The 60,948-nt window shown below is 42.5% G+C and overlaps 1 protein-coding gene across 2 annotated transcripts; it reads left to right on the forward strand.

The window, feature by feature from the left end:
* Window positions 1-11,141: 11,141 nt before the first annotated feature.
* Window positions 11,142-56,711, forward strand: NT5E (5'-nucleotidase ecto). 2 transcript variants are annotated; one of them, XM_055257632.2, is made up of 9 exons: window positions 11,143-11,925; window positions 28,622-28,844; window positions 32,785-32,973; window positions 46,779-46,976; window positions 47,984-48,138; window positions 50,128-50,233; window positions 51,137-51,286; window positions 52,609-52,809; window positions 54,448-56,711. In XM_055257632.2, the coding sequence occupies exons 1-9, from the start codon at window positions 11,587-11,589 to the stop codon at window positions 54,609-54,611; spliced, it is 1,725 nt and encodes a 574-aa protein (XP_055113607.1). In that variant the 5' UTR covers window positions 11,143-11,586; the 3' UTR covers window positions 54,612-56,711. The 2 variants fall into 2 exon arrangements, with proteins under 2 accessions (XP_055113617.1, XP_055113607.1); XM_055257642.2 differs by lacking the exon at window positions 51,137-51,286 and having other exon boundaries at window positions 11,142-11,925.
* The last annotated feature ends 4,237 nt before the right edge of the window (window positions 56,712-60,948 follow it).

Here is a 60,948-nt window from a genome sequence, read left to right on the forward strand (position 1 = left end):
ATGAAATTCAAATTTGTATTCTTTAGCTTGTTCATATGATGGACTACATTAATTGATTTTTGAATAAATGTTGAACCAGACTTGAAATACCTGTGCTAAATCTCACTTAGTCATACAGTATGATTCTTTTTACACATTTACTTAATTTGCTAATATTTTATTGATCCTTTTATCTAATCAATGCCAGAGGATACAGTTTATATCAGAAAGGAAATGATTATAAATCCATGGTTCAATTTTAATGTCATCTAGACAGAACTTTTGATAGACTTCTGAAGTTTTCTGGGTATTTTATAGATTTCTCTTTTCTAGGAAATAAACATTATCAAAACCTCTCAGCAAGCTGGAAATAGAAGAGAACTTCCTTAATTTGGCAAAGGTGTTATAGGACCACTACATTCGACTGCTTATTGCACAGTGACAGACCAATATACCAAAATAGCAGGAGTTGCAGCAGAGAGTTTAATTATCATAAAACAGCCAAATAAGGAGACAGGAGGAAACATCAAATCCACATCTCCAGAAGATTGGGAGATGGGACTTTTAAGGGACCTGGACAGGTGACAGGCTAAAATGTAGTGATTGCTAATTGGTCAAGAAGTGAGAGGTGAAGTCATAGGGCAGGTAGATTAAGAGACTACATTCCTGTCCTGAGTCAGTTACACTCTGGGTCTTCAGACCAGCTGGCATCAGCCATTCTGCTGGAATTCAGGATCTCAAAAAACACCTTAAGCAATTATTGAGTTAAAATGTCCAGTATCGGCCAAGCATGGTGGCTCAGGCCTGTAATCCCAACACTTTGGGAAGCCAAGGCAGGCAGATCACCTAAGGTCAGGAGTTCGAGACCAGCCTGGCTGACATGGTGAAACTCTGTCTCTACTAAAAATACAAAAAGTAGCCAGGCGTGGTGGCACACACATGTAATCCCAGCTACTTGGAAGGCTGAGGCAGGAGAATTGCTTGAACTAGGGAGGCAGAGATTGCAGTGAGCAGAGATTGCACCACTGCACTCCAGCCTGGGTGACAGAGTGAGACTCCATCTCAAAAAAAAAAAAAAAAAAATTCCAGTTCCAGAGATTCTATCTATAGGAACATCGTGGGAGCAGGTGGTCTACATGACTCTCAAGTTAGTTAGCAGCTGCAGCGAAGTGGATCAAATTGTGCCAGTGCACCATGGTCAATACCTAACTATAAGTCTGCCTAAAGCCTGGCTTCACTGGCTCACAGTCCTGCAGGCTATACAGGAAGCATGACATCAGCATCTGCTTAGCTTCTGGTGAGGCCTCAAGGAGTTTTTACTCAAGCCAGAAGGCAAAGTGGGAACTGACGCATCACATGGTGAGATCAGCAGCAGGTTAGGATTCCATACACTTTTAAACAACCAAATCCATGTGAACTCATAGAGTGAAAATGCACTCATTATCGCAAGGACAGTACCAAGCCATTTATGAGGGATCTGCCCCCATGAGCCAATCACATCCCACCAGGCCTCACCTCCAACAACATTGGGGATTACATTTCAACATGAGATTTGTAAGGAACACATACCCAAACCATGTTAATGTGAAAATAGTGAATGGTTTTCACCTAAGTTTGAGAATAACATAAATATATCTATTATTATAATTTCTTTTTTATCTTTTTTTGAGACAGAGTCTCGCTCTGTCACCCAGGCTGGAGTGCAATGGCGCAATCTTGACTCACTGCAACCTCCACCTCCCAGGTTCAAGTGATTATCCTGCCTCAGCCTCCTAAGTAGCTGGGAATACAGGGGCACGCCACCACTCCTGACCTTGTGATCTATCCGCCTCGGCCTCCCAAAGTGCTGGAATTACAGGCATGAGCCACTGCACCCAGCCCTATCTTTTTTTTTTTTTTTTTTTTGAGATGGAGTTTCATTCTTGTTGCCCAGGCTGGAGTGCAATGGTGCAGTCTCAGCTCACTGCAACCTCCGCCTCCCAGGTTCAAGCGATTCTCCTGCTTCAGCCTCCCAAGTAGCTGGGATTACAGGTGCCCGCCACCACACCCAGCTAATTTTTTTGTATTTTTAGTAGAGACAGAGTTTCACCACGTTGGCCAGGCTGGTCTAGAACTCCTGACCTCAGATGATCTGCCTACTTCAGCCTCCCAAAGTGCTGGGATTACAGGCGTAAGCCATTGCACCCAGCCCTATTATAATTTCTAGCCAACACTGTATTGGAGATCTTCTGTTGATGAAATATTTGCATATCCCAGGTCACCAAGACACTAAACTAAAAAGCACTAAACATTGAAATAAAATATTGGTTAAATATGTTGAAAATACTGACCTAGCCAAAGATGTAGTCATTGATATTTGGATAAAAATTTGACTACAACTGAAATTTAACTAAAAAATTGTGATATTCTTTGAAAGAAATCTGCCTGTCTTGGCCTTGTAAAGTGAGGTGTCGAAACTTCAATTCCATTCACAACAATATAGTTTGTGACTTGGGATTGTCAGCATTTGTGGCCATCCAAAAAAAAAAAAGATCAAAATTCATCAGATAGCCAACATGACACATATTGCTTTGTCAAAGACCACCTTATAGTTTAATTCTCTTATTTAAGCTAAGCAACTACTGTTTTCATAATAATGTCTTTCAAAAATAAAATTTTGCTTACTTAGGCAAAATTTTAAATGTTTTTGTTTTTTTAACTTACTAATAAAGAATGTATATATTACTATAACACAAATTTTAAAAATATTTTGATAACTTTATTTCACTATACCTAGCTTTCCTTGTAATTCAACTTATTTCATTTTATGCATTTAAGAATATTATTCTAAAAAGGCCCCATAGGCTTCACTGGATTGTAAAAAGAGCCATTGCACAGAAAACCTAAGTACCTCTGAGCTCAAAAGGATGAGTTATTGTAGAAAACAGTACGGCCTGGCCACTCACAGTTTTTCTGAAAAGGAAGTTGGAATAGCAGTGAATCTTTGAAAGTGACAGCAATGTGCCCTTCAAGTGTTGGAATTATCATGAGCAATCTCATGAGATTGCTTACAATCTGAGTTTCTCATCATAGCAACTGGAAGACCGCTTGCTTCTTGTTTTATAACAGATGACTTCATCATCTTATTAGCAGTGATTTAGGTCGGGAAGCTGCCTACATTCTTGTTTGTGACCCTGATGGGAGGTAACCTCAAATATCAAATTAGTCATTTATCGAAGGATCCTGGTTCCCGTTAGTGGAAAATAATATTACTATAGTAGTAAGCATTAAGGTGTGTCATGGGGTCACATTGCTCTTGAGCTATTTCTTTCTTTTTTTTTTATCTTTTTGAGATGGAGTCTCACTCTGTTGCCCAGGTTGGTGTGCAGTGGCACGATCTCAGCTCACTGCAACCTCTGCCTCCGGGGTTCAACCAACACCCTTACCTCAGCCTCCCAAACAGCTGGGATTACAGGCGCCCAGCACCATCCCCTGCTAGTTTTTGTATTTTTACTAGAGATGGGGTTTCACCATATTGGTCAGGCTGGTCTCAAACTCCTGACCTTAGGTGATCCACCCGCCTCAGCCTCTCAAAGTGCTGCGATTACAGGCGTAAGCCACCGTGCCCAGCCACTGTTGGGCTATTTCAATGGAAGAGCTAAACCGTTTTTCTTATAAAGGAAGTAGTTTATATTGATATTTACAATCTAGTTGGAGCAGGTCCATGCTCCTACTAAAATTCTTAACTTCCTTTGAACTGGGTATCTTTTACTAATCCTCTTCCTGAAGAAAATAATACAGTTGTTTATGCTTTTCCCATAATTTAAGTTAAAAATAATACAATATCCATGGAAATATCAATTCTTAACATAGTTGAAAACTTTTCCTTTAATTCCTCTTGGTTTTAGAAGGTAGCTAATTCGGTGGGATCTAACAGAGTGATGTAATTTAATCCTTTGGACTCAGGATCCAGCAATATGGAACTACACAACAGAGTAGCAGAAGGGGATTGGAAAGCAATAATGATATTTTAAAAGTCGTCTACCCAGGGACAGAGAGGATCTGCCCCAGGAAACTCACAGGTCCTCCTGCCTATGGAAAAGAAGCATCCCACATGGAGGAGAGAGACTCTGACTCCATGTTGCTTCTGGGAAGCTGGTGGGAGGGAGGAAGTCCACTGCGTGAAGGGACCAATGTCTAATGGGGAAGGGGAGAAAGATCCTGCTTGTACTTCTGCTGTGAGCAGCTGACTAGTAGATTGTGACAGAGAAGCCGCACATTGAACCTCTGTTGTCCCAGAGTGCTGGAGAAAGAGGCATGTCTGAGCTTAGATGTCAGAGTCAGCGACTGTGCAAGAGGCCAGTTTCCTCATTCCCTGTGCATCCTACGTGCAGCCTCTGAAAACATACATTCTGTGCCCTGGATTGACTCAAATCTAAACCACTCTATTATTTGTGGCTTATGAAAGAGGCCAATATACATTGATGGTCCTCCTATGGCCACAGAGAGACCACGGCAAAGTTGCAAGAAAGGATTCTGAGCTTTTGTAGCCTTCTCAGAAGTCCCCAGACCAAGAACTACTCCTTGGGCGTAACAGGTGGCAGACAGCAGGAGGTAAACCTTTTGAGTGGACAGACAGCCTTTATGTGAAACACAGTAACAAATATAAAAAGAAAAAAAATTCTGTCCACTTGTGGAACTTTGAGCAATTAATTTAACATGTTGAAGCTCCATTTTATTACCCATAAAAGGAGAATGATATTGCAGCATTATCACAATAGTCAAGCTTTGGAATCCACCTAACTGTCCATCAGTGGATGAATGGATAAAGAAAAAATGCGGAGTAGAATGGTGGTTACCAGGGGCTGCCTGAAGGGTTACTGGAGAGGCTGGTCAAAGGATATAAAATTTCAGCTAGATAGGAAGAATAGATTCAAGAGATCTACTGTATAATTTGGTGGCTATAGTTAATAACAATGTATTGTATACTTGAAAATCACTATGTGAGTAGATTTTAAGAGTTCTCACCACAGAAAAAGTAGGGGTGGGGAGCAGATAATATTATTTACCCTTCATGCTTTTGTGAAGACTTAACAATGTAACCTAAGTATTGGAATTCAATTGTGCTGAAAACCTGCCTGCCACTTACTTGGACATGAATGATCTTAAGCAAATTATTCAGCCAGGTTAAATATCACATTAGGTTTTCTTACCAATAAGATGAAATATTAATAGTAGTTTAACAGTATAATCCAAATGTGCCAGGATGCCTATGACAAGGTCCCTCTGTTTTCTTTTGTTTTTTTTGTGACGGAGTTTTGCTCTTGTTGCCCAGGCTGGAGTGCAATGGCGCAATCTCGGCTCACTGCAACCTCTGCCTCCAAGGGTTCAAGAGATTCTCCTGCCTCAGCCTATCGAGCAGCTAGGACTCCAAGCGCTCACCACTACACCCGGCTAATTTTGTGTATTTTTAGTATACATGGGGTTTTACCATACTGGCCAGGCTGGTTTCAAACTCCTGACTTCAGGTCATCCACCCACCTCGGCCTCCCAAAGTGCTGAGATTATAGGTGTAAGCCACTGTGCTTGGCCGGTCCCTGTTTTCACCCTGCATTCATCTAAAAGCAGGTCTCAGATTTTTAATTCAGCCCACCTAAATAACTCTATCTCAGCAAATTTAAAGAAAAATTGATATTTTATTAAAGACTTTGTGATAAGATATAAAATAGGTTCTCATCACAAAAGAAACTTAAACATACATAGCTCCAGCGGTGTGCTGGTAAATGTTCAACAACTGACTCTTAAAGAAAACTGCATGCATTTATATACACACATATTTATTATAAATTTTTCTGATATAAAAGATTGTTACACACAATTTACTATTTATAAATTTTACTATTAGTTCCTACAGACTGCCTTCATTGATTTTTGCAGAACTTTTGTAATCCATAGCCAACCTATGGTTCTGACTGAACTGTGATTTGACAAAAGGAGTTATATACCCATTTATTTTCTAATAAATCAATAATATATTGTTATTGCATCTAATATGTAATCTATTATTAAAGTATTTGTCACCCTATTATATAATGAGTGTAGTATAGGCTATACTCATTAAATTAAAACCTAGTTTTAGCACTAGATACGTTGTTTATCAATGATGTGAGTGAGATTTTTCCTGAGTCAGATAATAATTTTCTAATATGTACTGAAAGAACATTTTCTCAATTTGAGGGGCTATTCCCAATGTAATGGATATTAGCAGCACGCACTTTTAAGTTTATTCTGCATTATTTTGACATTTTCTTCATTACTTTCTTAAGTCTAATCAACTGATGAAATGATAAATAAAGCCCTGATCTGTATGTAAATTTTTGCCTGTATATTTTTCTTTCCTCATGGACTTGGGAAATTTTCTATGATCCTGATGGCTTTGCAGCAACTTAGTATATGCACCCCCACCTTGTGTGCAGCATTATCAGCTCCAGGACAGCCGAAATCCTTCTTGGTTCTTTCATACTATCACCCACTGTGTCTAAAGTAGATTTTAGGTTAGTGTTACTTGAATTGCAAGTACTACTACCACCGAAGCAGCAACTCTGTTTCCATCGCTTGGAGAGAAGACCAAAAACACACATTAAACACCTGGAGAAAAAAAGTAAAACCACATTAAAGTGAGATTGTGGGAACTGACCAGAAATTTAGAAAACAGAAAAACTCACTGCTGTCTGAAGGAGTCAAAGGAATTTCCATGAAATTAAAGGAACAAGAAATTAAAGGAACCCTGGGCCTTGGCCTGAGGACAGACTGGAAATGGTGGTTTGGAGAGAAGAAATGAGGACAAACGGAATGTGTGAGGAACAGTGGAAGGTAAAGTTGGCTGGATAAAATGAGACTTCGAAATGCCAGTTTGTGAAGCTTGAACTTGGTGCAATAAACAATCAAAGGCCATTTTAGATCTATATGAAAACAAATGGCATGGAAATGGTATTGAAGCAGAAATCTGGTAGCATCCCCAGGAAAGGAATTTCAGAAACTACTGCAGTGGCTTACATTTAAAAGACAAGAAACAACAAATGATCAGTTCCCCAGTGATCAGTGATAGGTCATGTTGATACCATGTACCCACAGATACCAGGCAATGAGAAAGGCACATACTCTCTGTAGCATTCTTCCTAAACATCCACAGCTTCAGTCCAATCACGAGAAAACATCAGACAAACCCAAACTGAGGGATAGTATACAGAAACCAGTACTGTTCAAAAGTGTCAAGGTTTTTGGAGACAACTGACTGAGAAACTGTCACAGATTAGAGGAGGCTAAGAACACATGAAAACTAACTGCAATATGGTATCCTGGATTGGATCCTGGAATAGAAAAAGTACATTAGTGGAACAGTTGGTGAAATTAAAATAAAATCAGTAATACAGTTAATAGTTTTGTATAACTTTTTTTTAATTTATTTTTTATTATTATTATACTTTAAGTTTTAGGGTACATGTGCACAATGTGCAGGTTTGTTACATATGTATCCATGTGCCATGTTGGTGTGCTGTACCCATTAACTCATCATTTAGCATTAGGTATATCTCCTAATGCTGTCCCCCCCCCCACCCTCACCCCACAAGAGTCCCTGGAGTGTGATGTTCCCCTTCCTGTGTCCACGTGTTTTCATTGTTCAATTCCCACCTATGAGTGAGAACATGCGGTGTTTGGTTTTTAGTCCTTGCGATAGTTTACCGAGAATGATGGTTTCCAGTTTCATCCATGTCCCTACAAAGGACATGAACTCATCATTTTTTATGGCTGCATAGTATTCCATGGTGTATATGTGCCACATTTTCTTAATCCAGTCTACTGTTGTTGGACATTTGGGTTGGTTCCAAGTCTTTGCTATTGTGAATAGTGCCGCAAAAAACATACGTGTGCATGTGTCTTTATAGCAGCATGATTTATAGTCCTTTGGGTATATACCCAGTAATGGGATGGCTGGGTCAAATGGTATTTCTAGTTCTAGATCCCTGAGAAATCGCCACACTGACTTCCACAATGGTTGAACTAGTTTACAGTCCCACCAACAGTGTAAAAGTGTTCCTATTTCTCCCAAGAAACCAGGAAAAAGTTGAATCTCTGAATAGATCAATAACAGGCTCTGAAATTGTGGCAATAATCAATAGCTTACCAATCAAAAAGAGCCCAGGACCTGATGGATTCACAGCCGAATTCTATCAGAGGTATAAGGAGGAACTGGTACCATTCCTTCTGAAACTATTCCAATCAATAGAAAAAGAGGGAATCCTCCCTAACACATTTTATGAGGCCAGCATCATCCTGATACCAAAGCCTGGCAGAGACACAACCAAAAAAGCGAATTTCAGACCAATATCCTCGATGAACATTGATGCAAAAATCCTCAATAAAATACTGGCAAACCGAATCCAGCAGCACATCAAAAAGCTTATCCACCATGATCAAGTGAGCTTCATCCCTGGGATGCAAGGCTGGTTCAACATATGCAAATCAATAAATGTAATCCAGCATATAAACAGAACCAAAGACAAAAACCACATGATTATCTCAATAGATGCAGAAAAGGCCTTTGACAAAATTCAACAATGCTTCATGCTAAAAACTCTCAATAAATTAGGTATTGATGGGACGTCTCTCAAAATAATAAGAGCTATCTATGACAAACTCACAGCCAATATCATACTGAATGGGCAAAAACTGGAAGCATTTCCTTTGAAATCTGGCACAAGACAGGGATGCCCTCTCTCACCACTCCTATTCAACATAGTGTTGGAAGTTCTGTTCTGGCCAGGGCAATCAGGCAGGAGAAGGAAATAAAGGGTATTCAATTAGGAAAAGAGGAAGTCAAACTGTCCCTGTTTGAAGATCACATGATTGTATATATAGAAAACCCCATTGTCTCAGCCCAAAATGTCCTCAAGCTGATAAGCAACTTCAGCAAAGTCTCAGGATACAAAATCAATGTGCAAAAATCACAAGCATTCTTGTACACCAATAACAGACAAACAGAGAGCCAAATCATGAGTGAACTCCCATTCACAATTGCTGCAAAGAATAAAATACCTAGGAATCCAACTTACAAGGGACATGAAGGACCTCTTCAAGGAGAACTACAAACCACTGCTCAATGAAATAAAAGAGGATACAAACAAATGGAAGAACATTCCATGCTCATGGGTTGGAAGGATCAATATCGTGAAAATGGCCATACTGCCCAAGGTAATTTATAGATTCAATGCCATCCCCATCAAGCTACCAATGACTTTCTTCACAGAATTGGAAAAAACTACTTTAAAGTTTATATGGAACCAAAAAAGAGCCCGCATCGCCAAGTCAATCCTAAGCCAAAAGAACAAAGCTGAAGGCATCACGCTACCTGACTTCAAACTGTACTACAAGGCTACAGTAACCAAAACAGCATGGTACTGATACCAAAACAGAGACGTAGATCAATGCAACAGAACAGAGCCCTCAGAACTAATGCCACATATCTACAACTATCTGATCTTTGACAAACCTGACAAAAACAAGAAATGGGGAAAGGATTCCCTATTTAATAAATGGTGCTGGGAAAACCGGCTAGCCATATGTAGAAAGCTGAAACTGGATCCCTTCCTTACACCTTATATAAAAATTAATTCAAGATGGATTAAAGATTTACATGTTAGACCTAAAACCATAAAAACCCTAGAAGAAAACCTAGCCAATACAATTGAGGACATAGGCATGGGCAAGGACTTCATGTCTAAAACATCAAAAGCAATGGCAACAGAAGTCAAAATTGACAAATGGGATCTAATTAAACTAAAGAGCTTCTGCACAGCAAAAGAAACTACCATCAGAGTGAACAGGCAACCTACAAAATGGGAGAAAATTTTCGCAACCTACTCATCTGACAAAGGGCTAATATCCAGAATCTACAATGAACTCAAACAAATTTACAAGAAAAACACAAACAACGCCATCAAAAAGTGGGCGAAGGACATGAACAGACACTTCTCAAAAGAAGACATTTATGCAGCCAAAAAACACACGAAAAAATGCTCATTATCACTGGCCATCAGAGACATGCAAATCAAAACCACAATGAGATACCATCTTACACCAGTTAGAATGGCAATCATTAAAAAGTCAGGAAACAACAGGTGCTGGAGAGGATGTATCACTGTTAAGTTTTTAGTTTCATTGGTTATATAAGCTGTTAACATAGGGCAATATGGGTGATGGGTATGTGGGAACTCCCTTTATTACCTTTGCAATTTTCTGTAAGTCTAAAATCATTTTTTAAGTTAAAACAGTAAAACTACCAGTTCTTTTACCTGCTTCTAGCAGGTGCTCAAAGAGGGACAGAGCAAAACCTTGCAAAGCATGACATTAGAGGGTGTCCCAGAAGCAAGGGTCTTCTGTGGCCCCAGGCACTGCTGCTCCCAAACTGCATGGACTTTCTTGGCAAATGATTTACAATCTCCGAACCTCAGGCCAATGTCTTAAAAACGGGGACAGAACGTCTTTTCAACAAATGGTACTAAGAAAACTGGATATCCACATGCAAAAGAATAAATTTGGACTCATACCATATATGAAAATTAACTCAAAATGGATTAAAGGTCTAAGAGTTTAACTTATAAAACTCTTAGGAGAAAACATAGAGGAAAATCTTCCTAACATTGTATTTGGCTATGACTTCACTATGACACCGAAAGCACACGCGACAAAATAAAAATAAAATAAGACCAGAAAAGCAAAGAAGGGCAGCATCCCTTCCCGTCCTGATAGCTGTCAGATTTTACCCCAAACGTGTTTTTGCTCCCAGAAGCTGTCCACGCGTCGCCACTGTTTTATCACTAAGGTTTTAATTGTGAATAAACGAGGAACTGGATTCGAATGATTTCTTAGTTTCTGAGATTTTTTTGTCTAAGCATCGTACACTTCGTGCGTTCTCAACCCAATAGAAAGCGTCACATCTTAGTGAGCTTCGGCTCTGCACAGCCCGAAACTGCAAGGAACTCTTCTGCCCGGCCTCTCTTTCCTCCTCCTCTCTGCCCCTCAGCTCGCTCATCTTTCTTCCCGCCCCCTCTCTTTTCTCTCTTTGGTTATTTGCAGTGATGAGCTAGCGCAACCACAAACCCAACACAAACCATACATTCCTCTTGTAGAAAAACCCATGCCTCGAATGAGGCGAGACTCAGCGAGGACCCATGCGTGGGGCGGACCCCTCCAATTCCTTCCTCGCGCCCCCGAACGAGCAGGGCACCAGCAGCCGAACTGCCTGCGCCCAGGCTCCCTGGTCCGGCCGGGATGCGGCCGGTACCCGCTTCCCGCCGGGAACAACCTCTCCACTCTTCCTGCAGGGAGCTGGTGCCAGCCGACAGCCGCGCCAGGGCCGCTCCGGGTGCCAGGGTCGGATCGGGTGACGTCGCGAACTTGCGCCTGGCCGCCAAGCCGGCCTCCGGGCTGAAGAAGGACACGCCCCGGCATTGACCCGGGCCCCGCCCCTCCAGCCAGGGCACCGAGCCCCGGCCCTAGCTGCTCGCCCCTACTCGCCGGCACTCGCCCGGCTCGCCCGCTTTCGCACCCAGTTCACGCGCCACAGCTATGTGTCCCCGAGCCGCGCGGGCGCCCGCGACGCTACTCCTCGCCCTGGGCGCGGTGCTGTGGCCTGCGGCCGGCGCCTGGGAGCTCACAATTCTGCACACCAACGACGTGCACAGCCGGCTGGAGCAGACCAGCGAGGACTCCAGCAAGTGCGTCAACGCCAGCCGCTGCATGGGTGGCGTGGCTCGGCTCTTCACCAAGGTGCAGCAGATCCGCCGCGCCGAGCCCAACGTGCTGCTGCTGGACGCCGGCGACCAGTACCAGGGCACTATCTGGTTCACCGTGTACAAGGGCGCCGAGGTGGCGCACTTCATGAACGCCCTGCGCTACGATGCCATGGTAAGACCCGAGCCCACGCCCGGGGTGATAGTCCCGGACTGAGAGAGGAGCCGGGCTGGAGAAGCAGCGGATGGCAGAGTGTGGCAAGCCTAAGACCAGGGCGTGGAGAGATGTGGGGATAAAGTGAGACTCCGGCCAGTGTGCCAGCTGGATGCATAGAAGTCCGTTGGACAATTCGTCTTAAACGGACGTTATTGCGCCCCCACTATGAGATGGGAGTATTTAGAGGAGCAGGACCCAGTCCTGCCTGCGAGGGGCTTCAGGTGGGGTGCGTAGAAGCACTGACAGTTATCCAGCGCTAGGGACTGAATCAGATCCCTCACGCAGCTCTCATTTTACTGCTAGATCTTTCAAAGAATGCTTTATCTCAATCTAGATCTTTCGAGAAATGCTTTATCTCAATCTTCTTGAAAGGGAAACAGCGTCAAAGACGCTGAATAAATTAACAGGCACCATCCCCCCCAAAAAGGGAAACGTGATAACTATGGACACCAGATCCCTTTGACCCCGGAGCTTGAGCGTAATTAAGCTCACAGCTTTGGGGTAGATTCTCTGTTAAATTACCTTCTATGTGACCTTGAGCAAGTTATTTACTCTTTCTTGCCTCAGTTCTATCCTCTATAAAAATAAGGATCATAATTGTACATAGTGCACGTAGTGTGGTCTCTATATTATTACCAGACACATAGTGTGGTGTCTATAAATGTTATTACCAGACACTATAATATAGGGTTAAGAAAAGGAAAGAAAGAAGGAAAGAAAAAAAGAAAAAGAAAGAAAGAAGAAAGAAAGAAAGAAAGAAAGAAGAAAGAAACTTCAGAGAGAGCCAAAATGTGGAAACACTTGGGTTTCAAAGTATTTCAATAAAGGATGTTTGGCAGCAGAGATTTAGGAAGAGTCCAACTTAAGAGATAATGGGCTCTTAAAACATGTGCGAAAGTTTAGTTCAAAGTCCCAAATGTTCTGTTAAAGGTAATTCCTTTTCTATTGCACTAAATTCTAGAAAGGGAGCAGAGGTGGTTGCATAGTAATAAATAAGTACAACCAAGATGTATATATGGTGGTTAAAAAAAAAAAATCAAACCACCACCCAAATTTAACCCTGTGTAAAAGCCTTGAGTAAAGGGATTCAGCAAGACTGTGGAGAAACTTGGGAGAAGAAAACTTAAGAGCTTTGGAAGAGGAAGAACAGAGAAATCTCCAGAGAAAGGTCCAGAGAAATCTGTGAAGTCCCCAAGTGTGGAAGGGAAAGGGAAGTGTGATCAGGCTGGGATACAGAAGGCTAATGGTACACTTTATATGAGAAGAGCTTAGAAGTCAGGAGAGCACAATGCTGAGGGGTTTGTTTGGTTTTATTTTCCCCTCTGGAAACTTGGAGAAAGGAGGACAGGAAAAGATGATAAGCGGGCACCATTGTTTGGTTTTAAAGGTCCCTCCCCCACCCCCACAACAAGAAAGCTCATTTTAATGAGATGAGAGAAGGAGAGAAAGCTCCCTCCCTTCTGATGCTTTTGAGCTTATCAGGGACACTCAGCAGCAGAAATTCCAGCTGATCCTTCAGCCTTCAGAGTTCATGAGGTGGGGCTCACACACATCTGGATTTGAAGAAGACTCGTGGGTTTCAAGAACTCTGTGGTCTCTTAAGCATTGGTATTCCACAGCTACACTTCCCTGACACTTTGCACTCAGTAATGACAAAATAAATATTTGTAGAATTGAGTTGTTCCTATCCTGTGTCTCCACTTCCTCCTAGAAGGGTAGAATAAACTTACATGTGTTTGTTTTATTTTGCATATAAACCACGACTTTGTAAACTTTACTTTTTGTGACACTGTTTTCTCCACAATTGTGTGAACCCTTTTTAGTGGAAAAATAAGAATGAAGAATTCCTGGTTTTCCCTAATAATATTTCCCTCTTGTAAGTCTAGTTGAGCTCCTGGTGTTAATCATGGTATCAAATGTTTATGACAGGATATCTAGGTGAGGCCTGAGTAAACTGCTGTAAGTTACAGCCTATCCCTTCTGTGTTTGTTCAGAATCCTTTTTGTTGGATGAAATTACTTTCTTTCAAATTTTGCTCAAGAAAATTGAATTGGGTTCTGAGGAAAAGTAGGCTACTTACATAATGTTGGCAGGGGGTAAAGATTGGGAGCAGATCAAATGGCAAGGTTAGATGGCTGTGTCCTCAGGACTTACTCTGTGCAGCTTGGGAGTTTGTCAAACATTATTTGACCTGCATAAAATCCCAGTTCTGTAGTGCTAAAGCATGTGCTAAAGCTCTGCTGTACTCCTGTATTGCAAAGATGTTTCATTGTCAATTGTTTATATTATACTAACCCTCAGAGAATTTATTGCTGTTGTGGTATAAATGTTCCTCCACCATAACCACTCACCACATATTGATTCCTAGGACAGTGGGGATCCAAATCAGGGTGGAAAACGGTTGTGGAGGGGCATCTCCAGTTTCCTTGAGACTGGACCTAGTTGAAAGGAGCCACATAAAAGGACTGAAGCATATGGAGGACAAAGAGGAATTTCCTAGAATCCAGCTAAAACACAGGAGTCCCCTCGAGCAGGAACTTCCAAGGAGGTGCACACTTTCTAGACCTACTGGAGTAATCCTGATTGCTGTAGAGGACCCAGGGCAATCCTGGAGACCCCCTGGACCCACTACTAGGCAGAAAACTGGGAAGAGGATGGCAAAACTCACCAGTGAGTGTAGCTGTCTCAGTGGAAGGACTGTTGTCCCCTGAGGCATGAGGAAGATAGCGTGGAAGCACAGACAGTATGCCCTTGGCCTGGTTACTTTCTCTGAGCTTCATGTTCCTTAGCTGTAAAATAGGAGTGATAACCCCCATCTTGCAGAGGTTTTGTGAGGAATACATGAGATAACCCCTGCTGGTGCTCACTGAAAGTTAGTTTCCTGTGCCCTGGGTGGGGAGGAGGGGAATTGTGAGGAAGGGAAGGTTTGGGTTGTTCATCAGATTATCTGATTCTTACAGCCTGGTACAGTCTACCACCTGCCTTCCCTCTACCATCTTACCTAAGTACCATTGCCTAAACTATTTTTGTTATAGTTACTCATTGAGCAGACTTATGAAATCTCCCCACAGCACAAAACTGAAGGTATCCACCTCCAGAGGTGAGATTCTCACCATCAAGACAGGCTGTGGGGAAGGTAGCTTTGAGCAGGTCTCTAGGGTCCCCTAGAAGCGTGCCTTTTCTCCGCTTGGCTGCTGCTTCTGAGGCCCTGGCTGCTGAGCCCACTTCCTGCCCATAAGACGGCAGCCTTAGCCCTAGCCAATTGCTCCTAAATGGGGGAGGCAGCAGCCAGGGTGGGAACCATGGCGCCTGCCTTTAACTCATCCAGGGGACAGGTCAGTCAGATAGAATGGTCCTTTGTTCGCCACCCTCCACCTCCCACATAGAAAACATTCTAATGTGTCCATCAATGGACCGCATATAGTTTTGTTTCTACATGCACTTTCAAAACCTTGATGTGCTTATATTTTATAATTGCATACCTAGTCCTGTTATTTAGCCCTTTCTGTTTCTTACTTTTGTCCTGAACTTGTTTTTATGATTTGTCCATGTTGCCCTAGATGCGCTTATACCTATACATCACTGTGAATTGTGCTCTGTGTATTTTATCCATCTCCACTTATTTTACCCATCTGCTCCCTGGCTGATGGGTTTGGAGATGGCATCTAACACCCTGCCTCCACAAATAATGCTGCTCCAGATATCTTCCTGGATGGTCTCACCAGAGGATTTCTACCCAGGAGCAGAATTGCTGGCCACAGGGCATACTTTGAGTACTACAAGATTGGTTTCCTCAATGACTGACACCCTCCATCCTCTTCCACCTACTCCCATCCCCAAACAGGACGTGTAAATTTCTACATTTTACCTATATGTCATGGCAGTATCCAGCTTTATTGTAGGTGTAAAATACACATTGCTGCTTTATCATGTATTTTTCTAATAACTAGTGAGTTTGGACATTTTTTGATATGTTTGTTAACTTTTTAAGTTTCCTCTTCCCTAATTGCTTATTCATATTCTTTGGTATTTTTTAAATTGGGTTAGCTTTATATTTTTTGACTTTCAGGAGTTATAGGTTTTGATCTGTGATCAATTTCAGACATTGCAAATATATTATGATGATATTAGGTCTATTAATTTTGTCCATGGTATCTTTCATTGAACAGAAATTCTTCATTTGTTGTAATTGAATTAATCTTTTTTTCCTTGTGGCTTGTGCTTTTGAAAGTTTGCCTAATAGTTTGCTAATTTAAAGCTTATCACCTTTAACACTCCTCAGTGGAAATTCAGAGATCACTACAGTTCTCTCTGCCTTTTAAGAGATAAATCTACCATCTGTGGCTATGCAATTCACTTCTCAGCATCACCAGTTCCTCATCTATAACATAGACATTTGAACCAGCTTACCTCTGAGGTCCCATACATATCTGGACAACTGGAGCCCTACAGTGAAATGTTTTGATTCAGTGAAGGGACAGGAGGATGGGGCAAAGGTGTAGAGGCAGGAATCTACACAATGGACCAGGTTGGACCAGAGTGAGGTGGCAGGAATCATGGCAGAAGAGGTTGTGTAAACTCTAAAGGCCACCTAAGAAGTTTGAGCTATGTGGCCATGGGCAGCCACGTGGTTTCTGCGTAGAAGACCACTGTGGTATAATAAAAAATAAATATTTGGTCCTTGTCCACAGTACCTGTCACAGAGTTCCTAAAACCCTAGAAATTTCCTAAGTAATAGAAATGTCCTTTGTGATTCATAATAAACCCCATGATAATACCTGGGTTTATGCTCCTGCAGACTTAGGGTGAGGTCCCTAGATAGCTTCAAGATAGAGCCAGTCACCAGCAAGTCCAAGAGATTAGGGGATCAAAGAGTTGGAACTTTCAGTACCACCCACCAAAGTCCAGGAAAGGAGGGTGGGACTGGAGATTCAGCTCTACAAAAACTCTTGAAAAAGATGTGAGGAGCTTTTTAGTTGCTGAGCATTTGGAGGTTCCTGGAGGGTGCACACCCAGGTAGGGCATGAAAGCTCCGCATTGCCCCCATACCTTGGCCTATCCATTCTTCACTTGTCTGTTCATCTATATCCTTTGTAATAGCCTTTATAGTAAACTAATGAGTGAGTTCTGTAAGCTGTCCTAGCAAGTTAATTGAAGCCAAGGAGGAAGTAATGGAAACCCCCGATTTATAGCTATTCAGCCAGAAGCACAACCTCAGGCTTGTGATCAGCCTGAAGTCAGAGCAGTATTGTAGGATTGAGCCCTTAACCGATGGGATCTGACAGTGTCTTGAGATAGTATCAGAATTGAATTCAATTATAGGACACTCAGTTTGTGTTTTCTGGAGAATTGCTTGGTGTCTGGGGGAAATCCCACACACATCTGGTCACAGAAGTGTTCTGTGTTAAGTGTGACAGTAGAGAGAAAAAGCAGTTTGTGTGTGTGTGTGTGTGTGTGTGCTTTTGTACGTTTATGAGATGATCTATGGCTGGGGACCCTTAGATAGCTTCGGGAAGGGGGCTAGTCGCCAGAAAGACTAATTTATAACTAGAGGGTTAGAACTTTCAGCCCTACCTCCCCCACTTATAGAGAGGGGAGATGGGCTACAGATTGAGTTCGGTCTCCAAAAGCCAATGAATTAATCAATCATGCCTTCATGATAAACCTTCATGAAGACCCCTAAACAACCAGATTCAGAGAGCTTCCAAGTTGGTGAACATATTGAGATGCTGGGAAGGTGGTGTACATAGAGTGGGCATGGAAGCTCTGCCCATCTGCTCCCATGCCTTGCCCTGTGCATCTCTTCACTTGCTTGTTCCCTAGTCGTATGCTTTATAATAAGCCAGTAATGGTGAGTAAAGTGCTTTCCAAGTTCTGTGAATCATTCTAGCCAATTATCAATCCTAAGGATAGGGTCATGGGAACCTCCAATTTATAACTAGTTGGTTGGGAATACAGGTGGCCCAGGACTCTCTCTCTCTTCAGACTGGTGTCTAAAGTGGGGGCAGTCTTGTGCATTTGAGCCTTCTCACTTGTGGGATCTGATGCTAAGTCCAGGTAGAGAATGTCAGAATTCATTTGAATTGTTGGACACCAAGTTGGTGTCCACACAGAATTGGGGAATTGGTTGATGTGAGAAAAAACCCTTCCAGCTACATAGGGAAATCACGGTTTTGGAAGATGAGCAGAAAAGGGTGGGAGGCAGAAGACAGAGAGAAGAGGGTGAGGAAAGAGGCCAGGCAGCAGTCCAAGTGTGAGATGATAATGCCTGAACTCTGATAATTGAGAAGACCAAATCCATGGGAACCAGTTGCAAAAGGCATTCTGTCTGGTAGGTATAGGGCTAAGGGAGTAAACGTGGGGGTGAGACTGGGATCAAGTCCCCTTCCTACCACTTAGAATCTATGGACTGGGAGCAGGTTATTTAATCTCATGAAACCTCCATTTCCACATGTGTGAGGTATGTGATTGTTGTCTCCACCCCTAGGGTGCTGTGGGGTTTAGAAGAGATAGTAGTACACATAATGTGCTTAGCACAGGGCCAGCCCACAGTACGTGCTGGCTGTACTCACCTTCTCTTGGCAGGGGTGGCTCAGGAGAGGGTGTAATCAAAAGATGATTACGAGGGTTCAAGCACCAGGCAATGGTAGAGTTAGCAGGTTTTAATGCTTCTACACAGGGGCTGTATTGTTCTACTTCAGCTTACCGCTGACAGCTGAGGCCTGCTACCTCAAGCCCTGAAATGCAATCTGAAGACTTTTCCTGGACTTACTGGGCACCATTGGACTGTACAGGGCTGTGGCAGACAGGAGCAGTGGAAAGAGATTTGGATGGGACGTCAGAACACCCAGATTTTACTTCTTGGCTCTTCCACTTATTAGCTCTGTGAGTTTGGCAGTGGTTTCCTTATCTATAAAATGGAGGAATTGGAGAGGGTGGTCTATCGCATGTTACTTCTCAGCACCTCAGCTCCTCCCCACCCCTCTCTCTTGCTTCTAATCTGCCTACATCACTTGGTTTGTCTCTGGACAAGTCTAAGTTTGCATGACAACTCTCTAATTTCTCCTTCAAAGTTTATTTATTTTTTTGGCAGCTATTTCCTTGTGGAAAGATAGCATAGGTCTTTCAGGTGCTTCCATTTGGCCACTGTTTGCAGGTGAAGAGGTTTCCAGGATGCTCGCGGGATGTTACTATGGTAGCAACAGAAATGATGGCCTGGGGAATGGGAGGAGTATGAGCCCAGTTTTGAGCCTGAGTCTTTGGGGCTCATTTATTCATTCAATCTGCAAATCTTCATTCAGCATTACCACATGCCAGGCTCTCTGCTAAGTGCTGAGGATAGCGATCAGGACCTGCTAGGGTGAAAATTACTCTTCAGAAGATAGCAGAGTGGATAACAGCCATTCGAGTTCCTCTTAACCACACAGAGGGGCTGGGTAAGATCTATAAAGGAGAGAGGTTAAACAGCAAAGCAAAAGTGACTGAAATTCTAATACCTGTGCATGGGGATTCTTGAGCTAAAGATCTGGTCTGTAGAAGAAGACACATCAGACCCTCATATTTAGCATCTATGCCCAAATCAGCAGTAAGCATGTTTCTTCTCCCCTAAAAACTTGTGGAGAGATAGCGTAGGTCTTTCAGGTGCTTCCATTTGGCCTAAGAAGAGAGACAAGTGCTTACAAGGACTCTTATGCTAAAGGAAACTGTCAGAATTACTTTATCTTCAATCATGAAGCCTTTCTTGGGGAAAGAAAAATTAGCAATACTAGTTTGGGAAGCTTGAAAGAGAGATCCTGTTTGCAATGACACTTTTAAAAAGGCAACAACCACCAAAAAAGTAATTATTCCTAAAGCTCAGGTGTCAGAAGTTGTGAATGTCTAGGGGGTTATGGATCCCTAACCTCAGAGACAGGAACAGCACCACTCCCATCCTGGGGCTGTGGCCTCAGGCCTCTGCTTCCTCTTTTCCAGTCTAAATTCCAGAGCAGAGAGGTACTGGATGACCAGCTTCAGGCAGGGGAGAGAGGAAGCAAAGGTAGTTTCTCAGCTCATCTTGTCCTTGTACTATTAATAGCATTTGTTGTTTTCTTAACTGAAAATTGGAGAGAACCAAACAAATCAACATCATATTGGCAGCTTTCTGCACATCACTCACAAATACATCTGAATGCTCTGTACTCTCCAGTGTTTATTTTCCTCAGCCACATAACTGGAATTTGAATATTCTTTTGACACTTCTTTTCCCTCACTTGAATAATTAGTTCTATATATAATCCAAATATTAGCTGGAGCCCTCTAGCCCCTCAGAGATATAATTGAACCTTCCTGAACCTCAATTAGTTGGGCAGTTAATTCTGAATGTTGATGTGCCTATTTTGCATGTATGGAGAGTTTGCACATACCCCCTCCCCATACAAGTAGAATGCTGTCTATTTGGTACTTGCTCATTCATGCATTCTTTCAACAACCAAACCCAGGTGCAGCTGGGTTGAGTCCCAGGGTGTTTCCTGCCATTCAGTGGGATGCCACATTCACCTGCTGTGGCCAACATTCCCTGGCCCAGGACTGCAGGGATGGAAGCCAACTCAACATCAGAAGTGGGCAACAATGCCAGAAACCTATCAACCAAAACAAATGTAATTTGTAATCCTCCCTGGATGATGTTGAGTGATTGGCAACGGAGCCCCGTCGTATAATAAATCAGGCTGTCTCTCTTTAAAAAAGAGAGAGAGAGAGAGTCTCCCAATGTTGCCTAAGCTGGTCTCAAACTCCTGGGCTCAAGCAATCATCCCTTCTTGCCTCCCAAAATGCTGGGATTACAGGCATGAGCCACCATGCCCAGCCTAGGCTGTCTCTTTAGCTCTTCAATTATAGGGCTTCCTGCAACCTCAGCCCTTAACGAATGAGCTAGTGTGTAAGTGACTCGCTAAATAAATGTGCTGCAAACCTCTGACAAATGTCTTTTTGACATTATTAGAACTTATTTATGTGGATTAGAAAAATTCTTTTCTTCCGTATCATGCATCCTACACTGCTTTTAAAGAAACTCTGCTTTCCTTTGTTTTACCATCTAACATTTCTTTGTTTCCCTTCTGACATGTTTCAGCCTCTTGTCATCACTCGGAACATTTTTACTGCCTCATCCCTCTAGTTTCCATTCCCTAGCCTAGCCCAGCCCAGTATTTTTGACACCAAAATACCTGGAATTTTGCCTGATGTTTAAAGCCAAAACCAAATGAAAATGTGAAGAACCAAAGGAGATTTTATTCTTCTGTGACTCAAAATCCTGTTGTTATTGTTAAATGAACCCTGTGGGATACAGTCTGGTATTTTTAACACCTTCTGGGGGTATTTGTCAATATTTACATTTGATGTGGATAGCTTATAAAAGTCCAGTGGCTTTGGGTAAACCCTGTTCACTAAGAATAAGACCCAGAAGGTCATATGAATCAACGATCGAAGAATGAAGATATTCTGAATCCAAGTTTCTGAATCCAAGTTTCTTGTTTTGATTATTAAAAATATCTTGCAATTAGTTAGGCATGACAGAAAGCTTGTGTATAAAGTTTGGCTTGTAATTCACATGAATTCTCTACACAGGCCAAAAACTACCTTCCCTTTGGGAATATACGATGACCTTATTTGGAAATTACTTCAGGTAATTATGAAGTAATAATATCTCTATTCATATACTAAAAAGAATTCAAAATAACATTCAATTATCATCTCTTGGAAACTAAATTAAACGGGTACTCACCCAAGTTGAAATGCAAACAAATGCATGATATCATTATGTGACCCTCCCCTAGCCCTTACCCTGTGCATGGCAGATACTAAGAAAAACTTGTCCCTAAGAAGAGAGAAGTCAATTGATTTAGTCAGCCTTTCCCACTGTGTTTGGACTGAGCCTCAGAATCCTCCTTATCCCCATACTGCATGGAGTTACTGTCAATCAACTAGAGATGGCACTCAAGATAAAATTATTTTCCATCCTGTACTAATATAATAATAAGCATGGAATCTATTTATTGGTTTTTTCACAACAGTAAAATATATCTTTAGCAAGTAACAAATGGTAGAGGTAATACTTTTAAATAAAGAGGGAAGAATCCTTCTGACTTTTCTCTTTATCACATTTTACCCACACGCAATGTGGATGGAATCTGCAACTGAATTTAGCAGTCACACTGAAACTCTGCTGCGTAACCACACTGTCCTGAGGCCATGTGCCAACTTCTATGTTTTTTTCCCAAAGCTCTTCCAAGGAAGAGCTGCCACTTCTCCATTTTCTCTTTTCACCTGTAAATGAATGCTCCCGTTGGTATTGAGTAAATGGGTGAATGAAAGAAATCATGAGAACACTCCTGGGGTGAGAGCAAGAGGAATGAAAACACGTGGTGTGAGAGCAGGTCAGAGATGGTGACTAACACAGGAACCAGGATGGAGGCCTCAGACTTGACCCTGGCCTGCAGGACGTTGGTCTGCATTGTCTGCAGGAGGAGACACAGAGGTCAGTGGACATCCAGCCATCTTCCATGAAGGCCTCTTACTATTCTGGAACATTTTATTTTTATAGAGAAATCTCCCATTTCCTGATCTCCCCAGTTAGAATTGATTGATCAAAGCAGTCCCTCTCCCTGTTATTAAATAATTAAATAATATGCATTAATTGATCCCTATAACCATTTAAAATGTATCTAACACAGGAGAAATATTTGGTAAATATTTAATGAATGAATGAACAAATAAATAATTGGGGGGAGGCGGAAAGAGACAGAGTTAAATCCTGAGGCTGGAGTTTTTGGTCCTTCAGCCCCTTGTCCAGTTGCCCCTGGCAGCCCCATCCATGTGACCTTGAATTCTGTACAAGTCTCATCATTTTCTATGTGTGTTGTAATGGAAAAAAAGTTTACAAAACACAGTCTTTCTGGCCTGGGGTACCAAAATAGTAAAGACTTCTGTTTTGAAAGCCTCTGACAAATGAACACAACAGCCACAGTGATAACTTTAGCAGGAAATTGAGCCACAAAAAGCAAGCAAGCCACAAAGCCCTGAAGGCTGGAAAAGCCTCACAGGCCAAGAGGCAGTTAGGTTGCACCTGAGACAGAGGCTGCTTTCTTAACTGGGAAATGAGTGTCTCCAGATATATAAAGCTGTGAGATCACTGTGACGCAGCTCTGACGAGACCCTGGTACAGCATCATTGGTTAGTTTGCCTCAACCTGCAGCAGAATTTTTATTCCAAGAGCTAACAGTTAGGCTTTTTCCAAAGGTTGAGATGACACCCCAACTCCCACCCCCATTTCGGTCCTGCCTAGCTTGAAACCAGGCAAAATGAGTTAAGACACTGAGAGATGGCAGGGGACAGGTGGGGTAGAGGCCTAGCACCCCTCTCTCTTCTGTTTCAAGAGTCACTTTGTGGAGTTGTCTAGAGAGATTGGGGGTAACTGCTCCTTCTGCCCCCAATCTCCCCTTAGCTCCCCACTCCTCCCTATCCTGCCAGGCCAACCAGCAGAGAAGGGCGCTTAGCTCCAGTGACGCTGTGAGCGAGACACTTGTGAGGATGCATATGGTTCCTGTTGGAAATGCACGGAGGAGCAGTGAAACACCAGAAGCCCCATCCTCTACCCTGCCCGTGCCCTCGTGCCCAGCCAGCTGAATATTCCTGTGGCTTCTACTCCTGCACTGTCCCCTCAGTGTCACCTCCCAACCACATTCCCACTGCCCCACTTGCCGTGTCATCTCTCCCCTGCGGGAGAGGTGTCTTCTTGCCAGTCTCTTCACCACCAGGCTCATGCAGCTCCCATCCATTCACTGCAGGCTGCCAGACTGAGCTTTCCAAGCACCCCCAGACTGCCTCCAGCCCTACTTTCTCTTCAAGGCTTCCCACTTCCCTCAAAATGAAAGCCCTGATTCCTTGGACACAATGCAGACCCTCCCTGATCTCCCAGCGATGCTCTTAGCAGCATCATTTTTTTTTTCTGCCAGATTTTCAGATGCCCTCAGTTCCAGGAGCACCAAATCACCCGGATGCCATGAGCTGCTTATGACACAGTTCAAGGTGTGACATCTTTGAGGTCTCTCCATAACACCTCTACTGCAGACGTCTGTCTCTGGTGTATCAGCTGTACCTTGCACACATGTCTCCAACCATCTGTCCACTGTGGCACTGTGGCTGTCTGTTCACACATCAGATTGACCCTATGTTCTCTGTGACACCAGGTGAGCTCTGGCACCAGTGCCCAGCAGATGATTACTGAATGATTAATAAAACTACTCACTCATCCTGCTTCTTTTAAATGGGCTCCATTTTGGTATGATTTGGTGTGTGAACCATTAAAACTTTTCAGAAGTCAGGATTTGAAACAAACTTGGTAAAAAGTAGTTAAGCAATGTCTTCGTTGTAAAGTGAGAAAACAAGTTGCTTGGAAACAGGTGAAAAGCTTAGCCAACAGCTTCACAATTCACAGCCTGGCACTCCAGTAGCCCTCTCTGGACAATTGCCCAGGTTTTCTTGTTTTCATTTCTGTGTTTTAATTTACGAGTTACCTTTATATTTCTACTAATACCTTACTGGCACTTGTTTGTGAATGAAACAATTTCTTGAGAGTTTGTTAATTGTTCTGTGTGAGTGTGGAAAGTTTCTTTCATATAAGGTCATCAATTCTTTTTTTAAAAATAGTGTTTTAGGCTTTCTCCTACATAAAGAAAGTGGTGGGGGTGAGGAGCTGGGGGTGGGCCAGATGCTCACATTATATTTCTATGATTTTGCTGTTGGAGATACTGAAGATCATTTTGCTGGGCTTTGCTCTCTTAAATTACAGAAAAGTGCATTTGGTGAAGTTTAGTGTTTTTAGTAAACATATACAAATGTCATAGGGCTAGAATTAGTGAAGGAATAGGGTTCGTGAATGAATGAGCTCAATCTTAGTAATGAAATGTTTGGAAAGCAACAGAACAAGAGAGAAAGAGCATCAGAACATGATTTAGGTACCCCATACATTTATACAAATAAAAAAAGATATGATTTAGGGTCATGGAAATCACATACCTAAACTGATGGTTAAACAATAAGTGGCAAGTAACAGTTTAGCTACAAAAAATGTACAGGAACACATAAGGAAAGTTACATGGGAACGTTCAGAGAGGACCAAAAAAGGTGGAATAAGATTATCTGCTCTGTTACGATCCCCTGTATTTCACTGCTCTATGTTCTTCTCTTGGGCGTCTTTTCCTGAGATGTTTTCATGTTATTAATCAAAAATAACAGAAATGAATAAACTAGATCAATGTATTTACAAGATTTTTTGAGTGCCTGAAGTATGCCTCGGTGTGGTGGGAACTTGATGTACTGAGGTGAGTAGCATGATCCTGAAGAGCTTAGGAATCACTGAGTTCTCGTAAGTGCAATAGAAGAAAAACTGGTAGAAGGAAGTCCGATGAAAATACAAGTTTCTAAAGAAAATAAGTATTTACAAAGGAATTTGTCTGCACTAATTTCTGTGGAAAAGTTAGCTATGTATAGAAGAAAGAAACTTGTTAGTAATTCTTTCATTCATTCATTTATTCATTCAACAGTGAATCCCTGCCGTGGTAGTACTAACTACTTGCACTGTGGTAGTGCAAGGGATACATTTGCTGTGCAAGTAGTTAGGAATTTTTTTTTTTTTTTTTTTTTTTTTTTTTTTTTTTTTTTTTAGTGCTTTGTGTGGGCTAGGCTTTATGCAAACGTACAGCCAAACACAGAGGTTAAGAACTTTGGAATCAAACCGAAGTGGTTCTAGTCCCAGCTCCCACTTACAAATTGTGTGATCTTCAACAATTTGTTTAACTTCTCTAGATCTCAGATTTTCTCATCAGTAAAATGAGCGCCGTAAGAGTACCACTCTCACAGCATGAGATCAGATTTTCTGTACTCTATACAAACTCACTTTCCATGACGCTGGCATGTGGCAAGTGCCGACTCAATGCTGACTCGTTTCCTTAACTGCTTTTATTTTATTCGTTCACTGCCCTTCCAGAGGAAACTGCGGTTCTGAGATGTGCCCTGGGTCACTGCTGAGGAGCGGGAGGAGCCTGGGAGGGAGCTACCCCTGCCTTGTTTCGTCACACTTTATGTGGTGGGTGTCAGGAATGAGGCTGGAGGGGAAGGCAAAACCAGATCCCTAAGAGCCCCATGGACCCTGCTTAGGGTGTTTACTTCTATCATAAAGGCTGTGCCTCTGTAGAGACCTAAGGTGGAGAGTGCCAAGGTCAGGTTTGCATTTGAGAAAAATTTTTCTGGCAGCAATATAAAGAATGGTTTAGCGAAAGAAACGAGAATAGCTGGAAACCGAGTTAGGAGGCTGTGGTAGACCAGGAGCACACTAAGGCAGCAACAATAGGTGGATGGAAACTGGAGCATTTAAGGGAGAGGGATGCCAGAGGAAGTGATGGTGAGGGAGAGGGGAGAGGGCGGGACTCCAACGCACCAGGGTTTCTGGCTTTATTGACTGGCATCTTGGGCCAAGACTGTGAGTCACAGGGAAGGGGCTTTGAGCCTGGTAAGCTTGGGGCACTTTTGAGACATTGGGAGGAAATGACACATGGCAGTTGACATACAGATCTAGACGTCAGGAGAAAAGTCAGGGCTGGAGATTTTCAGTTTACAGTTGAAGGTATGAGTAGGAATGAGATCATTTACTCAGTCCATCCCACCACATTGAGCACCATGAATCAGGGGCTCCTCTCCCCATGGGGCAAGAGAGTTGAAAAGACAGTCAAAGTCACTACTTTCAGGAGGAATAGGCTCAAGTTAGGATGGGGAGGTGAAGAAGGCATCAAACAAATCAATGAAAACTATAACTTCAGTTATTGCCAAGTGCTAGGAATATAATGTTGCTGTTAAACTGCAAGGTGGCTAACAAGTTGGATAGTCTTTCTTGAAGAACTGTAGAAACATTCATTAAAAACAAAATAAGTTTATAGTTAAGCAAGAAAGTTATTGTACTATAACAAGGGAGACTTATTTCACCATAGGAAAAAAAATGATAACATTCTAAGAATAGAAGGAAAAAATAACAATTACCCAAGCCTGCAAGAACCTGTAAGACCAGATCAGCTTTTAAGAGGAAAGTTAATTAGATAACAGGAAGAGGTAAAAATGAGTAGATCATGAGAGATGGGGGAAAAGGCAAATTTAGAAATTCTGAATTTAATAGGGGAGACAAATATGTAGGAATGTAAACATATTGTGCTGCTTTCTATGCATAAACACATTCACATGAGGATGTATACACAACCCTTGGAGGCACAGGTACTCAGTGAATGCCTGCGTGCCAAGGAGGGGGACAGCACTGAGCAGGAGAGGTGGCAGGGCCTGGTGGCCCAGGAGCACTTATATAGTCAGGAGACTGATATAAAAGAAAGACCCTGCTAACATGCCATTACAGAGTGTGGAATGAGCAAGGAAGGAAGAGGGTGAGGCTGTAAGAGAGTGCACAGGGCCCTCATTTAAATGGACGGGTCACCAGCCAGGACTTCATGCGTGTTCCTAGATGACCCGCAAAGTGAAAGGAAACTGGATGTGGTATTTAGAAAGTCTGAGATTTGCTGGTTTAAGTACTAAGTTAGCAAACCAGCCTTGGCAGCCAGAGCAGGTAGGTAGGGGGCCAGAGGAGATGGGTGTATCCAGGAGGCCAATGGAGGAAGGAGAGGAAGGTTTTCTGGGAAGCCAGCTGACATGTCATGCTTTGTCAGTGGGGCCTCTGCATGGATTCCCCCCACTCCCCCCCAACCCCCAACGCACTACGGGGAGCTGCACAATGACAGACAATGGGTAGTTTTGTACCCAGCAGCCACTCCTCAACCAGTGAGGAATGGGAGAGAGATAAGAAGGTGGGAAACAAGGATTGCTTGTCACCATCCCTGCTCCCCCTGAAGCCCTGAGCTGGGAGCAGGTTCAGAACCTGCTGAAGGTCACGTAATCATTTCACCATGGAGTTCTTCCCCAGATGTGAAACTGCTGGGACTGGAGCAAAGGGTGCCCAGAGCTGACTGGAGAAGGAAGCCAGAGCCACACTGGAACACCTGGAGACGCTAGCTCCTGCCCGCTATTGAGGATCTTCATCTTCCCAGAAGAATTAGAGGACCACAGGAGTGCTTGGGAAGAAGCAATTGTGGGAACCTAGGTGAATGATGACCGAGGAGATGAAATGAGGAAGGAGGTCTTTGGTCTCTGCCAACCATACATTTCAGGTTGCCTTTTGCTAAAGTCCTGCTGATGTTAATCATTCTCTCCAGCAGATCGTGGCTTGAATCATGGGGTCTGAAATGTGGGTTTATGAGAGAAAAACAACAGGGAAAAATTGGGCAGAGGCTGGTAAATGTGAACATTCGAACCTGCCCCCAATCTGAGATGGTGGGACAGTGGACCCTGGCCAGCTCTCCAGGTATTGTGTATGCACATTGGCAAACCACCTTTATTAGGTGGTGTGACACCTGGGTAGCAATTCTTAACCAATATGATGATCTGAATGTTCCTGGGCCTGACCCAGGTGAGGAGGACACAAAATCATGGAATATATCTCATAGAGCTTAGTCAGTTTTGGGAAATACTGGACTAATGTTATGTTTTTAAAGTATGTAATTCTTTTTTTCTTTTCTGTTTTATCTAGGCACTGGGAAATCATGAATTTGATAATGGTGTAGAAGGACTAATCGAGCCACTCCTCAAAGAGGCCAAATTTCCAATTCTGAGTGCAAACATTAAAGCAAAGGGGCCACTAGCCTCTCAAATATCAGGACTTTATTTGCCATACAAAGTTCTTCCTGTTGGTGATGAAGTTGTGGGAATTGTTGGATACACTTCCAAAGAAACCCCTTTTCTCTCAAATCCAGGTATTTTCTACTTTTATAGCACTCAATGCTTGAAAATAGATGCCCTAAATCACAGCTTGGCATTATATTTATGGCCTGTAGATAAAAGTAGGAACAACTGGGTAAATAGTGCACTAGAATAACACTGATAAAAGCAATCTGGTAAATTCGATGCTGTTGTTCCAAGATACTTCTTAAAGAGATGTCCTCCTCTGCTCAGTGAACTTCTTTATTGACAAAAACAGTATCTTTGTCTAATTCAGTGCTTTCAAAATGGGAAGAGGAGACAATTTATAGCCAGTGCTAAACAGTATAGATTCATTTACTAGAGAATGAGAGCCTCAAAACTCACTGCCCTTCTCCTGTGGAGCCATGAGCAAAGAGCCAGGGTTTTACCTCAATTTACCTTATCGCTCCTTTTCTAGGATGATTCTTAGATGTCCAGCTAACTCACCTTTCTCGCTTTTCATTATTCATCTTGTTTTAATGACATTCTTGTATCTGACTTTCTGGGAAATATATATAGTGGTCTTATGATATATATGGACATATATAAGTGTATGTATATACATTTATAGACATATATACACATATGTACATATAATATATATAATCTTAAGACATACACATACATAATTGACACATACACATACATACATATAAGACACACACACATATATAATCTTAAGATCCTTCAAGAAACTATTTTGAGGCACTTTATAAGAACACTTTTTGAAATACTTTGGCAATGAGAACAAAAATGACATTTTCTTTAAATTATCCAAATTAAATGTGTTTCCATATTTGAAGAAAAAAAGGGAAACTAGTAGCTAGGGTTATCTAGAAACATGAGTTTTCATTAAGAACTAACTGATAAAGGACATATAACTGACAATTCAAAAATATATATTTATTGTTGTTGTTGTTATAAAATAAATAAGTCCAGGCCATTGGAAACAACAACAGAAAAGTCAGCTGTGTTTGCTGAGAGCAGCGAGCGGGTCCTGCAGCTGGCATAGAGGCAGAGATGGAGGCAGGGTGGAGCGGCTGGGGCTGGAGTGGTCAGTGAGAAGAGTGAGAGGACTTGCTAAAGAACCCCCCAACCCCACCCTGGCGTCAGGTTTACTTGCTGAAGAACCTCCTTGGTCCCCTTGAGAGCTGTGTAAAACATCCCTGGGGCACAGGACATTCCAGAAGTGAGGTCAGAGTCACATGCTAGGATGCAGGCTCCATGGGGGCAGCAACCTCTGCTGTCTCGCTATTGCCCAATGGACTGTGCACAGTGCCTGGCATATGATAAGTCCTCAGGAAGCATTGCTGGGATGAATACATGAGAGCAGGAAGGTATAGGGGCCACAGTCACAGAACAGCAAATAGTTCCATTTCCTGGAGCATGGGTTCTGACTAGGAAAAGCTAGAAAGTTGGGTCAGGGCTAGATTGTAGGGCTAGATTTGGAGGAAAGCATTGTCTCTTCTTTAAAAGGCACCCATAAGGAGGTAGGAGGTGCAGGTCTTGGTGGAAAGGCACAGCAGCTCCAGAAATCAAACTGCCCCAGCTGGGACTCTGAACAGCCCTTTACCAGGCTGTAACAGAGAGGGGATCCAAAGTGACATTGCTGTTTCCAGCAGCTGCTGGAAGAGAGGGCTGCATTTTGCAGGGCCCAATGTGGGGGGAAAGGGATGGGGTGGAATAGAATGTTTCCAGGAGCACTGCTTCTTCCAAGACTACAGGCCCAGCAGCCTGGTGTGGGTTCTTCCTACAGTTCTTTGACCCTAATCAAGCCCAGTTCTCCCAGTCCTAGTGGCCTGGGCACCCACAGGGGTATAACTTGTATTTCTAGCACATTTAATCTAATTTATTTTAGCTAGATCATGAAATACCTGTAATACAACTCTCCTCATGACATCTTGAAATATAACCCGTGCTTTGTATATATGGGATGCCTGGTCCTGTGAGGTTCTGATATAATAGAGGAATACATTCCTTTGTCCTCCGAGGCATTTCTCTGATTTTTTTTTCCTTCTTGGCAGCCATACTTTAAGCAAAAGATGGTAGCATACTCTCGACATTCAGTCATTCTCCTGGGTACCTGTCTGTGTGCCAGGCACTGTTTTAGGCACCAGGGATACTGACCAAAAAAAAAAAAAAGTTGCCCACTGGAGCTTACATATTCAGTGGGGGAATCAATAAATGAGTAAATGGTTTGTTGGGTCAGAAGGTGGTAAGGCCGTGGAGAAGAATTAAGCAGGAGGGGAATGGCAAGTGCAGCATGGGGGAAGTTGCACCTTGTTGTTTCAAAGAGATGCTCAAGGAAAGGCTCACATAGAAGGCAACATAGCACTGAGGGTCAACGGGGAGCCCTGGGCTTCTTGGGGCAACCAACAGGAATCAGATTGTCCTTGATGTTCTCATGATAGACAACGGTGGCAAAACTACAACTCTTGATTTTTCAACATTGCCTATGAGTTACTGACAACCTTACCAGTCCAACACATCTGTGAGCTGCTAATTATTAGGTTGTCATTCTGGGGCGTCCCTGGCTGTGATGTCCGCCATGAATTATCTTCCATGATAATTTGCACTTGTGGAGTTGGCTAATGTTAAGGATTCAGGAGTTCCCCTGCTGAAGCACACAGACATTCCTAAACATCACAGTGGAACAAGGGATGCATTTCTAATAAGTCTTGTTACTCTTTGGATTAGTACTTTTCAAACTGGAGTTTGCAGACTCCTGCATTTTGAAAGCTTTTAATGAGATGTCATTCTCCCACTTTCCTCCCCTTGTTTAGTGTTAGTTCTTAGAAATCAGCATAAGAGAGTCTGGATCTACTGGAGGACTCCCTAGTCACAGAGTACCAGACATGACTTCAGGGCAGCATGTCTGTATTTGCAGTCATCTTCATGCCAGTGATAGCCATAAAACCTCAAAGCTTGCTCAAGTGTGGCTACAGAGCCAGTTGGAAGAACCAGTTGCCTTGCCTCACACAGAGAACCTGGGTTGCACAATGAGAGCCATGCTTGACTATTGATAACAAAAGGCTATCGTTTGTTACCACTATGTGCAGTAATAAGCACCCAGAGAAGAACGTACACAATCCCAGTGCCAGCAACATTTAGATGAGGCCCCCATGATTAACACAGCGATCAGTAATGCTCTAATGCTGGCATTATTTATTTATTTATATATTTTTTGAGGCAGATTCTCGCTCTTGTTGCCCAGGCTGGAGTGCAGTGGTATGGTCTCGGTTCATTGCAGCCTCCATCTGGCAGGTTCAAGACATTCTCTTGCCTCAGCCTCTCAAGCACCTGGCATGTGCCTCCACGCCTGACTAATTTTTGTATTTTTAGTAGAGACAGGGTTTCGCCATTTTGCCTGGGCTGGTCTCAAACTCCTGGCATCAAGGGATATGCCTGCTGCAGCCTCCCAAAGTACTGAGATTACAAGCGTGAGCCACTGTGCCTGGCCTGCTGGCGTTAAAGAGAACAAGACAAAGTTATCAACTGCCGTGTTAAAATAGGCATTCAAGGAATACTTCCTGACAGTTTTAAGTTTGAACACTGATTATCCCAAGTTTCCAACCAACATCTTGGAGTTGCTAATACTGTTTTGTATATCATGCTTACGTGCTCAGGCATTTTCTGCATTGGTATTGTAGAAGTTGAGATGTACAAATATATAAAACAATATCTGAAGCCTCCTCATAGTTTGCAACCGAGTTCAAGCAAAACAATATCCACAACCTTAAACTAATACAACATAAAGTGAATGTAACGAGGATATTGCTTTGAATTTTTATTTACTTCTTAGGGGTTTTGTATTTAATGAATAAGTATGTTTTGGTTGTACTGACTCTTGAGCTTTAGTAACTTAAGGTGTTTAACCTCTGCATGTTAATATGTATAATAAGTAATATAATAAAAATTGTTATGAATATCCATTTTATTTATTTTGTTCCTTAGGGACAAATTTAGTGTTTGAAGATGAAATCACTGCATTACAACCTGAAGTAGACAAGTTAAAAACTCTAAATGTGAACAAAATTATTGCACTGGGACATTCGGGTTTTGAAATGGATAAACTCATCGCTCAGAAAGTGAGGGGTGTGGACGTCGTGGTGGGAGGACACTCCAACACATTTCTTTACACAGGTAATTGTTTCAAAAGGATTGCACAGGCAAGGATGTCCAGATAAGTACTTTGTCTCTTTTGCCTTTGTAACTTATCATTCTTTTTACTATTTAATATGTAATGTATATTATATGATTTATAATATATTATATATGTAATATACATTAAATGGGAACATGTGTAAATCTTACAAACATTACTAAGAATTTATTGGTTTCATGATAAGTCAATTCCATATATTTATGTATGTGATAAATATATGACATAAAATATGTATAAAACATATATATACCATACATATGTAAAACAAAAAGACTATTGAGCCCCAACCAAGTCATTTATGATAGATTCTTATCAAAAAGCACCATGTCATATAAAAACTTTAAGCATAAACAAAATAATGTAAATAAGGGCCTTTATAACTCAAGGTGGATTTGATTTGTAGGTTGCACAGGTAGCAGAAGCTGGAACTCTGAGTGTGAGTCCTAACTCTGCTGCAGACTAGGAATATAAGTATCCTGGAAGCCACATGACCCTGGGTCCTCAGGAGAGCATGCACTCTTCCTACCCACTACCTGACTACCCCCACCACTCTCTTTTTTTCTCTCTCAGATTGGTGTTAAGTAGTTTTCATTAGAATAACTCTTTTATGATTTTTCCACTTTAAACCTATAATGTCCCAAAACTTTTGAATCTGGTTCCACCTTTCCCACTTTCCCCACCTTGCACTGCATAGATCTTTGAAGTATGCCCAAGGAAAGGAAGAAGAGACTGGTAAACAGTTCTTCTGTCTATCAGCATTCGCAAGGAAGGTTTTAGCGTGGGAACAGCCCTCCCCTTGAAGAGGCTCCTGCTTCTACCATCCTTATGTGGACTGTCAAAGACCATGCTATTTTGATAAAAGCAAAACTCAAAATACCCCAAACAGTAAGAAGGAAATACCCAAAAACATTAAAAGGGATTATCACTAAGAAAATAATTTTTATTTTCTTTCTAGTACTTTGGAGTATTTTCGAATAATGAATGCATGTTACTTTTGCAATCGGAAAGCAAGATATAAATTAGAAAAAGGAAAGAAACACAATATTGGGTCAAAAGTCCCCATTCCTAATTCACTTGAATGACTTTGAGCAGGTCACTTAGCATCTCTGAATCTGCTAGCTTAGCTTCAAAATAGGGGATGATCATACTCAAAGTTCCACGTTACTGTGAAAATTATATGAGATGTACAAATATGTGAGAGCAGTTTATAAGCTATAAATAGCTATATTCTGGTATGCAGTGTCATAGAGGTTGCCTGCTTATAAAAATACGTCAGTCAAAATCATAACTCACAAACTAAAGTTGGCCTTCACTTAAGAAAATACCAGTATGAATGTGTGCTAATTAAATTCCTTCACAAATATTTTACTTCTTGGTAAACACAGGCTAAGGAATAATTTCAAACCGAGTTAAACTGAGAGGTTGTGAAATCAATTTATGGGTTATGGCCAGTAGTAGGGCTTTTTTTTTTTTTTGACAGATAAGACTAAAATAGATTAGGCACTTATGTTACTCTTAAGAATGATAAATATTGTTCCATGGGAAAAGATGTATATAAGATGTCGAGAACAGCCCCAGGCACATAGCAGACAATCCATAAATGTGATGAGGATGACAACTAGCACTGGACATTATTAGCATGGATAACTTGCAATCAAACAGCTTCAACAACTCCATGAGGGTTAAATGAACTAAGAGAGCCAAGTCTAGGAAATAACTGGATCAGGTCATTGGGAAGCACTGGGTAGGGGTGAAGACTCAGTGAAGTCCTTCTGACTCTACCACTATTGGTGGGGTCCTTTCAATGCCTGATTACCCTCATCTGTGGAATGAAGGTGGTAACAAGAGTACCTATTGCAAAGGGTCACTGTGACTTAATATGTGTAATGAATGTATGGGTAAATGGCCTTAGCACAGGGCCTAGTATGTTAGCTGTTCTTATTTTAGTTATGTGCTGGCTCACTGGATAAGACCTGTGAAAACCCAAACCTTAGCTTTTCTCTGAGGCAGTGTCAGCACTCTTGGACACACAGTGGGAGCTAGATATGTCTCCTCCCCCTTCTTCCTTTAGAATAATGGTTTCAAAATGTTTAAACTGTGACCCGTAGTAAGAACATTTTAGACAGGGAGCCAAAACACACAAACATATATGTGTGTGTGCATTCACATACAAACGCGCAAAAGCACACACACATACAAGTGAAAGAAAACTTTCACAAAGCACATGGAATGCACCCCGACTTTTCTATTTTACTGTTTTATTCATTTAATGCCAGTTACCACTCGTTAAATTGATTTTCTTGTACTATAGCTAATCCATGTTTCTAAAAACTCAGCTTTAAATGGGACATGACCAAAATAATGCATGAACACTCAAAGGAGTTTCATCCCTTCATTCAGATGTGAACATTCCTGTGTTCCCCTTGACTTTTCTTTACACCATCTTAATCAATGCTGTCTTACAGCAACAATTAGTCATTCATAGCCTGTGGTGTGTGTCCATCAATGAGTGTGCCCTGATAGACCTGAAAAGATTGGGAGACCATGCCCAGCTTCCCATTATTTCTGTAGCCTGTCCTTTGTTCCCATAACAGTACAGTCATGCCTTAGTATCTGTGGGGGATTGGTTCTAGGACTCCCCGTGGATACCAAAATCCATGGCTGCTCAAGTCCCTTATATAAATGGTGTAGCATTTGCATATGACCTGTGCACATCCTCGCATATACTTTAAGTCATCTCTAGATTACTTATAATACTTGATACAATGTAAATGATATGTAAATAGTTGTTATACTGTATTGTTTAGGGAGCAAAGACAAGAAAAAATATCTTTATATGTTCAGTACAGATAAAACCATCCTTTTTTAGAAAATATTTTTTGTTCATGGTTGGCTGAATCTAACAATGCAAAACCCACAGATAGAGATAGCCAACTGTATGAGCCTTTGCTAAGTAGATAAATTTAGTTAAAGATGAAGGACTGGATGAAAGAAAGATTTGAGGATAAAAAATTAGAGTTTGCTTATCTGTAAATCTTGAAGTAAATAATTACAGTCTCTGAGAAAACTGAGATAACTAAGACTCAGTCATTTCATGATTGCTTCACGTTTCATGATTGCTTACCAAGATTAAACTTGTTCTGATGAAAATCTTCACTTTTCATACTCACTGTTTTGATGAGCGAACTTAACAATTAAAGGTGTCTGGGCACAGCAGCTCACGCCTATAATCCCAGAATTTTGGGAGGCTGAGGCAGAAGAATTGCTTGAGCCCAGGAGTTCGAGACCAGCCTGGGCAAGATAGGGAGATCCCATATCTACAAAAAAATTTTTAAAAATTAGCCAAGTATAGGGGCATATGCCTGTAGTCCCACCTACTCAGGAGGCTGAGGTGGGAGAATTGCTTGAATCGGGGAGGTTGAGGATGCAATGAGTTATGATCGCTCCACTGAACTGCAGTCTGAGTGACAGAGTGAAACCCTGTCTCAACAACAGCAACAACAACAAAACCATTGAAGGTAATTCCAGGACACAATAGGGATGAGGCATATTTGCCTGTTTAAATAAACTTTCCTGGCTTTAAGAAAACAACTCTGCTGAATAATTTTATGGAGTTAGAATGACATTAAAATAATGAATCTGATAAATATGATTAGTTAATAAAAATACAGTTAAAATAATACATCCCTTGGAATTTTAAATCTTACTGAGAACCATTTCTGCACACACAGTATCCAATATACAAACACACATGGAAGAAAACCTTTCCAAAGCTCATGGGTTGCACCCTCATATTTTCTGTTCTGTTATTTGATTTTTTAAATGCTGGTTACCACCCATTACATTAATTTTATTGTATTGTAGCTTGCTCATATTTTTTTAAAACTCAGCTTCAAATAAGGCATGACTAAAACAGTGCATGAATGGATCCCTTCCAAATGTTGGAAGTTATTCCAGTTCCTTTCCTTTCCAAGTACCGTGCATATGCAGCTAACCCTAGCATTGGCTGACCAGTCTAACATCAGAGTGAAGAGAAGGGAACTTCCCTCTACGAGGCTTACGAAATGATAAAGTTACAAAGATAAGAGCTAAAATGCAAATGCTTTCTCTAAAGAAATTAAATCCTAGAGTCACGAACTGGTCCATGTTGCTTCCTTTAGAGAAAAAAGTAGTAAAATGAGCGCAGTTTGAAACCTGCAGCAGGTACACCAGGGGACTCTATTCTCTGTGCTGTCCTTGAAGGGACTCCAAAGATGCTGTTTCTCTGTTTGCCTCCCAATATTTTAACTGAGTTTTGGATTCCGCAAATCAATCTGGCTAGCTGTGGCCTTGGGTGAATATAAGCACCAGTTTCTATAGCCACAAGTTAAAGGGATTCGAATTGTTAATTCTGTTATCCCTCCCATTCTAACATCCTGTTATCTAGAAAGTCATCCATACACAGAGCCTGAAAGCTTACTTTTCAGGATTTGGGGAAATAAAAAAAAAATTTGGTAGAATACCTCATACTTTCGTTAGGCTACTGATATGAACTTAATTATTCCTCTAACTCCTTTGAGGCTCAGACCATCTGTCCCCCATCTTATCATTCTCATCTAATCACCTCCAAGCAATGTTCCACGTCACTGAGAATTTAGCACCCAATTTCCTGTCTTCTTCTCCACTCCAGCTCCTGCCTTCACCTGGCAGAGTGTCCATGTGGGTAGTTGATCTAATACCCAAAGTTCAGAGTCCCTTGATCTCCTCAGCCCAGTGACTGACACCTCCACTCCATTTGAGCAACTTCACTTCTGGGGCCACAGGCTGAGGCTTGATTATCTCCAGAATTTCTCCATGTCCATAACTGAAATGGGATAGTTCCCTTGACCCCTTCGTGAGACTCATGAAGGGGTTGTCTTGTTTACTCATCCTGCAGCTCTCAACTCCTCACGGGAGGGAGAGCACATAGGTGAGTAGGTTCAGAGGGTGGCACAAGTGCTTCTGGGTGCTGGAAGGAGTAGAACTCTGTGCGGCCCCGTGGCAGCATCTAGGTGAGTATCTGTGACCCCTGGAGCCCCAGAGGGCATGTGTTACAGTGTGCTCTTTTAGCTTTGCTCTCTGTGGACAGCTTAAGTGTTTAACAGCTCAATGTGACAGCCCTCTGTATCCTGAACTCTTGTTCAGCATCCAGGAAGAATCAGCTTGCACGAACAAATTGAAGATGGTGAATGTGGAGAATTTTATTGCTGATGAAAATGGCTCCCAGTGGGACGGGGAGCTGGAAAGGAGAGGGAGTGGGAAGATGTCTCCCCCTGGAGTTAGGCCATCCCTGGCTGAACTCTTCTCCGAGGTCCTACCGTCAAGCCATCCCTCTGAAGTCAAGCTGCTTTTCACCAGTGTCAAACTTCTTCTCTTCTCTCCTTCTCTGCCATTCCACTGCCAGTGGATCCTGGGGGTTTTATGGGGACAGGATGGGGAGCAGGGCGGGCCAGGGTGATTTTGGAAAAGGCAACATTCAGGCAGCAAAACGGGGATATAAAGTTCTCACTTTGGGCCATGGGTCCAGGCTTGAGGGTGGAGCCATTGCCAGGGACCCCACTCTTTTCTACCTAGTATTTCCCTGCCTCCACTCTCCAACTCTCTTATCACAGGCCTCCTATCCATAAATCTTTCTCACTCCCTTATTTTTTTAGAGCTCACCTTCAGCCTTATGAAACCTCAAGTCTTTTGAATTCCTCTTTCCCTCCCAGTCCAGCAGGCTTCACTTCTCTCCTTGCTAGCCTGGAAGTGTCCGTTACACCCTTGACTGTGTCGAGGCTGACACATGGAAGGCAGGTGTCCAGTATTGTTAAATGAATGTTAACAAGTGCCACTTCTTTAAAAAGTAAGATTTCTTTATTTGATTGATCAGTTTTTTTTAATTATCTAATTTCCATTGCTTCTGGATTTAGGCACACATATTGAATATAAAATTCAAAACTTTTCATGTATCTAAAGAAATAATTTTAATGACCACAGAATTTTGCTCTTAAAACAAATGGAGCTTGCAATGTAATTATAACTAAAACAGACTACAAGCACCTGCTGCGTTTTCTTCATGCTGCCATCAGGCTGGTGCATAGTCTGATGGGATGGCTGCATCCCTGCTGTAATAAGAATAAGTAAAGAGGGTGGGAGACTGTTGTTGGTGTTTACAATCATTATTCATCTCTCCATTAATTTTCATCCTTGCAGTTGAGATAATCTTGCCTTTTAGAACAAGAAAACAATCTTATTACTTACAACATTCACAAGACAGGGAAACACGCCTCAACAAAGAACCACTTCCTTTGGGCATTTGATAAGAACTGCTGACATCTGTGTTTATTAAGTGATGTGGGAGAATTAACCAAGGGGCAGAGGTGTGGGTGGTAGCTTCAAAGATAATTTCCTCACTGAGTGTGGTTGGGCATGTTGGCAATCCCAGTGTTTGCAATTCCAGTGCTTTGGGAGGCTGAGGCAGGAGCATCACTTGAGCCCAGGAGTTTGAGGCTGCAGTGAGCTATGATTACGTCACTGCACTCCAGCCTGTGTGACAGAGAGACCTTGTCTCAAAAAAAAAAAAAAAAAAAAAGGACTTTGCTTTCCTGGTCTTTTTGAATGTGGTAAGCACAAGGACTTATTTGTACTGGTGGTCACCCACTTGGGTCCTTTCAGTAAACTTCTGGCCATGGCCCAGCCTGAGCACCTGCTTCCTTTATAGAGCAAAGCCAGAGCCTTCTGGTTTGTAATTTTTGCAGCCACATAACACTGATCCATTTTAGCTGTCTCATGAAACTGCTTTCCAGGATGAAGTGAGACTATCCAAAACCAAAATCTAAAAAGAATGACTACAGAACAAATGGCAGTCCAAGGTCATTTGGCAGGGTTGAATTATAAGGAAAGGTGATGGCCAGCTACTGTGAAGTCTTAAGCCCACTCATAGATACGAATCTCTTACCAGGACTGAAGTTTGTGTTTCCTTAACTTTTCTGCTTGATGGTCTTCTGCAAAGGATCTCATTTCTCCAGCTTTCACTGAGAAGTGGCATGGGGTTTTGGAAAGTGCTTTAAACTTGAAGAACTGGTTTCCTCTCAGGCTTAGCCACCACTAGCTGTCTGACTTTGGACAAGCTACTCAACCACTCTGAGCATCAGCTTTCTTTTTTTAAAATGGTGACAGTGAGAGGGCTACCTTAGAGAGTTGTGGAGATTAAGTGAGATAATATATGAACAGAACATATAAATATGTCTATATTAGACATATTTGATCTGTTAAATATATATATTGTATATATATATATATAGAGAGAGAGAATATTAGAGAACTGACATATTTATCTTAGCCCTACTATGTTCTAGGGCCCAGTTCTGCTCATGTATTATCTCTCTATATATATATAGTATTGAGAGAGAGAAAGAGAGAGAGAGAGCTAGAGAAATAGAAACCAGTAGGATATATCCTATCTGAAGAACTCTAATACAGGTATTTCACTGAACAAAATGGTTTCTCCTTAAAATGTATTCCAACACCAATTTCCCCTCCTTGCTTCTCATACATATTAATTCACAGAAATTATATTGGTCATAAGGCGGTAGGACTATGAATAATTTTTTTCTTCTGCATTTGCCAAATATTCTGTAATGCTAGTTTTATTTTTATAACAAATTTTTAAAGTCCCTCTAAACCCTATAAAATTAACCACTAATTCTAAACTTGAACTGTAATACATATTTTTGTTAAACAAAAAAAATAAGATATCCTAAATTTGAGAATCTAAGCTACATTCACAAAACGACTAAATGTATCTTCTTACTTTTAAACGATAAGAAACCAGGAATGCAGTGGTTTAACCCAAGCAGCCTAGGTATTCTTCACTCATTTCTCTTGTCCTCAGTATATGTTTCCCCCAGGCCAAGAAACATTTATGGCTAGGAATTCATGACTGCTCATCTGTAAGACACTCTCCAAGTACTCTGTCATGATTTGGAACCAGAGCTTTGGCCGTCCATTCCAGATGACCTCCAGGTTCTAAGCTTTATCTGAAGTACTCCACACTGCATTGCGCACCAGCATGATGGGAAGGAATGACTCAAGGGAACTGGTCATTCAGACCACTCACCAACTACACACAGCCTTTCACACAGCAGTAGACGACCATTGTAGGAAGACCTCTGGCCAAATGCGTATATATAAGGAGTATATCAATGTATGGTCACAGTTACCTCCTTTTTAATCTCAAGAAATAAAGTCGTTACTTCTGAAAAGAACACCAGTAATGGAACTACACAGGCATGCCAAGATGAAAATTAATCTCTCTCTCTCTCCACCCCGTTCTTTTGGCCACTGCATTTTAATAGGCCATAGGGATAGAACCAGAAGGTAGCTGTGTTTTGATGATTTTTGTTTTCTTATTTTTAAACATTGCTGTATAGAAGCCTGTTCTATAATGTAAGAAGTGAATAGGAATCCTAATATTTGGAATGATGCTGAGCCATGGAGATGGCCAGATTCCATGTGAAGAGAAGAGGCTGGCAGAAAGCTAAGTATTTGCTCGCTTTCCCTACTCTGTATTCATGGAGCAGCCATTCCAAAAGGTGATGCACCAGACCATGGGCCTGGTCCTGCTAGGCGGTGGAGATCCAAAACTGGGCACTCACTGGAGCTCTGTGAAGATCTGTTGAATGAGTGACTAAATGTGTGGTGAACTGTTCCCTACCTACAGGGTGCCCTGCTTTGCCCAGCCTGTCAGGCTTGGGTACAAGCAGATAACCTGGATTGCATTTCATGAGGGCTTTGTGCCCACTCTGGATACTACCAGAAGATGCATAATCTCTTTTAGACTTCCTGGGTCATCACTGAAAGGCCAGAGGCAAGAATTTGAGCAGTAAATTGAAGCATGTGCAGAGTGACATAGTCTGGGCATAGATAACAGTATCTGACCCCTCAAATTCCCTAAAGTTGACATGACAGCTTGTGCATTATGGTTTGGTACAGATGACTGAAGAGACAGTGGTTGCTCCTCTGGTTGCTGGACACCTCTTGAATGGGCTGTGATGACCGGAGAGCGTGCTCTGTCCTGGTCACCTGAAGATGCTCCTAGACTAGCAGAAGCAGAGACAGCAGCCAGGCCTGACTGGACAGCTGGAGGGACTGGGTGCAGGGGACTTCTAGGCCAGAAGTTTCTGTGCTGTGCTCTGAGGGGCTCTGGTGGCAGGAACCTAGTCCTGGGTTCCAGCTCTACCGGTGTACAGCTTGAGGAACTCAGCTTTCCTGCTTTATTGGCTTGCCTTGCCACAAAGGATTTCTTGTGTGTTAAAGATACTAATAGCTTAAAAAAAATTATTGATTTAAACCACTAATCAAATCTTTGGTTTTACAAATTTAGAAAATAAAATTAGGCCCCAGGGACTAAATGTCTCTCCCATGGTCCAGAAACCAGACTGAAACTGAGCTAGTAGCAAAACCCATTCTTCTGTATCCCAGCTCCCAGTTCAGGTTCCTCTTCACTAGCTCCCACCCAGCTGCATAGTTGAGGACATTGAATTGAGGGGACCTGGGGTAGAGGGCTGGCACTCAGGCATCGCTGGCTTCTACAAGATTCCACCACAGGGAAAGCATCATAATCATGTATGATCCATAGAAAGGTGTTTGCTAAACTCCTTAAGTTGTCATTCAACAAACATTTATCTAGCACCTACCACATGCTAGGCAAATCCTACAGACACAGCTGCCCCTGCCCTCATGGAACTAAATGTCTTGAAAGAGATACTGGCCCTGATCGGATTTTTTAAAAATATATAATTATGCAAATAAATCATATTATATATAATTACAAAGCATGGTATGAAAGGAAAACTACAAGATGCTGTGAGAGCGTATAAAAGGAGGACTTGGCCAAGTCTAGAGGATCATCAGTGAGCGTTTCCCTGATGGACTAACATTAGGGCGAAGATCAGAAAGATGTCCAGGAGTTACCATGGTCAATAATCACTGTTAATCTTTATTAAGCATTTCCCTTGAGTCGAGTCAGGCTTCACTTGCTGCATTAACTTCTTTAATCCCCACAATAACTCTGTAAGGTAGGTGATTTTACTTTTTTTCCACTTTACAGATGAATAAAGAAGTAAAAAGATGTAACTAATTCACATATAGCCCTCTGGCTTCAGAAGCACTTTACTCCATAAGGTTCCTGGGCACGTGCGTGTGGTCTAGGAATGAGAAGATGCTAAGAATGCTGAAGGGCAGACTGAATGTTCCAGATGAAGCTGGCATGATAAGAAAGGGCCACATCATGTAGGTCTTATAGGTTAGGATATTCATGTTAAAACTGTTAATGTTTTTGAAATATCTAAAAACAGGAAGTGCATGATCATATTTATGTTTTAGAAAGATCACTCAGGCTGCTGTGTGGAGACTGGAATAGAAAGAAGCATAGAAGAGACCTACAGAGACTAGGAAGCTGTCACAGTAACCTAGGCACAAGACAGTAGTGGTCAAGACTAGCTTGCTTGAGGAAGTGTAGAGAAGTAGACAGATAAAAGGAGCATCCAGGGAGTGTGCACTTCTAAGTAATTTAAAAGAAAGAGTCAAGTTCCTTAGAAGCAATCATTTGAAATAACCTAATTACCAATCCTTTTTATCCAGTCCTCTTATGTGGTCCCAATTCAGGAATTCTTAAACCAGTTCTTGTGTTAAAATCATAGCATGGACTGCCTTACAACATTTTATACTTCAGTCCATTGAAAACCACATCAGGCCAGGTGGGTGGCTCATGCCTATAAACCCGGCACTTTTGGAGGCCAAGGTGAGAGGACTGCTTGAGCCCAGGAACTGGAGACCACTGAACTCTAGCCTGGGCAACAGAATGAGGCCCTGTTGAAAGAAAGAAAGAAAAAAGAGGAAGGAAGGAGGGAAAAAAGGAAAAGAGGGAGGGAGGGAAGGTGGAAGAAAGAAAAAAATAGAGAGAGAAAGAGAAAGAAAAGGCTGCTCCCTGGCACTTCTGTCTATTACCATGTGACACGAGAAGGGCAATTGTCCAGACCCACACTTAGGTTCACCGCATTCCTTGGCTCCCAGGACATAGTCCTTTGAAGTTCCTTCAAGCACCCACTCCATGCTGGGAAATGCAAACTTTATAAACTCCAGATGTCAGTCCACAACTCCACAGCCCCGTTGGGTTTGGTTCCTGAATGAATTCTCGGCTAGATGACTGGAATAGAGTTCTGGTGAACATCTTCTTTCCTGCCAAGATGACAAGTCAGGTTTCTAAAGACAGATGTGTAGCTCTTTGTGGAAAAAATATTCTGGGCACGAACATCTTCAGCTGAACAGCATGGAATGGTGGGAAAATGTGAAGCCCTGGACTGGTTTCTGTGTCAGTGGTTTCCTGGGACTGCCGAGTTGAAGGGGAGCAGAAAGGGCTCATCTGTGGAGGAGGCAGAGATTAGCCAAACTAGACCAGCTATCGCCCCCGCTGCATGGTTAGCATCTTCCTTATTGTTCCTGATTAAGCCCATTTAATATGCCAACGACAAGAGGATCATGGAGGTATTTCCAAATGAATGAATGTTTTCTGGAGCTGAGATTGCTGGCTCCTATTTGCATAGTGCATGCTGAGGCATCTGACCGGATTACTGGATTCCTAACTTTTACGTTCTTTTTAAGCTCAGATATTTCTACGGAAGGCAGAAAGATAAAGGCCAAAAAAAGATCAGGCTTGCCTAGCTCTTCGGTTTCCAGGAAACTGACAGACTCCTGATATCTGCAACTAGTGCTTTCTCTCCCTGGGAGGGGCGTTCTCCGCCACCTTGTGGACATTTGGGGAATTGCACCGCCCAAGCATCTGTAATCAGAGGAACTGACAGAGGCTGCCATAACCACCTGGTCCCCTGAAGTAAAAACCAGGCACCAGGCTTGCCCGGAGGAGGACCAGCACATAGCAGAATGAGGCTGAGTAGGATGTTAACCTTCCATGCTGGTCTTCCATTCATCACGTCGTCTGCCACTGTCACAGACAACACCTGCATCCACTACAGATGGAGATGGAACAAAGGCTTTCTCTGGATCTCAAGTTGGGTGCTTCTGTAAAAGTAAAGTTCCAAGACCTTTTTCTTTTTTTTCCCCAACGAGAGCAGGAAAATTGGACATTAATATTGGCAACAACTATTTCCTGCTTGTGAAGCGTCGGTATTTGCAGTGCTTCTGCCTTGTGGTTATTGAGCTGAAAGGGGGGCTGCTCTTGGCATAGGAGCATGGCAGGATTGGGTTCTTCATAACACGTTACCCAGCTTGTCTTATGTGAAAAGAGAAGCCCAGAAAGAGCTTGGGACACAAACATGCAAATCCTGGGTTTGCATTTGATTTGTTAAGTGGCCTTTCACAACCAGCTTGCAGACTTTAGGAAAAAAAAATACACGGTAGGCTTGTGGGTAGTGGAGAAAACATAAGCTCCAGTACCTCACAGCCTGGGTTTTCAGTCTGCCTCCTCCCAACCCTCATCACATACCAGATGTGTCACCGTGGGTACTCTGTCTATGACAATCAATTTTCTTGTCCGCAGAGTACAGATAATAGAGGACCTGCCCCATGGGAAGCTTGGAGGACTAAATGAGATTAAGCCCAGGGCCTGGCTCATGGCTGATTCTCGTAACAGGTCCATGTGTGTAACCAACATGTGCTGAAGTTCTCTGGACCCTCTGTAAATATTTAATAGGAACGACTAGCCATGGGTATGATGAGGGAGATGATAGAAACAGTAATGGGGTCAAATGAATCTGTCCCATAGTCTCTAATTTGAAACAGCTGAACTGTGCCATTGTCTCCTTGGAGGTAAGATATAAGCCACAGAGTGCCTGAAGCAGGTCCACAGTTAAGGAACTTAAATGTGCTAAGTGATTAAAGGCTAGGGTGCCTGCTCCCTGTATGGCGACAGTCTCCACCCTCCTGCATACTCTCCGCTACTCCAGGCATTGGTGGGCCTCCTAGCCTCTGGGTGATGAGCAGCTCCCACACCTCCCCTTTGAGACAGAGGCCTGCAGAACCTGACCAGTGTGAGGGCTGGCTGGGGTCAGGAGTGTGCATGCTTGTTGGCCCTCAGGGTGAATGTGGCTCTTCTAAAAGACACCTGAAGGGATGCAAAATTTAGCAGCAAACCCCAAGAACAGCTCTTTGTCATCTCTGCATCTTCTACTAAAGATTTTAAGCTCTGAAGTACATGTCTGGAGTTTCTAGAGATTGCTATTCCCTTATAAGGGAAAAAATACACTCTTATTGTATATTTATTAAGCACCTACAATGTGCCAGGCACCCAGCTAGGGAGTTTATATATTTAATCCTCTCAACTGCCCTGTAAAATAGGGATTGTTTAAAATGGATTTCATTTAAAATGGATTTCACCCACTTTATAGGCAAGGAAACTGAACTACAGTATGGTAAAGTGGCTTGGCTAATCCACCTGGCTAGTAAGAATGGAGCCACAGTGGGCCTGGAGGATACTCTTCGCAGCGTTCCATCTTTGTGTGCCCCACAGCACAAGCACAATGCCCGGGTCTTAGGAAGAGCTTGGTAAATGACTGCTGAGTTGAGAATGGTAGGATTCATGTGCCAAAAGGGCATTCGGAAATGGGCAAATGCCCAGAGAGGGCTCTGAAAGACTAACTATGTAGAGCAACAGATGGCAAATCATCAATTTAGAACTCTGTCATCCAGCCAGTGGCCTGCTGGCCTACAGCCAGCCATGTATGTACAAGGGCTGACTTGATCAGCTGTGGCTCTTTTATTTCAGGCAATCCACCTTCCAAAGAGGTGCCTGCTGGGAAGTACCCATTCATAGTCACTTCTGATGATGGGCGGAAGGTTCCTGTAGTCCAGGCCTATGCTTTTGGCAAATACTTAGGCTATCTGAAGATCGAGTTTGATGAAAGAGGAAACGTCATCTCTTCCCATGGAAATCCCATTCTTCTAAACAGCAGCATTCCTGAAGGTAAGTGAAGTTCAGGGGAATGTTCCACCAATCTAAAATTTAGATGGCTGGATATTTTCCTCCTTCCCATTTTTTTCCTTTAATGTTTCAGGAAAAGACTATAATACTGTTGAAGAATTTAGCTTCTTCCTTGAGTTTGCCCTCTTCATGGATAGATTTAAAACACACCCAAATGCCAAAAGCCCCACTTGCTTCTTCAAGTCTTCTCAGCATCGGATTCCATACATCACTGCTTCCTCTGCCTTTTAAAATCTTGATCCTGACATGCAAAAGCCACTCTCAGCTTGTGTTTACAGGAGAGATAACTGAACTAAAGGGGTTCAAATTGGGCAGAGCAGGGCTCAAGTCCTGGCCCCCCAACTAGAGGCAGTGTGCCTTGGGCAAGTTGCCCAATCTCATGAGCCTCAGTTTCTTTATCAAATGAGGGAGTACCTTATTTTTATGTCTGAGTCTCAGAGTAAAAATACATTTTTATATCATTGATTTTCATATGTATACAGAACACAATCCTGTGCTTGTCTCTCACCTTCCCTTTTCTGTTGACTATGATCACGTCAGGAAGGTGAGGTGCACAGCACCCAGGACAGCCTGTAGTCACAACACAGGCCTCTCAGTAGCCAGATGGGTAAGGGGCCCAGGACCACGCTGACAGCAATAGCCCAGCTGCACCTCAGCAGGCCTTTTATAACTGCCCCTGGGCCTTTCAGAGCTCCTACCGCCACCACTAATGCTGTCCCAGGTGGGCCAATGGGTAGCTCATACAGATGTGATGAGTTGGTAGATGTTCATAATATTCTTAAATTAAGATGCATTCCAGGTCTTATTACCAGGAAACAAAATAGAAGTTCCTAAGGAAATTTCATGGTCAAAACCAAAATGCACACAAATATGGTAAAGAAATATGTTCTCACAGCAAGTAAGATAGATGATGTTTCATTCCTTTTCCAGAATTTAGCCCAGTGTGAGATTTGCTTTAATTGTAGGCTAACTTCTTTTCTTTCTTTTAGATCCAAGCATAAAAGCAGACATTAACAAATGGAGGATAAAACTGGATAATTATTCTACCCAGGAACTGGGGAAAACAATTGTCTATCTGGATGGCTCCTCTCAATCGTGCCGCTTTAGAGAATGTAACATGGGCAATCTGATTTGTGATGCAATGGTAAGTCATCAGCAGGAGTGGATATATGCTAGGGAGGAAGGAAATTAAGAGGGAAGAGTAAGGAAGGATGTGAGAAGGGATAGACTGATAGCTACAGAATGAGGGATTTCAAAACATTTTTAGCCAGGGTGGTGGCATGTCCCTATAGTCCCAGCTACTTGGGAGGCTTAGGTGGGAGGATGGCTTGAGCCCAGGAGGCTGCAGTGAGCTATAATTGCACCATTGCACTCCAGCCTGGGCAACAGAGCGAGACTCTAAAATTAAATAAATATGAAAAATAAATAAAACACTAGTGCCTAAACAAAAGCCTGATGTAGCTTCATACTCAGAACCTTCTTAAGGTGCTGGAAGGAGATCAGGTAACCACCAACATATTGCTTTACAAGAACTAAAACCTTTATTTTAAAGTGTTCTTAGATGTCTGAATTTTGGATGTTGCTTTCCTTTTGTAAGATGATGCAAATGCACAAACTCTGCTACCCTGGAGATATCAACATAATAGATAAAAGCATATCTGCTTGGATCCAACTTGGCCAGACTGTTTTTCCCTCATCTGTTCACTGGACTCCACAGAACCTTGGCCTTGTGTGACAGGAACCTCTTTCACAGGCACAGAAAGACAACACACAGTTTTAATGGTAATAACAAGTCCTATGGCTGAGGAAGATCAGCTATGAAGAACAAGACCATCTACTTGTCTCCAGGCAGAATGGCCATGGTAGCTCTCTGGGGGCCTTACTGAGCCAAGGTCTCCTGTGTCGGACTACCACTTCCATGGGCTCACAGCCTGCACCCAGGGAAGTCATTTCTGTCAGTGCTTGGCATGCATTGCCCAGTGCCCAGGATACAACTGCACTCAATAAATGTTTGCCATGTTAAATGACAACAATCATGCTCATGCCAAGACCAGACTCATGGTGTCTCCTCGGCATCATGCGGTCAGTGCCAGAGAAGTAGTTAAGGAGAAGCTGGTATATAAATGTTAAGAGAAGTCTGGAGGGAAACAACCCAGGCTCTTGACAGTGTTACCCACTCTGTTAAAGCGGCTAGAACAAAGGAGAGCTTTTGCTTTTTATTTTATTTATTTATTTATTTTTTGAGACGGAGTCTTGCTCTGTCGTCCATGCTGTAATGCAGTGCCATGATCTCAGCTCACTGCAAACTCCGTCCCTCGGGTTCAAGCGATTCTCCTGCTTCAGCCTCCCAAGTAGCTGGGATTAGAGGTGTCCACTACCATGCCCAGCTAATTTTTGTATTTTTAGTAGAGACGGGGTTTCACCATGTTGGCTAGGCTGGTCTCAAACTCCTGACCTTAGGTGATCCACCTGCCACAGCCTCCCAAAATGCTGGGATTTACAGGTGTGAGCCACCATGCCTGGCTTTTTGTTTTTTTTTTTTTTTTTTGCTTTTTTTCTCCTAAATGAGAATATATTCATTTTATTTCATATAACTAAACATATATTTTGTAAAATAAAATGGATGTGATTCTCCCCAGTTTCAAAAGGCGGTCTCTGTCTTTCCAAAACTGCCAACTTGGGAATCAGCTGGAGACACAGACATGGAGGCCAGGTTCTCTTTGGCATGAGGTCTGGTGTTGAGCAGGCTCTAGGGCCAAGCCCTCAGAATCAGGAAGAGGGCATAGCTTGCCCTGGAGAAGCCTGTGCAGGAGTGGCTCTGCAGGACACCTTGCATGGGAGGCCCAGTCCTGACACCAGGGCTACAACCGAGAGACCATTTTACTAAGGCCACCTGGCCTGACAGTATGGGATTTTTAGGAGGGGGAACTAAGAGTTTGACATGGACTGGTAACAGTATATTTTTACTTCTGGGAGCATAAAATTAGTTCTAATTATAGTTGAGAGATCCCTGGGAACACAGCAGCAGGTGAAAAGTACCTTTATTTCCTCACTAGAGCTAACCAGATTCCTGAAGCTGATCCTAAGGAAGAAGAACCAGAGTAACTAGTGTAAATCTGTGCTACTGTTGCAGATTAACAACAACCTCAGACATGCGGATGAAATGTTCTGGAACCATGTATCTATGTGCATTTTAAATGGAGGTGGTATCCGGTCGCCCATTGATGAGCGCAACAATGGTATGCTCCCAGGCCCAGCTCCTCAGTGTGTCATGTTCTCTCTCTGATCTCCTTTTCTGCTGTGGTTCTTGCCCTGAACACACCCACGTGCAGCCTCAGTTCATCTCTGCTGCCAGCCATGTACCAGAATGTCAGTCCTTTAACTTAGGGTTAGCCATTATTAAGGTCTAAAATCTAGCCCGAAGGACACACACAAGCTTGTGTGTTCTTATATGTATTCACACACAGAAGCTGCAGGTAAGGTTAGTGGAACTCAAACTTGGTCTGAATTTCTGACTTACAAAGCTATACTAGTTGTTTCTGATTTATGCAAAATAACAACAGTCGCCACCTTGGCATCTGAAAAAGAGACAAAATCACCAATCTTCTGTCCTGCAAAAGACATACCACTGGATTAAAATGTTACCTTAGTATATTTACAGATATCCAAGATTATATCATATGGCAAAACAAATCAACTACACAAATACTCAAGACACTCTTGTAGCCCTCCCTGATTTACTGTGAAAACCAATCAGTATCAGTATAAGGCCCCAAACGCATCCCATTGTCAGACAACAGGGACAGGTTGCAGGGACACATTGTCTGGAGGAACGGAACAATGCAAAACAAACTACTGGAGATCCAGCCCCAAGCTAGCAGATCTAAGATTGAGCATGGTGAACTGAGGCACAGCCATTTGTGAGCTCCCGCCATCTTGCCCAGTGATGGAGTGCAGGGCCAGAGGCCTCCTAAACTCATTCCCTCCCTCAGTGTCAGGAACCACTTAGACATAGCTGATGATGCTCTATAAGCCTCCCCATGTCCCCCTCATTTCTTCCCCCAGCACTGAGGGAAACTGGTCATGGTGTAAGCATTTTCTCAAGTTATTTTCCTTCTTGCCTCATCTGTGACCACCCTCAGGCACAATTACCTGGGAGAACCTGGCTGCTGTATTGCCCTTTGGAGGCACATTTGACCTGGTCCAGTTAAAAGGTTCCACCCTGAAGAAGGCCTTTGAGCACAGCGTGCACCGCTATGGCCAGTCCACTGGAGAGTTCCTGCAGGTGGGCGGTAAGTCACCCATCCTGTAGGGCTGGCCCATCTAAAGTGATGTGGCATTTCCTGCTGGTTGGCTCAGCTTCCCCTTCACCAAAATTCTTGTGGTCAAGTTGGTTTGGATTTTTCCCCACCCAACACCAATACCTTATCCTTTAATGGCTGTGGACTCTCAGAGCCACTGAGATTAGGTTGGGGTCAAAGCCCCAAAGCCCTGGCAATAAGCAGTATCTGCCAAGTCTGATTTGGACATCAGGTGGGCCCTCTAAGCAGGTCAGCTGCTTTGAGGTCTAGTTTCTAATAAAATCTTAGTTATTTAAGCATTCAATATATATATGTTTTAAATCCTCTCCTCTGTTCTACTCATCATTGCCCGGAACCATGCCAAGATTTACAGGAATGCTGTTCAATCTGTATTAACCAGGATGATTCCTGGAAGGAACAGCCTACTGCACAGACACACCTGATTCTAGACACACCTGGTTCTAATCCCATGTGACCTGGGGCAAGTTCTCAACCCCTCTGGGCACAGGGAGAAAACCTTTCCTGTTTATCTCATGGGCTGCAGTGAAAGTTGAACGGAAATAAATGCTTCCTAAATTGCCAAGGGCTTCTGAAACACTTTTGTTAATAATTCCACAGTCCAGTGAATTAATCCTTTAAAAGCAATCTTATTTTACCTGGAAACCATAATCTGGCCTCATTTTTTTAACCTTAGGTTGTGGTCCCGCTTGATTGATAGAATTGCTTTGCTGAGTTCTCCTCTGCAGAACACATTGCTGTTGAGATTGAAGGGCTACAGAAGGCAGTGGGGCCCTATCCTACTGCCTATGGGGCAACCCAAACATCCTCCATTTTCCCAGAAGGGAGTTGAGGGAAAAGCAGTTTTTTGATGCTCTAGCAAAGTACTGCATAGCTCTATGCCTTGTGAAAGTCACCCAATCCCAAATGACCACCATTTAATGGTCTTCAAAATTGTAAAATGCTCTGTGCCTCTGATCTGTTTCTCACTTTCTAAGGCCATTGAATCAATTTAGTAAGCCAATTCAGCATTTTAAGGGAAAAACAGAAAAAGATGTGGTTTCTCCATGTAGAGTCACCCTTTGCCCATTCTGGTCCAGAGCTGGTTTTCCTTCCAGTGGTTCTCGTACGTCCTGGAAGGACTCAAGAATAAAGGGTGGCTGCAATGTCACAATTCTCTTGATAAAATTTCACTCAGGTTTAAACCAAAGGAAAAACCACAACCCCATGCCCCAATTCTAGAGTTTGGCCAAAATTCCTTAGGAAACAGAAATCTCCCTTTGGATCTGGTGAAAACAGACTCATTTCTTTTCTAGGAATCCATGTGGTATATGATCTTTCCCGAAAACCTGGAGACAGAGTAGTCAAATTAGATGTTCTTTGCACCAAGTGTCGCGTGCCCAGTTATGACCCTCTCAAAATGGACGAGGTATATAAGGTGATCCTCCCAAACTTCCTGGCCAATGGTGGAGATGGGTTCCAGATGATAAAAGATGAATTATTAAGACATGACTCTGGTAAGCATGACTGTCTCTTCCTTTCTCTAAAGAACAACAAAATTGGGCCAAGAAAGGGAGCTTCTAGTGGTGCCAGGAGGGCAAAGTGACTCCCTGTATTGCTGACTGCCCTCCTGCTTTGCTTGTTGGAAAGCAGCAGCACAGCACAGCAGAGGATTATGTACCCTGTCACTCCCCGAGCACACACATGCCTTCATCCAACCCCAGAGAGAAAACATTTGTAAATCAAAAATGTTTTAAAATCCTTTTAACTACATCTAAGCAGCTATTTAAATTGTGAATTGTAAATGAGTTTTGCATTTACAGAAAAATCACACCTCTGGAATTTTAGGATATGGAAAACCATCACATTAAATCATTTAAATTTTCTTTCTTGAAGAAGCTTTCTGTGTGAATCAGTCAGGTAGAAGTGGAAAGGGTAAGCACTGCCCTTTCAGTACAGTGGGTTGGTGGTACAAACCATAGGAATAACCATACTTGATGTCAGTTGGTATTTCTGGCAGCATTGAGGGACATTATATGCCAGCCTCACTTTTAGAAATTCTGTTGAGAGTCACATTATGTGCATACAGACCACTGACATAGAACACACTTCCCCTTCCTCTTCCTAGGGCAGAGACCAGCATGCTTGCAAGACACAAAGCAGCTTCTTGGCATCTCTGGGAAGTTCCACCAGGATCTTCCTCAGTCTTATCATGCTGGACCTGTCATTTTAGCTACTTATTCCAAGGAGGGTGGAGGGCAGGACCAGACCAGAGGAGGCAGCCCTTCCTGGGAGGAAAGGTGCTGGCTTCTTCTGTCCCTTCCGTGACAGAAGATGGAAGGGCAGGCATAAAAGCCCCATGAGACAAAGAGGCTGATGGCCATCAGCTGTCCACCACTCAAGCCTAGACTGAAGGATTTTAGAGAGAGGAGCTCATGCAGAAGGCTAAGGAAGCCCTGGACCTAAGGGTTCTCAACACTGGTTATACATTAGAATCACTTCAGGAGCATTTTAAACTAAATACCAATGGCTCAGCCACAGCTCTTAAGAGATTCTAAGTTAACTGGATTGGGGCTAAACTCTTTTTCTGTGATTCTAGTGTACACCCAGAGGTGAAAACCACTGAAGAGAGAAGGGTTCTTAAGTACTGGAGTGATATTTTTAAAATAAAATCCTGTTAGGTTCCCACGGGTTTGTTGTAGCTATAGGCAATTAGCATTTATCCTCTCCTCTCTTTGGTAAAGGAAATCCCCCTAAGTCCCATCATCAATTATATGAAAATAATTATAGGGCAGGCAAGCAAAAGGAAGCCAGTTTTATCTCTCAACTAATTGCTCTTGACCCAGTTCCCTAATGCCCTTGTTCTGGAGTGGTTCAAAGGCTATGATGTCAATGACCTCTTTCTAGAGTCATCTCAGAGCTGAGGCAACTCTACTTCCCCCAATTACCCAATATTGAACAACAGACACATTTTACATCTGGAGCATGAAAAAGCAATCAAATTCTTTGTACTTATGATCACTAGCATTCTTGTCTTCTGTGACGCTTTACCCCTGCTTATGAAATAGCTTCCCTTTTATAATTACAAAGGACTACCTTACTGTTGATTGATAATTACCTTTTCTGTAGTTAAAAGAATGTATATGTTTTTCTAGGTGACCAAGATATCAACGTGGTTTCTACATATATCTCAAAAATGAAAGTAATTTATCCAGCAGTTGAAGGTCGGATCAAGTTTTCCACAGGAAGTCACTGCCATGGAAGCTTTTCTTTAATATTTCTTTCATTTTGGGCAGTGATCTTTGTTTTATACCAATAGTCAAAAATTCTCCTTGCCTTTAATGTGTGAAACTGCATTTTTTCAAGTGAGATTCAAATCTGCCTTTTAGGACCTGGCTTTGTGACAGCAAAAACCATCTTTACAGGCTCCTAGAATCTGAAGGTTAGAGCATTATAAAATGAAGAGACTGACATGATTACTCAGGGTCAGCAAGCTAGTGAGTTAGAAAAAAATTAACATAGGGCCCTATAAGGAGAAAGCCAACTATAGTTTACGTGTCCAAATTTTAATAAAATTTTACTAACAATTTTAAACCATATTTTTCTTCTTCATATCCATTTCTAATCCATCAAACAGCTTATGTTTACATAAAATTTTATCATTCACAAGGAAGTTTTAAGCACATTGTCTCATTTGATATCCACAACTTACTTTTGGTAGGAAAGAGAGATGTTTTTCCCACCTGTCAGATGAAAAAAAACTGAAGCTCAGAAAGGGTTAACTTGACCATACAGCTAACGCTGACAGATCCAAGACCTAGACCTAGGTCTTCTGAACTCAAGTCCAGCATTCTCAACTATATCAAGTTACTGTTCAGAATGATATTTAATATTTCCTCTCTTCATAATTATCAATAGCCCCAAGCTCATGGATGACAAATCTCTGCTTTATTTCTTGTCTCTATTTTTTCACTTTATAGCTCCTGTTATAATAGCAAGTTTAATGGTATAAACACAGGATACCATCCTCTCTTGCAATACCCATGTGCCTTTGATGAGTCAGGTAGCAAGCTGTAGTAGATAATGAGAAAGGCCAGAGGCTGCAAAAGACAGTCAAAGGACAGGAGAGAAAGGAAAGGGAAGAACAGGACACCAGGACTATTTTATACTATAGAAAAGCAAGAGCTAAAGAGCATTTACACATGTTAAACAGACATTTGTTAAGCATAGTGCCCAACACATGGCATTAGCTGTTATTTTATGAGATTTCATCAGCTCTTCCTCTGTCCTCTTTCTTCTCCTAATATGAAGGTATCATGAGAAGAGAACCTTCTAAGATAAGCTGTAATTCTAAACCTGCACTTTTCCCTCTCCAGCAAGATGCCAGCACTGCATTCATTCTACTCATACCACACATCTAGTTATGGAACGTCCAGAGTTCTTGAAGAAAATAAATGACTTTAGGAAGAGGTATTCATTTTTTAAGTTGCTCTGCCTCCAAATCTGAACAGTCACCGTAAATCATTCTTTTTTTTTTTTTTTTTTTTTTTTTTGAGACAGAGTCTCGCTCTGTTGCCCAGGCTGGAGTGCAGTGGCGCGATCTCGGCTCACTGCAAGCTCCGCCTCCCGGGTTCACGCCATTCTCCTGCCTCAGCCTCCCGAGTAGCTGGGACTACAGGTGCCCGCCAACACACCCGGCTAATTTTTTGTATTTTTAGTAGAGACGGGTTTTCACCGTGTTAGCCAGGATGGTCTCGATCTCCTGACCTCGTGATCCGCCCGCCTCAGCCTCCCAAAGTGCTGGGATTACAGGCTTGAGCCACCGTGCCCGGCCTGTAAATCATTCTTAAGTCCAGATATGAGAACTTCTGCTGGAAAGTGGGACCCTCTGAGTGGGTGGTCAGAAAATACCCATGCTGATGAAATGACTTAGGCCCAAAGAACAAATACTTAAGGTGGGAGTGGAACCATATGAGCCTGCTCAGCTCTGCGTAAGTAATTCAAGAAACGGGAGGCTTCACCTTAAAAATAGTGTGCAAATGGCAGCTAGAGGTTTTGATAGGAAGTATGTTTGTTTCTTAGTGTTTACAAATATTAAGTACTCTTGATACAAAATATACTTTTAAACTTCATAACCTTTTTATAAAAGTTGTTGCAGCAAAATAATAGCCTCAGTTCTATGCATATATGGATTAGCTATAAAAAATGTCAATAAGATTGTACAAGGAAAATTAGAGAAAGGTACATTTAGGGTTTATTTTTTACACTTGGCCAGTAAAATAGGGTAAATCTTATTAGAATCTTTTAAAGAACTTTTTTTAAGTTTCCTAAACGTGTGTGTGTATTGTGCAGTGGTGTAAGAAATGACTTTGAACCACTTTGCAATTGTAGATTCCCAACAATAAAATTGAAGATAAGCTCTTTGGTCTTTGATAGTTATTTCTTCTCTCACTCAAACACCTGCAACTAAAGACAGTATGACTGAAGGAAAACTCTGACAGATTTTCACTGGTATCATTTCTCTTGATCATAAGCCACTTACCATCTGATGATACTCCATCCCCCCTCACACCCTAAAATAAGAAGAAAAATGCATCCAATTTTTAAGTAGGAGAGAAAAGTGAGTGGTATTTTAAGAAAGACTATGAAATTTGGTGGCTTTGATATACAGAATCTGCTATAAAAATGGTTTTGAGGCCAGTACTGATTCCTACAAATAAAAACTTCCAAGTTAATGTTGAGGATTTTAATTTACCTGTACTGGCTGTGTGCCTAAGATCTTCCTCAAGTATACTAATAACACAATGAGTTGGTTTTGTTATACCTCCATCAGTCAGACATGTTAAAACCATGTTAGCTGTCTTTGTTTGGGCTATTAGTCCATTCTCATGCTGCTAATAAGGACATACCCGAGACTGGGTAATTTATAAAGAAAAAGAGGCTTAATGAACTTACAGTTCCACATGGCTGGGGAGGCCTCACAATCATGGCAGAAAGCGGAGAAGGAGCAAAGGCACATCTTACATGGAGGCAGGCAACAGAGTGTGTGAAGGGTAACTGCCCTTTATGAAACCATCTCATGAGACGTATTCACTATCATGAGAACAGCATGGGGAAGACCTGCCCCCATGATTCAATTACCTCACACCAGGTCCCTCCCATGACACATGAGGATTATGGGAGCTACAATTCAAGATGAGATTTGGGTGGGAACACAGCCAAACCATATCATTCTGCCCCGGCCCCTCCCACATATCATGTCCTCACATTTCAAAACCAACCATGCCTTCCCAACAGTACCCCAAAGCCTTAACTCATTCCAGCATTAACTCAAAAGCCCACATTCCAAAGTCTCATCTGAGACAAGGCAAATCCCTTCCACCTATGAGCCTGTAAAATCAAAAGCAAGCTAGTTACTTCCTAGATACAACTAGAGTACAGCCATTGGGTAAATACAGCCATTCCAAATGGGAGAAATTGGCCAAAACAAAGGGGCTACAGGCCCCATGCAAGTCCAAAATCCAGCAGGGCAGTCAAATCTTAAAGCTACAAAATGACCTTCTTTGACTCCACATCTCACATCCAAGTCATGCTGATGCAGGAGGTGGGTTCCCACGGTCTTGAGCAGCTACGTCCCTGTGGCTTTTCAGGGTATAGCTGCCCCCACCCCGCCCCCGGCCTCCTGGTTGCTTTCATGAGCTGGCATTGACTGCCTGTGGCTTTTCCAGGCACATGGTACAAGCTGTTGGTGAATCTACCATTCTCACAGCCCCCTTCTCACAGCTCTTCTAATGGCTCCATTAGGCAGTGCCCCAGTGGGCCCTCTTCTCACAGCTCCATTAGGCAGCGCCCCAGTGGGAACTCTGTGTGTGGTGTCCAACCCCACATTTCCATTCAGCACTGCCCTAGCAGAGGCTCTCCATGAGGGCCCTGCCACCATGGTAAACTTCTGCCTAGACATCCAGGCATTTCCATACATCCTCTGAAATCCAGAAGGAGGTTCCCAAATCTCGATTCTTGATTTCTGTTCACCTGCAGGCTCAACACCACATGGAAGCTGCCAAGGCTTGGGGTTTGCACCCTCTGAATGCATGGCCCGAGCTGTATCTTGGCCCCCTTTAGCCACGGTTGGAGCTAAAGCAGCTGGGATGCAGGGCACCAAGTCCCTAGGCTGGACACAGCAGGAGGTGCCTGGACCTGGCCCAGGGAGCTATTTTTCCCTTCTAGGCCTCTGGGCCTGTGATGGGAGGGGCCGCCATGAAGGTCTCTGACACGCCCTGGAGACATTTTCCCCATTGTCTTGATGATCAGCATTTGGCAACTCCTTACCTATGCGCATTTCGGCAGCAGGCCTGAATTTCTCCCCCCCGAAAAATGGGTTTTTCTTTTCTATTGCATCGTCAGGCTACAAATCTTCCAATTTTTTTTTTTTTTTGTATATGTGCTGCTGAAGTGAGCACAAATCTTCCAAACTTTTATGTTCTGCTTCTTCTTGAATGCTTTACCATCTAGAAGTTTCTTTTGCCAGATAACCTAAATCATCTCTCTCAAGTCCAAAGTTCCACAGATCTTTAGGGCAGGGGAAAAATGCCACCAGTCTCTTTGCTAAAGCATAGCTAGAATCACCTTTGCTCCAGTTCCCAGTAAGTTCCTCATCTCCATCTGAGACCTCCTCGGCCTGGACTTTTTGGTCAAAACCATTCAACAAGTCTCTAGAAAGCTCCAAACTTTCCCACATCTTCCTGTCTTCTTCTGAGCCCTCCAGACTGTTCCAACCTCTGCCTGTTACCCAGTTCCAAAGTCACTTCCACATTTTCAGATATCTTAATAGCAATAACCCACTCTACTGGTACCAATTTACTGTATCAGTCCATTCTCACGGTGCTAATAAAGACATACCCAAGACTGGGTAATTTATAAAGAAAAAGAGGCTTAATGGACTCACAGTTCCACATGGCTGAGAAGGCCTCACTGTCATGGCAGGAGGTGAAGGAGGGGCAATGGCATATCTTACATAACAGCAGACAAGAGAGCATATGTAGGGGAACTGCCCTTTATTTAACTGTCAGGTCTCGTGAGACTTTCACTATCACAAGAACAACATGGGAAAAACCCACCCCCATGATTCAATTACCTCCCACCGGGTCCCTCCCAAGACACACGGGGATTATGGGAGCTACAATTCAAGGTAAGATGTGGGTAGGGATAGAGCCAAACGGTATCAGGCTGCTATAGCAAAATACAATAGAATGGGTAGCTTATAAACAACAAAAATTTTATTTCTCACAGTTGTGGAGGCTGGAGAATCCAAAAGCAAGGCACTAGCAGATTTGGTGGCTGGTGAGGGCCTGCCTCCTGATTCATAGATGGCACCAACTGACTGCATCATCAGAAGATGAAAGAGGCCAGGCGACTTTGGGGCCTCATTTATAGGAAGCACTAATCCCATTCAGCACCCTCATGACTCAATTACCTCCCAAAGGCCCAAACTCCAACATCATCACATTGATGATCAGGTTTCAACATACAGAGTTTGGGGGAAAATAAACATTCAGACCATAGCAGTAGCTGCCTTCAGCAGTGTGAGACAAGAGTAGGCTGGGTTTCTTAGAGGAAAGTTTAGGCTGCTAATAGGTGTCCTTCAGAAGAAGTTGCTACCTCTGTGAGGATGTAGTCCCATGGATGTTTGGTTTGGCAAGAAGCCATAACTGCTTGCCAAGATTAGGTAAAGGTTCCTGTATTCGTTTCCTGGGGCCACCACAACAAAGTACCACAAACTGGTTGGCTGAAATGACAGAAATGTATAATCTAACAGTTCTGGAGGCTAGAAGTCTGTGGTCAAGCTGGCAGTGTTGGTTTCTTCTGAGGGCAGTGGGAGAGAATCTGTTCCATGCCTCTTTCCTAGCACCAGGTAGCCTCTAGCCTAAGGCATCTTTGGCTTATATATGGTATTCTCTCCATGTCTTTACATCCTCTTCTTTTTTTACATGATTATATTTGTGTCCAAATTTCCCTTTTATAAGGCCATCAATAATACTGGATTAGTGCCCGCTCTATAATGACTTCATATTAATTGTCTGCAAAAGCCTCTTTACAGACAAGGTCACATTCATAGTTACTGGGTGGTTAGGATGGAAGTCTCCCCACACAAGACTTCAAGATCTTTTTGGAGGACACATTTCAACTGATTACCAGTCCTCAGTACAACTCCATAATCAGCTGCAGCAGCCCTGGGGCAACCTACAGCTCTGTGTCCTATATACTTTGTAAATGAGAGGTTATAATTCCTGGTGTTGTTTTTTTTGTTTTTTGCTGATAAAATCGAAGACATTTTAAGCTCCTTTACCTGCTATACAGCAAAAGGAACCAGTTTTGTTATCCAATGCAATCAAAGAAGGAGCTTTGGAGTTTTATGATAAATTGGGAGGATCTCAAATTTCTAGTGAGTAGTGCCTCTGAGGCCTCTAAGAACCTAAGTTAAATGCTTCATGAAAGACATTGTTAACAAATAAGCTAGCTAGAATCTAAAAATAATTAACTCTAATCCATGACAAGGATGGCTAGCATATTAGTTACAACAGTGAAAATTATACTAGGCTCATTATTCATTAGGATACTTGGTTGGAAAAAAATATATTCTGTAAACAGAGACATTA

This window comes from Symphalangus syndactylus, chromosome 2 (assembly GCF_028878055.3).
Source record: "Symphalangus syndactylus isolate Jambi chromosome 2, NHGRI_mSymSyn1-v2.1_pri, whole genome shotgun sequence".
In the NCBI taxonomy this organism is placed as follows: domain Eukaryota; kingdom Metazoa; phylum Chordata; class Mammalia; order Primates; family Hylobatidae; genus Symphalangus; species Symphalangus syndactylus.

Excerpts from the sequence above, each read along its gene's own strand:
- NT5E (XM_055257632.2), top strand. The coding sequence starts at position 11,587 with ATGTGTCCCCGAGCCGCGCGGGCGCCCGCGACGCTACTCCTCGCCCTG. Across the intron at positions 11,926-28,621 it reads CCCTGCGCTACGATGCCATG|GCACTGGGAAATCATGAATT; the intron begins GTAAGACCCGAG and ends TGTTTTATCTAG. Across the intron at positions 48,139-50,127 it reads ATCTGATTTGTGATGCAATG|ATTAACAACAACCTCAGACA; the intron begins GTAAGTCATCAG and ends CTACTGTTGCAG.